The following is a 72,089-nucleotide window of genomic DNA, read 5'->3' on the forward strand; positions in this document are numbered from 1 at the left end:
GACAACTTGATTACCATGTATCTACTCCAGCGCTTAGAACAGTGCTTGGCACATAGTACATGCTTAACAAATACCAAAAAAACCCCAAAACAATCCTCCCCCAAAATCCCACTTAGTACAGTGTCTGCCATGTAGTAAGTATTTAACAAATATCAAGAAGAAAAGTAAATTGAATAAATACATGAATAGCATTGATTGATTGAAATTCCAATATTCCACCCCTGGCTCCAATGGGGCTCCAACTAAGCCCCCCAATTCAGATAACAATCTGCAAAATTTGGCCCCATATCCAAATTCTATGATTTAGCATTCCACCTCCCCTGATCCTTCACTCTTTTAATAGCGCTGAATATTGTCTCAAAGGCCAGATTGATGAATGTAAATTCATAAACTGATATAGATCAAATGACATGTAATTATACGATTCAGAATTAGCTGGAAAATACACACCGATTATTGCAAAGAGGGCCAAGTGCTTCTTGTCAGGGGAATACTGGATGGAAAATTGTCTGGAAAAGTCAATGTTTGAAGAGAGTCAAGTTTTTTCTCTCACACAATTACTGACTTTACATCATCTCCATTATTCTAGTTTCAGAATAGGGCCTGAGATGAGACCAACTAGAGGGAGAGGAGATGATTAATTAATGCCCCTTTACAAAGTAGAGAAAGATTTTCTTCCATTTCTTCACTAATAACAATCCACTTTAATAAAAACAATAATAATTCAGGCATTTGTTAAGGACTTCCTATGTGCCAGACCCTGCACTAAATGCTGGCGGTTACAAGTGGATCCAACCTTGGCTTCACAGACTCTGTCCTCTCCTGGTTCTCCTCTTATCTCTCTGGGTGTTCATTCTCAGTCTCTTTTGTGGGTTCCTCCTCCCCCACCCATCTCCTTACTGTAGGGGTTCCTCAAGAGTCAGCTCTTGGTCCCCTTCTTTTCTCTATCTACACTCACTCCCTTGGTGAACTCATTCGCTCCCACGGCTTCAACTATCATCTCTACACTGATGACACCCAAATCTACATCTCTGCCCCTGCTCTCTCTCTCTCCCTTCAGGCTCGTGTCTCCTCCTGCCTTCAAGACATCTCCATCTGGATGTCTGCCCGCCATCTAAAGCTCAATATATCCAAGACTGAACTCCTTATCTTCCCTCCCAAACCCTGCCCTCTCCCTGACTTTCCCATCACTGTAGAAGGCACTACCATCCTTCCCGTCTCACAAGCCCACAACCTTGGTGTCATCCTCGACTCCACTCTTTCGTTCACCCCTCACATCCAATCCTTCACCAAAACCTGCCGGTCTCACCTCTGCAACATCGCCAAGATCCGCCCTTTCCTCTCCATCCAAACCGCTACCCTGCTGGTTCAATCTCTCATCCTGTCCCAACTGGATTACTGCATCAGCCTCCTCTCTGATCTCCCATCCTCCTGTCTCTCCCCACTTCAATCTATACTTCACGCTGCTGCCCGTATCATCTTTGCGCAGAAACACTCTGGGCATGTTACTCCCCTCTTAAAAATCTCCAGTGGCTACCAATCAACCTACGCATCAGGTAAAAACTTCTCACTCTCGGCTTCAAGGCTCTCCATCACCTCGCCCCCTCCTACCTCACCTCCCTTCTTTCCTTCTACAACCTAGCCCGCACCCTCAGCTCCTCTGCTGCTAACCTCCTCACTTGCCTCGTTCTCATCATCATCATCATCATCAATCGTATTTATTGAGGGTTTACTATGTGCAGAGCACTGTACTAAGCGCTTGGGAAATACAAATTGGCAGCATATAGAGACAGTCCCTACCCAACAGTGGGCTCACAGTCTAAAAGGGGGAGACACAGAACAAAACCAAACATACTAACAAAATAAAATAAATCTCGCCTGTTCCGCTGTCGACCCCCGGCCCACATCCTCCCCCTAGCCTGGAATGCCCTCTTCTGCACATCCGCCAAGCTAGCTCTCTTCCTCCGTTCAAAGCCCTACTGAGAGCTCACCTCCTCCAGGAGGCCTTCCCAGACTGAGCCCCCTCCTTCCTTTCCCCCTACTCTTCCTCCCCATCAACCCCGCCCTACCTCCTTCCCTTCCCCACAGCACCTGTATATAAGTTTGTACATATTTATTACTCTATTTTACTTGTACGTATGAACTATTCTACTTATTTTATTTTGCTAATGTGTTTTGTTTTGTTGTCTCCCCCTTCTAGACTGTGAGCCCACTCATGGGTAGGGACCGTCTCTGTATGTTTCCAACTTGTACTCCCCAAGCGCTTAGTACAGTGCCCTGCACACAGTAAGTGCTCAATAAACACGATTGAATGAATGAATGAAAGTGGACACACAGTCCCCACAGTCATTGCCCGACATAGGACTCACAGCTTCAATCCACTTTTCAGATAAGATAACTAAGGCACAGAGAAGTCAAGTGACTTGCCCAAGGACACACAGCAGACAAGTGCCAGAGCTGGGATTAGAACCCATGACCTTCTGACTCCCAGGCCTGTGCTCTATCCACTATGTCATTCTGCCTCTTTAATAATTAATGAGGCAGCAACAGAGGCTGGGGAAACAAACAAGACATTCGGTTTACATTCCCCAGATCTCTTAACTGAGCTACCTTTTCTCTTGTTTGCTGGTGAAAAGCAAAACACCTCTGGCCCTTTGACAAAAATATTCATTAAAATTCAGTCAGGACATGGGCTCATGACAACCCTCAGAGCTCTATATTACTCTCAAAAAGTAAAAAGTGTTTAAAATATAGGAAAATGATATGAAGCAGAGACGGTGACTGAAGACAGTAAGTGAAAGGGATTCATGGAGCTGGACAGTGGAATGAGGACGGGGCTAAGTATTTAGTGCAGTACTCTGTCCACAGCAAGCGCTCAATGAATATGATTGAATGAATATCAGAGGCTTGAATGACAGCCTCAGAGATTGGACATTAGAAAGGGGAGAAATAAGCTGAAGAAGTTGGAGAAAAGAGGAGAGGGAGGTACCATCCTAGCGGAAAGAACAAGCCTAGGAGTCAGAAGACATGAGCACTAAATCCTACTTTGCCGCCTACATGCTACGTGACTGTGAGTCCCTTAACTTCTCTGTGCTTCAGTATCCTCATTTGTAAAACAGGGCTGAAATACCTGTTCTCCCTCCCCCCCTAGAATGTAAGCCCCAAATAAATCAAGCCTGATCTGATTAGTTTGTATCTACTCTTAAACTTAGTACAGTCCTTTTTTTTTTTAAAAAAAAGGCAGTTGTTAAGTGCCTACTAAATGTTCGGCACTGTATTAAGTGCTAGGGTAGATAAAAGATAATCAGGTCAAGCAACAGTCCGTGTCCATATGGGGGCAGTCTGAATCCCCATTTTACTTAATGAAATACTTTATTCACTAAATGAATACTTAACTTAATCCCCCACCTCGCCCATTCACAACTTGGTCATACCCTCGACCTCATCATCTCCTACCGCTGCACTGTCTCCACCCTCACCACCTCTGAAATCCCTCTCTCTGATCATAATCTTCTCACCTGCCTCCTCACTCACACTCCTTTCCCCTGTAAATCCATGTTACTCCCTCACAGAGATCTCTGCTCTCTTGACCCCATCCACCTTTCTGAGTGCCTCACACCCCACCTCGCCTCCCTCTCCTCTCTACCCAATCTTGATGATCAGATTACTGCTCTCAACTCTACCCATTCTACTCAGCTAGACTCACTCGCTCCCCTTTCCCTTCGCCGCTCTCGTACCACTAACCCACAGCCCTGGATCACTACCACTGTCCACCTTCTTCGCTCTTATGCTCGAGCTGCCGAACGCTGCTGGCAAAAGTCTAAACATCATGCCAACATCGTTCACTTCAAGTTTATCCTTTTCTGCCTTAACTCAGCCCTCTCCTCTGCCAGACAAGACTATTTCTCCTCCCTAATTGACACCCATGCCCATCACCCCCGCCAGCTCTTCCGTACATTCAACTCCCTTCTCAGGCCCCCGGTTCCTCCCCCTCCTCCTTCCCTCACCCCCAACGATCTGTTCTCCTACTTCATTAATAAACTTAAATCCATCAGGTCTGACCTCCCCAAAGTCACTCCCCCCCACTTCTCCACTCCCCCGGCTCTCAACACTCTATGCTACTCTCCCATCCTTCCCAGCAGGATCCTCAGAGGAGCTCTCCTCCCTCCTCTCAAGGGCTACTCTGGCCACCTGTGCTTCTGACACCATTCCTTCTCATCTCATGAAATCTCTCGCTCCGTCCCTTCTCCCCTCCTTAACTTCCATCTTCAACCACTCACTCTCCACTGGTTCCTTCCCTTCTGCCTTCAAACATGCCCATGTCTCTCCCATCCTAACAAAACCCTCTCTTGACCCCACCTCACCTTCTAGTTACCGCCCCATCTCCCTCCTACCATTCCTTTCCAAACTCCCTGAACGAGTTGTCTACGTACGCTGCCTCAAATTCCTCAACACCAACTCTCTCCTCGACCCCCTCCAATCTGGCTTCCATCCCCTTGACCTCCTGCTTGCCATATCCAACGGCTCATAGTCTATCCTAATCCTCCTCGACTTCTCAGCTGCCTTCGACACTGTGGACCACCCCCTTCTCCTCAACAAGCTATCCAACCTTGGCTTCACAGACTCCATCCTCTCCTGGTTCTCCTCTTATCTCTCCGGTCGTTCATTCTCAGTCTCTTTTGCAGGCTCCTCCTCCCCCTCCCATCCCCTTACTGTAAGGATTCCTCAAGGTTCAGTTCTTGGTCCCCTTCTGTTCTCGAACTGCACTCTCTCCCTTGGTGACCTCATTCGCTCCCACGGCTTCAACTATCATCTCTACGCTGATGACACCCAAATCTACATCTCTGCCCCTGCTCTCTCTCCCGCTCTCCAGGCTCGCATCTCCTCCTGCCTTCAGGACATCTCCATCTGGAAGTCTGCCCGCCACCTAAAACTCTACATGTCCAAGACTGAACTCCTTGTCTTCCCTCCCAAACCCTGCCCTCTCCATGACTTTCCGATCACTGTTGACGGCACTACCATCCTTCCCGTCTCACAAGCCCGCAATCTTGGTGTCATCCTCGACTCTGCTCTCTCGTTCACCCCTCACATCCAAGCCGTCAACAAAATCTGCCGGTCTCAGGTCTGCAACATTGCCAAGATCCGCTCTTTCCTCTCCATCCAAACCGCTACCCTGCTCGTTCAAGCTCTCATCCTAGCACGTTTGGATTACTGTATCAGCCTCCTCTCCGATCTCCCATCCTCCTGTCTCTCCCCACTTCAATCCAAACTTCACGCCGCTGCCCTGATTGTCTTTGTCCAGGAACGCTCTGGGCATGTTACTCCCCTCCTCAAAAATCTCCAGTGGCTACCAATCAACCGACGCATCCGGCAGAAACTCCTCACCCTTGGCTTCAAGGCTCTCCATCACCTCGCCCCCTCCTACCTCACCTCCCTTCTCTCCTTCTACAGCCCAGCCCGCACCCTCCGCTCCTCTGCCACTAATCTCCTCACCGTGCCTCATTCTCGCCTGTCTCACCGTCGACCCCTGGCCCACATCATCCCCCTGGCCTGGAATGCCCTCCCTCCCCACATCCACCAAGCTAGCTCTCTTCCTCCCTTCAAAGCCCTACTGAGAGCTCACCTCCTCCAGGAGGCCTTCCCAGACTGAGTCCCCTCCTTCCTCTCCCCCTCCTCCCTCTCTCTATCCTCCCCGCCTTACCTCCTTCCCTTCCCCACAGCACCTGTATATATGTATATATGTTTGTACGTATTTATAACTCTATTTATTTATTTATTTTACTTGTACATAACTATTCTATTTATTTTATTTTGTTAATATGTTTTGTTTTGTTCTCTGTCTCCCCCTTCTAGACTGTGAGCCCACTGTTGTGTAGGGACTGTCTCTATATGTTGCCAACTTGTACTTCCCAAGTGTTTAGTACAGTGCTCTGCACACAATAAGTGCTCAATCAGTTCGATTGATTGATTGATTGAGTGATTGATTGATTGATTTTACAGATGAGGGAACTGAGGTACAGATAAATTAAATGGCTTGCTCAAGGTCAAACAGCTGATAAATGGTGGAACTGGAATTAGAACTCAGGTCCTTTCACTTCCAGGCTTGCGGTCTTTCCACTAGGTCATGCTGCTTCTCATATTCATTCATTCATTCAATCACATTTATTGAGCGCTTACTGTGTGCAGAGCATTGTACTAAGCACTTGGGAGGTACAAGGCAGCACTATTTAAAGATGGTCCCTACCCAACAACGGGCTTACAGTATAGAAGGGCGAGACAGACAACAAAACCAAACATGTAGACAGGTGTCAAAACTGTATTGTATATAGTTATGTGTTTAAGAATTATCACAATTACCACTAATATTATTATAATGATCAAATGTATTCCAGATGGTGCACTTCTTGAGGAGCATTAAGCTAGATAAAGATCTATATGTTCTTTTTACTTCAGGGAAATTTACCTGCGTGACAAAATCATCTCACCTGATCCTATGGCTCATATCAACAACGTGACTGAAATCATGGTTTTGGGACTTTTTCAGGATCAGGAAGTGCAGAAAATATGTTTTATGGTATTTCTCCCCATGTACATGACCACTATGGTAGGAAATGGCCTTATTGTATTAACCATCAAGGCCAGTAAGTGTCTTAGCCCACCAATGTTCATTTTTCTTATTTACCTGTCCTTTGTGGAGATCTATTAGCCAGTAAGTGTCTTAGCCCACCAATGTTCATTTTTCTTATTTACCTGTCCTTTGTGGAGATCTATTACTCCTCTACATTTGTTCCCAGACTCATCACCGACTCACTTGCTGAGAGAAAAATCATCTCCATGGAGATGATCACAAAGTTCTTCTTCTTCCATTACCATTTCCTGGGACCCTTGTGCTTATTTCAGTGGTCTATGACTGTCACATAGCCATCTGTCAGCCCCTAAGTTATGCTGTCATCATGAATCGACAGGCATGTGGTGTCCTGATGGGCAGTTCATGGGCAGGGGGCTTTTTTCACTCCTTGGTTCAAGTTTCTGTCAGGGGAAAACCGGATGGAAAATTGTCTGGAAAAGTCAATGTTTGAAGAGAATCAAGGTTTTTCTCTCACACAATTTTTTACGTTACATCATCTCCATTATTCTAGTTTCAGAATAGAGCCTGAGATGAGACTAACTAGAGGAAGAGAAGAGAATCAATTAATGCCCCGTTTCAAAGTAGAGAAAGAATTTATTTCCACTCTTCACTAATTACAATCTACTTTAATAATAACAATAATAATTCTGGTATTTGTTAAGCACTTCCTATGTGCCATACCCTGTACTAAGCACTGGGTGGATAAAGGTGGATACAAGTGAACACACAGTCCCCACAGTCCTCGTCCCACGTGCGACTAACAGTTTCAATCCACTTCTCAGGTAAGATGACTGAGTCACAGAGAAGTCAAGTGACTTTCTCAAGGTCACACAGCAGACAAGTGCCAGAGCTGGGATTAGAACCCACGACTTTCTGACTCCCAGGCCTGTGCTCTACCCATGATGCCATGTTATGTCTTTAATAATTAATGAGGCAGCAACAGAGGCTGGGGAAACAAACAAGACATCCGGGTCTCTTTCCCCCTAACTCTTGATTGAGCTACCTTTTCTCTTGTTTGCTGATGAACAGCAAAGCACCTCTGGACCTTTGACAAAAATTGCCGTTAAAATACAGTTCGGACATGGGCTCATGACAACCCTCAGAGCTTCATATTACTCTCAGAAAGTAAAAAGTGTTTAAAATATAGGAAACTGATATGAAGCAGAGACGGTGACTGAAGACAATAAGTGAAAGGGATTCATGGAGTTGGACAGTGGAATGAGGACAGGGCTAAGCACTTAGTGAAGTACTCTGCCAACAGTAAGTGCTCAATAAATATGATTGAATGAATATCAGAGGCTTGAATGACAGCCTCAGAGATTGGACATTAGGAAGGTGAGAAATAAGCTGAAGAAGTTGGAGAAAAGAGGAGAGGGAGGTATCATCCTAGTGGAAAGAGCATAGACCTAGGAACAAGCCAAGGAGTCAGAAGACCTGAGTTCTAAATCCTACTTTGCCACCTACATGCTGCGTGACTGTAAGTGAGTCCCTTAACTTCTCTGTGCTTCAGTATCCTCATTCGTAAAGCAGGGCTGAAATACCTGTTCTCCCTCCCCCCTAGACTGCAAGTCCCATATAAATCAAGCCTGATCTGATTAGTTTGTATCTACCTTTAAACTTAGTATAAGTGCTTTTTTTTAAAAAAAAATGGCATTTGTTAATCACCTACTAAATGTTCGGCACTGTATTAAGTGCTAGGGTAGATACAAGATAATCAGGTTAAGCAACAGTCCGTGTCCCATATGGGGACGCAGTCTTAATCCCCATTTTACAGATGAGGGAACTGAAGCAGAGATAAATTAAATGGCTTGCCCAAGGTCAAACAGCAGACAAATGGTGGAACTGGAATTAATACTCAGGACCTTTGACTCCCAGGCTTGTGCTCTTTCCACTAAGTCATGCTGCTTCTCATATTCATTCATTCATTCAATTGCATTTATTGAGCGCTTACTGTGTGCACAGCACTGTACTAAGCGCTTGGGAAGTCGGCAACATATAGAGAAGGTCCCCACCCAAGAACTGGCTCACAGTCTAGAACGGGGAGACAGACAACAAAACAAAACATTTAGACAGGTGTCAAAACCGTCTGGCACCTAGTTAAGTGTTTAAGCATTATCACAATTACTATTTATATTATCATAATGAGCAAATCTATTCCAGATGGTGGACTTCTTGAGAGCATTAAGCTAGATAAAGATTGATATGTTCTTTCTATTTCAGAGGAATTTATCTGCATGACAAAATCATCTCTCCTGACCCTGTGGCTCATACCAACAACGTGACTGAATTCATGGTTTGGGGATTTTTTCAGGATCAGGAGGTGCAGAAAATATGTTTTATGGTATTTCTCCCCATGCTACATGACCACTATGGTAGGAAATGGCCTTACTGTATTAACCATCAAGGCCAGTAAGAGTCTTGGCTCCCCACTGTTCTTTTTTCTTAGTTACCTGTCCTTTGTGGAGATCTGTTACTTCTCTACATTTGTTCCCAGATTCATCACCGACTCACTTGCTGAGAGAAAAATCATCTCCATGGAGGGCTGCATCACAGATTTATTCTTCTTCCATTACCATTCCCTGGAATTCTTGTGCTCACGGCAATGGCCTATGACTGCTATGTAGCCATATGTCAGCCCCTGAGCTATGCTGTCATCATGAATCGACAGGCATGTGGTGTCCTGATGGGCAGTTCATGAGCAGGGGGCTTTTTCCACTTCGTAGTTCAAGTCTCTGTCGTTACCAGGACCATCTTCTGTGGCCCTAATGTGATCGGCCACGAATTCTGTGATCTCCAATCCTCATTTAAGCTAGCCTACATGGACACCTCCGTGGAGGGGGTGGTAGGTCTTGTCAATAGCGGTTTAATCTCTGTGATCTCCTTTCTCCTCTTAGTTTCCTCATGCGTTGTCATCCTGAGGAACTTGAGATATCATTCTGCCAAGGGGAGACGCAAAGCCCTCTCCACCTGCCCTTCCCACGACACCACGGTCTCCTATTCTTTGGGCCTTCCAGCTTCCTGTACTTGCGACCCTCATCAACCTACATGGAGGACAAAATTGGGCTGTCTTCTACACGGTGATTGCCCCGATGCTAACCCCGTCATCTACACAGTGAGAAATGCCAAGGTGAAAAATGCCATGAGGAGAATGTGGTGAAGAAAGTAGATCAGCTGAGGAACCAATTCATTCATTCATTCATTCATTCATTCATTCATTCACTCATTCATTCACTCATTCACTCATATTTATTGAGCACTTACCGTGTTCAGAGCACTGTACCAAGCGCTTGGGAAGTACAAGTTGGCAACATATAGAGACGGTCCCTACCCAACAGTGGGCTCACAGCCTAGAACGGGGAGACAGAGAACAAAACAAATTAACAAAATAAAATAAATAGAATATGTACAAGTAAAATAAATAAATAAATAGAGTAATAAATACGTACAAACATATATACAGGTGCTGTGGAGAAGGGAAGAAGGTAAGGCAGGGGAGATGGAAAGAGGGAGGAGGGGGAGAGGACTCAGTCTGGGAAGGCCTCCTGGAGGAGGTGAGCTCTCAGTAGGGCCTTGAAGGGAGGAAGAGAGCTAACTTGGCAGATGTGGAGAGGGAGGGCATTCCAGGCCAGGGGGATGATGTGGGCCAGGGGTCGACGGTGGGATAGGCGAGAACGAGGTACGGTGAGGAGATTAGCGGCAGAGGAGCGGAGGGTGTGGGCTGGGTTGTAGAAGGAGAGAAGGTAGGTGAGGTAGGAGGTGGCGAGGTGATGGAGAGCCTTGAAGACCAGGGTGAGAAGTTTCTGCCTGATGTGTAGGTTGATTGGTAGCCACTGGAGATTTTTGAGGAGCGGAGTAACATGCCCAGAGTGTTCCTGGACAAAGACAATCAGGGCAGCGGTGTGAAGTATGGATTGAAGTGGGGAGAGACAGGAGGATGGGAGATCAGAGAGGACGCTAATGCAGTAATCCAGACTGGCTAGGATGAGAGCTTGAACGAGTAGGGTAACGGTTTGGATGGAGAGGAAAGGGCAGATCGTGGCAATGTTGCGGAGCTGAGACCAGCAGGTTTTGGTGACGGCTTGGATGTGAGGGGTGAACGAGAGAGCAGAGTCGAGGATGACACCAAGATTGTGGGCTTGTGAGACGGGAAGGATGGTAGTGCCGTCAACAGTGATCAGAAAGTCAGGGAGAGGGCAGGGTTTGGGAGAGAAAACAAGGAGTTCAGTCTTGGACATGTAGAGTTTTAGGTGGCGGGCAGACATCCTGACGGAGATGTCCTGAAGGCAGGAGGAGATGCGAGCCTGGAGGGAGGGAGAGAGAGCAGGGGCAGAGATGTAGATTTGGGTGACATCAGAAGCCGTGGGAGCGAATGAGGTCACCAAGGGAGTTAGTGTAGATCGAGAACAGAAGGGGACCAAGAAGTGAACCTTGAGAAACCCCTACAGTAAGGGGATGGGAGGGGGAGGAGGAGCCTGCAAAAGAGACTGAAAATGAATGACCGCAGAGATAAGAAGAGAACCAGGAGAGGATGGATTCTGTGAAGCTATGGTTGGATAGCGTGTTGAGGAGAAGGGGGTGGTCCACAGTGTCGAAGGCAGCTGAGAGGTCGACGAGGATTAGGATAGAGTATGAGCTGTTGGATTTGGCAAGCAGGAGGTCATTGGTGACCTTTGAGAGGGCAGTTTCCGTGGAATGTAGGGGACGGAAGTCATATTGGAGGAAGTCGAGGAGAAAGTTCACGTTGAGGAATTTGTACCTTATGGAAAAAAATTAAACTTGTGTTCGGTGACTACGGAAAGAGCCATCCCATAGACCTTTGTGGGTACTTGGAAATGGATATAAAACGTTCTCTCTTTGCTCACTTTCTAAAGATGAGGAAGGGTCACCTATTATCAATCCATCATATTTATTGAGTGTTTACTGTGTGAAGAACTGAGATGAGTTGAGAAGGGTTCATTCATTCATTCATTCAATCGTATTTATTGAGTGCTTACTGTGTGCAGAGCACTGTACTAAGCACTTGGGAAGTACAAGTTGGCAACATATAGAGACGGTCCCTACCCAACAGCGGGCTCACAGTCTAGAAAGGGGAGACAGGCAACAAAACAAAACATACGGACAGGTGTCAAGTCATCAGAATAAATAAAAGTAAAGCTAGAAGCACATCATTAACAAAATAAATACAATAGTACTTATGTACAAGTAGAAAAGAGTAACGGATCTGTAGAAGTATATCTGCAGACGCTGTGGGGAGGGGAAGGAGGTAGGGCGGGGAGGGGGAGAGGACAGAGGGAGATCAGTCTGGGAAGGCCTCCTGGAGGAGGTGAGCTCTCAGTAGGGCTTTGAAGTGAGGAAGAGAGATAGCTTGTTAGATGTGCGGAGGGAGGGCATTCCAGGCCAGGGGGAGGACGTGGGCCGGGGGTCGACGGTGAGACAGGCGAGAACGAGGCACAGTGAGGAGGTTACCAGCAGTGGAATGGAGGGTGCGGGCTGGGCTGTAGAAGCAAAGAAGGGAGGTGAGGTAGGAGGGGGCGAGGTGATGGAGAGCCTTGAAGCTGAGAGTGAGGAGTTTTTGCCTGATACGTAGGTTGACTGGTAGCCACTGGAGATCTTTGAAGAGGGGATTAACATGCCCAAAGTATTTCTGCACAAAGATGATCCGGGCAGCAGCGTGAAGTATAAACTGAAGTGTGGAGAGACAGGAGGATGGGAGATAAGAGAGGAGGCTGATGCAGTAATCCAGTCGGGATAGGATAAGAGATTGAACCAGCAGGGTAGCGGTTTGGATGGAGAGTAAAGGGTTGATCTTGGCGATGTTGCAGAGGTGAGACCGGCAGGTTTTGGTGACGGATTGGATGTGAGGGATGAACGAGAGAGCGGAGTCGAGGATGACACCAAGGTTGCGGGCTTGTGAGACGGGAAGGTTGGTAGTGCTTTCAACAGTGATGGGAAAGTTAGAGAGAGGGCAGGGTTTGGAGGGAAGATAAGGAGTTCAGTCTTGGACATACTGAGTTTTAGTTCGTGGACAGACATCCAGATGGAGATGTCTTGAAGGCAGGAGAAGACACGAGCCTGAAGGGAGGGAGAGAGAGCAGGGACAGAGATGTAGATTTGGGCGTCATCAGCGTAGAGATGATAGTTGAAGCCGTGGGAGCGAATGAGTTCACCAAGGGAGTGAGTGTAGATAGAGAACAGAAGGGGACCAAGAACTGACCCTTGAGGAACCCCGGGGAGGAGGAGCCCACAAAAGAGATTGAGAATGAACTGCCAGGGAAATAAGAGGAGAACCAGGAGAGGACAGAGTCTGTGAAGCCAAAGTTGGATAGCGTGTTGAGGAGAAGGGGGTGGTCCACAGTGTCGAAGGCAGCTGAGAGGTCGAGGACGATTAGGGCGGAGTAGGAGCCGTTGGATTTGGCTAGCAGGAGGTCATTGGTGACCTTTGAGAAGGCAGGTTCGATGGAATGTAGGGGATGGAAACCAGATTGGAGGGGGTCGAGGAGAGAATTGGCGTTGAGTAATTCGAGACAGTGGGTGTAGACGACTCGTTCAAGGAGTTTGGAAAGCAATGGTAGGAGGGAGACAGGGCAATAACCAGAAGGGGAGGTGGGGTCAAGAGAGGGGTTTTTTTAGGATAGGGGAGATGTGGGCATGTTTGAAGGCAGAGGGGAAGGAACCAGTGGAGAGTGAGAGGTTGAAGATGGAAGTAAAGGAGGGGAGGAGGGAAGGGGCGAGAGATTTCATAAAATGGGAGGGAATGGGTTGAGAAGCAGCTTTGGCCTAGTGGAAAGAGCATGCACTGGGGATACAGAGGACCTGGGTTCCTCCACTTGTCTGCTGTGTGACCTTGGGCAAGTCGCTTAGCTTCTCTGTGCTTTGGTTTTCTCATCTGTAAAATGGGGATTAAGACTGTGGGCCCCATGTGGGACATGGAATGTGTCCAACCTGACTAGTTGTATCTAACTCAACACCTAATACAGTGACTGACAAGTAGTAAGCACTTAACCAACACCGTTTTTAAAAAAGAGCACTGTAAGAAGTACTTGGGAGATTACAAACTAAAAGAGTTATTAGACATGTTCCCTGCCCACGAAGAGCTTACAGTCTAGAGGGCTGTGCAGAACACTGAATTAAGCACTTGGAACAGTACTACAGAGTTAGGAAACATGGACCCTTTCCTTGAGGCTCTTATAATCTAGTGAGAGATAATAAAAAAGCAACCATTAAAAAAACCAAGAAATTTCACAACTTTAAGTAAATATACATTGAATTGTAAAAGTAATGGCTTTATTCTTAGATTTTTAAACTCCTCTTTCATTTAAAAACTAAAAGGAAGATAGTATTGTGATGGTAATTTCTTTGAAATGAAAAGGAATATGGGCTAAGTTGGAAAACATGTAGGTAATGTAACACATTGTCAGGTGTGTATCCATAAATGCATCTGAGACTCCTAAAGCCTGTTGAAGAAAATAAAGTTCTGTTCTTGAGTTTCATGTCAGTTACCTAGGAATGTTCTGTCATTGCTCTCTTTCTCTTTATTCCAGTTACCCCCAAATTCCCACCTATTCCAGGTAGCCCTCCTGGCTTACTTAGCAAAGTTGCCAACTTTCATGCCCAGCCCATGAGTATCTGTAAACAACCTGATGCCTTCTAAATTTATAATCCCACAATGTGCCCTTATTTTCTTGAATGGAAATAATGCTGATCTGATTTATATACTTGTTGAATATTTATTCAGTCACCTGCTTTTCCTTCATTCCTGCTTTCAGTCAGAAGTTGTGTTTAATAGCCTTAATAAAGTGGATAAGGATTTAATAAATGCTATTTGATGGTGATGATGATAATCATCTTACATGATACCCTGAAATTTGTGATTCTGTATATTTTTCTGTATTTCTGTATTTATTAAGTGCTAATTAATTGGATAAGCAGCATGGCTCAGTGGAAAGAGCCCGGGCTTTGGAGTCAGAGGTCCTGGGTTCAAATGCCAGCTCCTCCAATTGTCAGCTGTGTGACTTTGGACAAGTCACTTCACTTCTCTGGGCCTCAGTTACCTCATCTGTAAAATGGGGATTAAGACTGTGAGCCCCCTGTGGGACAACCTGATCACCTTGTAACCTCCCCAGCGCTTAGGACAGTGCTTTGCACATAGTAAGTGCTTAATTAATGCCATCATTATTATTCTAATCATTATGAATTATATGTCAAAGCACTGTGCTAAGTCCTTGGGTAGATAGAGATAATCAGATGGATACCAGTCTTTTTCCTATTTGGGCCCAATGGGCTAAGAAGTTGTGAGAGCACAAAGTACTTTTCAATCAGCGGAATTTATTGAGCACCTACTGTGTGCAAACCACTGTACTAAGCTCTTAGGAGAGGACAACAACGTCGGTAGACATGTTCCTTGCCCTTAAGGAGCTCACAGCCTAAAGGTAGGCGGTGAGCAGGGACTGTGTCTGTTCATTGTTGTATTGTACTCTTCCAATCAGTACAATGATATGCACACAGTAAGCACTCAATAAATGTGAATGAATGAATGAATGGTATGGCAATAAATCTTTCTGAGAATTACACCTTGGTGTGTTCAAGTTTGCCTACTAAGGAGTTACGTATATGTGTGTTATATGGAAATCCCTGATTCAGATATCATTGCAAGCCTTCTCTCCAAACATAAATTAACTTTACCAGGAGTAATAGTGCTGTAGTGACATCTTGCTTCATTTTATCTTCCTTCCCGCTAGACTGTAAACTCGTTTTTATGTTATTTGTTAGGCACTTACTTTATTCCAGGCACTGTTCTAAGCGATGTGGTCGATACAAGCTTATCAGGTTGGACACAGTCCATGTTCCCCATGGGGCTCACAGTCTTAATCCCCATTTTAGATGTGAGGTAATTAAGGCCCAGAGAAGTTAAGTGACTTGCAGACCTTTATGACTTGTCATAAAGCAGACAAGTGGTGAAGCCGGGAATATGTCTACCAACTCTATTCTACTGTACTCTCGAAGTCCTTAGTAGAGTGTTCTGCAGACAGTAAGCACTCAATACATACAGTTGATTGACTCTATCTTGGGCTTTTCTAGGAGTTTACAGCCCTGCTTTTGGTTCAGCTGAAAGGGCCCTGAACTGAGTATCACAAGGCCTAATCCTCCTCGACCTCTCAGCTACCTTTGACATTATGGACCACCCACTTCCCCTCAACACACTATCTGACCTTGGCTTCACAGACTCCATCCTCTCCTGGTTCTCCTCTTATCTCTCCGGTCGTTCATTCTCAGTCTCTTTTGCAGGCTCCTCCTTCCCCTCCCATCCCCTTCCTGTGGGGTTCCCCAAGGTTCAGTGCTTGGTCCCCTTCTGTTCTCAATCTACACGCACTCCCTTGTTGACCTCATTTGCTCCCATGGCTTCAACTATCATCTGTTACGCTGATGACACCCAGATCTACATCTCTGCCCCTGCTCTCTCCCCCTCTCTCCAGGCTCGCATCTCCTCCTGCCTTCAGGACATCTCCATCTGGATGTCTGCCCGCCACCTAAAACTCAACATGTCCAAGACTGAACTCCTTGTCTTCCCTCCCAAACCCTGCCCTCTCCCTGAATTTCCCATCTCTGTTGACGGCACTACCATCCTTCCCATCTCACAAGCCCGCAACCTTGGTGTCATCCTCGACTCCGCTCTCTCATTCACCCTTCACATCCAAGCCGTCACCAAAACCTGCCGGTCTCAGCTCCGCAACATTGCCAAGATCCGCCCTTTCCTCTCCATCCATACCACTACCCTGCTCGTTCAAGCTCTCATCCTATCACGTCTGGACTACTGCATCAGCCTTCTCTCTGATCTCCCATCCTCGTGTCTCTCTCCACTTCAATCCATACTTCATGCTGCTGACCGGATTGTCTTTGTCTGGAAACGCTCTGGGCATGTTACTCCAATCCTCAAAAATCTCCAGTGGCTACCAGTCAATCTGCGCATCAGGCAGAAACTTCTCACCCTGGGCTTCAAGGCTCTCCATCACCTCGTCCCCTCCTACCTCACCTCCCTTCTCTCCTTCTACAGCCCACCCCACACCCTCCGCTCCTCTGCCGCTAATCTCCTCACCGTACCTCGTTCTCGCCTGTCCCTCCATCGACCCCCGGCCCACGTCATCCCCCGGGCCTGGAATGCCCTCCCTCTGCCCATCAGCCAAGCTAGCTCTTTTCCTCCCTTCAAGGCCCTACTGAGAGCTCACCTCCTCCAGGAGGCCTTCCCAGACTGAGCCCCTTCCTTCCTCTCCCCCTTATCCCCCTCTCCATCCCCCCATCTTACCTCCTTCCCTTCCCCACAGCACCTGTATATATGTATATATGTTTGTACATATTTATTACTCTATTTATTTATTTATTTATTTTACTTGTACATATCTATTCTATTAATTTTATTTTGTTAGTATGTTTGGTTTTGTTCTCCATCTCCCCCTTTTAGACTGTGAGCCCACTGATGGGTAGGGACTGTCTCTATATTTTGCCAACTTGTACTTCCCAAGCGCTTAGTACAGTGCTCTGCACACAGTAAGTGCTCAATAAATACGGTTGATTGATTGATAGTCCCAGTTCGATTTTTACAAGGCTCATACGGATGGACACGAAATGCAGTGTGGTCCAGTGGAGAAGCATGGTCCTGAATGTCTGAGGGTTCTAATCTCAGCTTTGTCACTTGTCTGCTGAGTGACCTTGCAGAAGTCACTTCACGTCTCTGTGCCTCAATCTATTCATCTGTAAAACTGGGATTAAAATTTACTTTCTCCTTCTTAGCCTGTAGACCTCATGTGGGACAAGGACTCTGTCCAACCTGATAGTTGTATTTACCCCAGTGGTTAGAACAGTGCTTGGTAAATATGAAGTACTTAACAAATACTGTAATTATTATGATCATCATTATTATTATTATAATTAAGAATGCACATGAATTTAGCAATATGGTGCAACTCTGCCTACCTACTTGCTCACTGAAATCCAAGTCCCTGCAGGAACCTGATTGACAGGAGTGAGACACGATTGTAATAAAAATAATAATAATAATGTTGGTATTTGTTAACCACTTGCTATGTGCCAAGCACTGTTATAAATGCTGGGGTAGATATAAGGTATCACGTGGGGCTTACAGCCTTCATCCCCATTTTATAGATGAGGCAACTGAGGCACAGAAAAGTTAAGTGACTTGCCCAAGGTCACAGCTGACAAGTGGCAGAGCCACGATTAAAACTCATGACTTCTGACTCCCAAGCCCGTGCTCTTTTCACTAAGCCACGCTGGTGTTGCACAAGCCAATAGCACCATGATCATGTCCTCTGCACAGGTTCTTTGCCTGAATTCTCCACCACAAGGTTCATCTGGTGTTTCTGATGGGAGACTCCATCCTCAGAAGGCCACAAATGTTTAGTTTCTTCCAGTTCGTTCCAGACATCCGTGTAATTGCCAGTGGTATCCTTCCATGAACCTTTCCTTTTCTCTTTACTTCTGGGTGCCATTTCTCCCCTCTAGGTTATAGGGACCCCTTTCCTGTTCTCCAGCAGATCTGCAAAATAATGAGAAGTGGCTGTATGGGAACAAGAGTCAATAGGGGAGAAGAGGGCGTGCTATTAGGCTGATGTGGTATATACTACCACCAGATTTTTAGAAAGATATTCTTATATCTTATATCTTCCCTACTCTAGTTTAGCATTCCAATTTTACAGCTCAAGCAGGACTTCCCTGATGTAGTGTTCCATTTGGTCTTTTTTTAAGAGAGAGAAGGAAAATAACCCATGAATGACCTTTGTTATTTTTTATCAGCTTTCCCTTCCTGTCAACCATGGGGTTGATATTTTCTTGGCCTTGTTTTTGCCAAATATAGATGAATACTTAAAGACATGAGTTCATATAACTTTGCTCGTGGCATGCTTTTTGCCTTGAGCTTTTCTAATTTTGTAAATTCCTGAGCCTCCTCTTTGGTTCTCTTTAATGATCTTGCTTAATTCCCATGCTTAGTAGCTAGTTCCTTTGCCTTCTGTGTAGTGGTTAGTATAGGTTCTGGGTTTGGTCAACTTGATATCCTGTAACCAACTTTCCTATGATATAGTTTGTTCTTTTTCTAAAATGTCCATTTGAAGAACAACCAGCTTTCTTGGACTGATTTTTTCTATCATATCCTCCCTACTAGTGTCCTATATCTGTTAAATTTGCTTTCCTCTAAGTTATTTATTTCATTGTGGATTTTTTTTTCCTTCCTAACAGGTTATCTTATACTTATTTCCAGCAAAGTGTCTATTCACTTTCAGTTCTCAACAAATTCCTCCCTTTTCTTAAAATGGAATCAAATCTGTCCTGGTTTGGTGCTCTACACTTTATTCTAGGAAAGTGTTTCAGTGGAAACTAAAAATTTCCGTGATGATTTTTGGCTTGATGAACTGCTTTACTGCATCCTCCTCCTCCTCCTCCTCCTTCTTTCCCTCTTCCTCCTCTTCTCTCTCCTTCTTCTCCTCACTGTCCTCCTTGTCTTTCTTCTCCCTCCTCTTTTCCCTTTCCTGTTCTTCAAGCCCTTAGTACAGTCTCTACACACTGTAAGCACTCAATAAATACTATTGATTGATTAATTCTCCTTCTCCTCTCTCTCCTCCTCCTCTTCCTCCTCCTTTTCTCTTTTCCTTCCTCTTCCCTTCCTCTTTCTCCACCTCTTCTGCCTCCTCCACAATCTCCACCCAACATCCTATCATGTCCCTATCATGTGTAGAACCTAAAACTGTGGTAAAAGAATGTATGTACCCTGATAACTTAGTGAAGGAGGTATTAAAATTGATATTATTGAACCTCTAAACAATCTTGGTCATCATGACCAAGATACATCAGAGAGTAATTTATTTTGTCAGAGCAAGTTTTTCCATTCTCCAAATAAAGTTGAAATGATTTTCGTTCAATAAATAACTTCTTTGAGATTTAAATAAAGCCAAAAGCTTTTAGAAGCTTAGGAAAGAGGGTCCCTAACCAAATTCAGTTATTCCATTCTACTTGCAAAATTTTTATTATCTTCACTTTATCACCTGTGTCTAATTAAAGTCATAAAGTCACAAAAGAGAGGGGCTTTTAAAAACTCATAGCAAAGAGGATTAATTAAAATTTTCATTTTCGTGGTTTTGAATGTCATTATATTCAGCAATAAGGATAATATTCCATGAACTATATCCAAATTAGCAAAGATAGAAAAACATTTGTGAGTGATTCATTTCTCAAGTGAGCTCTGTGGACCTTTCTGACCTTACTGCTGAGTCACATTTTTATTGAGTCAGGTTCTCGTAGTCCTGGAAGGAACCTCACAAAATCATAGAATCAAACCCCCTACCTCCAAACTTTGTTACTCCCAAGACAGGCAGGGTTGGGTATCTTATTGCCAAGAATAGCAGTTTCATTTCTTGCTCAAAGTCTGTCTAATGCCAAATAACCCTCACTATCAAGTAATTGTTCCCTACGATGGATCAAGCATCTCTGACTGCAATTGAAAGACTTATTCTTCAATTCTGAAGTCAGTGGTCAAGGACATAATACTTGTGATAACTTTTCATGAATCTGGGCCCAGCTATCAACAATTTGTTACCTTCTCTTCTCCAAACTAATAGTTTGATTTCCCCTTTCAATTCTTTATTTAGCTAAACCCTTTGTAGCTCTTCTGCTGATTCTTCATATATTTATTCATCTCTTAAAATGGAAAGGTCAGCTCTGGGCATGGAACTTTACTGAAGTCCACACTAGGGTCTATTTATTGGGTCTAGTGTTTTCTGCCTCTTGTATAGTAATAATAATGATGATAATAGCAGTTTTTGTAAGTGCTTACTTAACCACACTATACTAAACTCTGGGGTAGATTCCAGATTATAGGTCAGACACAGTCCCTGTGCCACACTGGGCTCACATTCTAAGTTGGCTCTCCCTCCCTCTCTCCTGAGGCACAGGAAAGTTAAGTGTCCTGCCCAAGGTCACACAGCAAGCAAGTAGCAGAGTTAGGACTATAACCCAGGTCCTCTGATTCCCAGGTCTGTGCTCTTTCCACTAAGCCACTGCTACTGCTAGTGTCACTGCTTTCCATGTTATTCTCCACAAATCCATTTCTGTAGCCTATGGGCACCTGGGCTCTAATCCGAGCTCTGCCACAGGTCTGCTGTGTGACCTTAGGCAAGTCACTTAAATTTTCTGGGCCTTAGGCATCTCATCTGTAAAATGCAGATTAAGAATGTGAGCCCCTTGAGGGACAGGTACAGTGTCCAACTTCATTAACTTGTATCTACCCTAGCACTTAAAACAGTACTTGGCACACAGTAAATGCTTAACAAATACCATTATCATTATTATTACTATTACTTTTGGCCATCCTTAGGAAGGTAGTTATAATGTTGCCAGTGTTTGTCTTGTTTCAATTGATGGTCATTAAATCATTACATTTAAATTGGCAATTCATGAATGTACACATCCACATATATATATGTAGTACACTTCTAGCACACAGAAAAAATGTGGAATTATTTTCTCTAGAAACCCAAAGTACCTACTGAAATGCTTTGCCTATTTATCATCACCATCTTACCTAATCAGACTGTACTACACCATACTGGGCAGCCAAATTAGTTTCGAGGCTGCCAGAGCCCAGATTTGCTATTATTGTCCAGTATAGACATCTTACTATTGACTTCCTGAGCTTTTCCTCATTTTATTGTGCAGTACCTTATTTCCTGGATGGTGTTGAACTTAATCCTCTTTGAAAGTACAATTCTTGAATGTGTTCAAATCATTTTGAGGTCTAGTTTTAATTCCCAGAATATCAGAAACTCTGTATCATTCAGGGTCTCCTGTAATAATAATAATAATAGCAATAATTGTGGTATTTATTTAGTCCTTTCTATGTGTGAAGTGTAGTACTAAGCGTTGGGGTAGATACAAGATAATCAGGTCCCACAGAGGCCCCACAGTCTAAGTAGGAGGTAGAATATATATTGAATCCCCATTTTGCAGATGAAGTAACTGAGGCACAGAGAAGTGAAAGTGACTTGCCCAAGGTCACACATCAGGCAAGTGGCAGTGGCAGGATTAGGACTGTGGTGCTGTTCCACTAGCCAATGCTGCTTCTCATTCACCTATGAGTGTATGGGTCTCATTATCCAAGCTGTTAATATAAACTTCAGTCTACCCTAGACACTCGGTGTCAATCCTAATGGGGTCCCAGTAAATACGGAGACGTTGATCTCTATCTTCTGACAATATCCCTTTTATCACCTGCACTCCTACCTAAGGACAATTTAATCCACACCCTTTCTTTCCATGTCACACTAAAGGTTGAAGATATCATTTTTCAGGATCTTGTGGCAAAGGAAGCATTCTACTCCCCAACACAAAGAAATGGGTCCAAACTCAGCTGGGCTGCAAACCTGGGCCAATTAAACATGCTGTACCCGCACAAGTTTTCTGTTTGGTCAGAACGTGAGATTTCCAAATACCACAGGGAGCAGAGCGATGAGCTCACAATTATGGGTTTATTTAAACAGTTCCATTATCTCAGCTGTGAAACCAGGCTTCCTGACTCTCCTACTGGCTAGAGGTAGTGGTTACCATTTGCCTGATTCCTAAAGAAATTATTTCTCCCATTTTGGCTATTGGCTGTTCTCTCCTCCCCACACAAGGCCTCTGGTATGCAGGACAGTTTTCCATCTCCCCATTCAGTGAATGAGAAGCACCATCAAGTGGAACCCAATTTTTCCTCTCATTCATAAAGACGGTGGGACACCAAATAATAGTAATAATAATAATGGTATGTGTTAAACCCTTACTATGTGCCAAATACTGTTCTAAGTGATGGGGTAGTTACAAGGTAATCAGGTTGTTCCAAAGGGGATCACTGTCTTAATCCCCATTTATACAGCTAAGGTAACTGAGTCACAGAGAAGTTAAGTGACATGGCCAAAGTCACACAGCTGACAAGTGGTAGAGCGGGATTAGAACCCACGACCTCTGACCCCCAAGCCCCTGCTTTTTCCACTAAGCCTCGCTGCTTAAACTGTATATTCCTGCTGAGATTCAGGTGAGCTACTCTGCGGTGGGGGTTGGGGGAGAACCCCAGCCCTGCCACTTGTCTGCTGTGTGATCTTGGGCAAATCACTTAACTTCTCTTTGTTTCAGTTACCTCATCTGTATAATGGGGATGAAGACTGTGATCCCCATATGAAACATTGACAGTGTCCAACCTGATTAGCTTGTACCTACCCCAGTGCTTAATTCATAGTCTGACACATAGTAAGAAATTAACAAATACCATTTTCTTAAAAAAGGAAATGAGGAGTGATCCTCTGAGGACAAAGTGTTTACCCAGAATCCCTTTGGGAATGAAGGGGATATTTACCTGGGACCGACAGTGGGCTCACTGGGCTCATGAAGGCTGATTGAACAGCACTCCTTCCTTGGGGCTCCTGTTTGCTTAAAAATAACCTTCGCAGTACTGGAGAGGGCAGGGCCTGCAATGGGATGGGACTAGCTTCCTGCTCTAGGTTAAGAGTTGTTCTGAGGGGCTTGATGGGTGGGCTGCCATCTCATTTACACTCAAAGGAAGGCGTTCTTTAAACTAGTGGGGAACGCACATTAAGGAGGTGAACTTGTTTGTCCCTGGAAGGGGGTAAGGAGAAGTGCTCCACCCTCTTCAACAAATTATTCAGTCAGTTCATTCAATCGTATTTATTGAGCACATACTGTGTGCAGAGCACTGTACTAAGCCCTTGGAAAGTACTATTCAGCAATAACGAGAGACGATCCCTTTCCACACCGGGCTTACAATATTGTGTGCAGAGCACTGTACTTGAAATTGAGAGTACAATATAACAGACACGCTCCCTGCCCACAAATAGCAAAAAAAAATACAGGTAATAAGAGGCAACCAGCTCTAAGGATATGTACAGTTAGGGGTTGGGGTGAATATCAGACTACTTAAATGCTTTGGGCCCAAGTATATAAATTGATGCAATGGGGAGGGAGAATAAGGTGGCAATCAGGGAAGTCTTCCTCTAGAGAAGGGATTTCTGGTAAGGCTTTGAAAATTGGAGGGGAGGGCGGGGGGCTGCCGATTTTGAAGGGAGAGGGAATCCTATGGAGGAAGGGGGATATGAAGCAAGGGGTCAATGACATTAATTAATTAATTAATAAGCATGGTATTTGTTAAACACTTACTATGTGCCAAGCACTGTTCTAAGCTCTGAGGTAGATATATGGTAATCAGATTGTCCCACATGGGACATGAGAAGGCAAGATTAGATTTCAGTGCTCAGCTCTGTGTTTTAGGTACTCTTGAGCCTGGTGTGCCCTAATGAGGAAATTTTCTCTAGAGCAACTCTTGTCATTATGTGGACAATCTGTGCTGTTTCTTCCAGCAGGACTGTGGTTAGGAGAACAAAACCAAGAAGTATGTTTCCTAAGCAGACCAGTAGCTAAATATTTGAACAATACTTTGTAAATCTACTTTTCAAAATGAAGGGGGGTCCTTAATGATTTCACAGCGAGCCACGACTTTCTAGGGATCCATTAACCAATGGTGTTTACTGAGCGTTTGCTCCAGATCACTCTACTAAGCTCTTGGGAGAGTACAATACAATACAGTGCAAAGATGGATGGGCTCTTTGTAACGTTCCCTTCTTATAAATTGCCTTTCTTATTGATTTTCTGAGTGTCCTTACTTAAAGGAGCCATAGAAAGAGCCAATTCGTATGTTTGCTCTCATTTACTTGAACCTCTTCTTGTGTTTTGCAACATGGGTTTGTTACCTTTCCTGTTTCACAGCCACTCTCAGCACAAACCATTTCTAAACGTTTCAGTGGATGGTTGTAAATTAAATAATAGAAAACTGAGAAGGGGGAGAAGGAAATACTGATAAGGAGGGGATAACTTTGAGAGGACAATTTTGGATGGTCATGCCTTAAGGGGAAGAACATAATCTAATGGAAAGAGCCCAGACCTGAGAGTCAGAGGACCTGGGTTCTACTCATGGTTCCATCACTTACCACCTGTGTGACCTTGAGCAAGTCTCTTAATTTCTCTGTGCCTCAGTTTCCTTAACTTAAAATAGGGATTCACAATCCATTCTCTCTCCTTCTTAGATTGGGCCACCTTTTGGGACAGGGACTGTATCTGACCTGACTCCCTTGTATCTACTCTAGTACTTAGAACTGTTTTTGACAATTGCTATTTAAAAAAATTACGGTGATAATTGAGAGATTGAAACAGGAAAGAGAAAATTCCAGGTGATTGTGAGACAGGAAGGGATTTGATTAGTTTCTATTGTCATCTGGGTTACATCTACACAGAGCCCAACCAACAGCTTTCTTTCATTAGGGAGGAATATTGGGAAGGAAAGACATTGGTCTGGGTATGGGAGGTGATATATTAAATAAATGGTATTTGCTCTCATTATATGGTAAGCTCCTTGAGGGCAGGGATTATGTATTTTGCTTTATGTTCACCTAATTGCTTAGTAGAGTTATTGGAAAAATTATATGCAAATTGGCTTCCTCTATTTAGTCTTCAACAACTTAAGAGGCTTAGTAATGAAACTGCAACATTGACCAGGCTAGGAGTTTGGACCCAATTCCATTTCTTTTTCTCGGGCAATATTCCACTGACATAGAGGAAGGAAAAACAAATGGAGAAGAGATGAAAGGCAGCTCAAATTTTCCCTATCCTAGGGCAGGCCAGCTGCTGGAATGCAAAAAAGATAAATCAATTGACAAAATTTAAGAGTTGGAAGGGATCTTGATCAATTTTCTGGTCTTGGTCCCTGCTTCTAGATTGGTGAGTAGTTTTGTCCCTATTACTTAGATGGCTTTCTAGTTTTTGCTTCAATATCTCAAGAAAAGAAGATGACACATATAGTCTATTTCCTCTTCCCCCTCATCCCATCTTGGAAACTTAATTCTTCTCATTCCAGTTTGTTTCTTGTGCCTCATTTTCACCTCTATCACTGCCAACCCCTTTCTCACAACCTCACTTCTGGCCTGGAACTCCCTTCCCCTTAGCATTTAAGCATACCACTAATCTCCTTATCATCAAAACCCTTCCTATCTCCTTCTATGACTTCCTCTATGATTAATCACTTAAATCATCTCCACAACTCCAGCAAATCTGCTTTACCTAAGCACTTGGGAAACACTATATTTATATACCTATCTTTACTGTCTATACTTTCTCCTACCTGTACTTTATTTTAGTGTTTGTTTCACCATCTGGATATAATCTCCTTGAGGCTAGGGATAGGAGAGAATGCCTACCCTAATGCATTCTCCCAAATGCTTAGTATAGTGCTGTGCAAAGAGTAAGCACTCAATCAATACTACTAATCAATTGTATTTATTGAACACTTACTGTGTGCAGAGCACTGTACTGCACAACAGTATAACAGACACATTCCCTGTCGACAATCAATCGTATTTATTGAGCGCTTACTGTGTGCAGAGCACTGTACTAAGCGCTTGGGAAGTACAAGTTGGCAACATATAGAGACAGTCTCTACACAACAGTGGGCTCACAGTCTAAAAGTGGTCTCACAGTCTAAAAATAAACTTACAGTAAACAGACAATAAACTTACTACTGACTGAGTGATTGATCTTTCCTGCTCTAAGGCCAATTTCCCCTTTTTTATTTTCATGGCATTTGTTAAATCCTTGCTATCTATCCAGGGTAGAGACAAGATAATGCATTCCTTCATTCAATCGTATTCATTGAGCGCTTACTGTGTGCAGAGCACTGTACTAAGCGCTTGGGAAATGCAAGTCAGCAACATATAGAGACATTCCCTACCCAACAACAGGCTCACAGTCTAGAAGGGGGAGACAGACAACAAAACAAAACATGTAGACCGGTGTCAGAATCGTCAGAACAAATAAAATTAAAGCTATATGCACATTATTAACAAAAAAATGGAATAGCAAATATGTACAAATAAAATAGAGTAATAAATCTGTACAAATATATATACAAGTGCTGTGGAGAGGGGAAGGAGGTAGGGAGGGGGTTGCAGAGGAGGAAACGGAAAAGGGGGCTCAGTCTGTGAAGGCCTCCTGGAGGAGCTGAGCTCTCAGTAGGGCTTTGAAGGGAGGAAAAGAGCTAGCTTGGCAGATGTATGGAGGAAGAGCATTCCAGGCTAGGGGAAGGACGTGGGCAGGGGGTCGATGGTGGGACAGGCAAGAACGAGGTACAGTGAAGAGATTAGCAGCAGAGGATCAGAGGGTGCAGGCTGGGTTGTAGAAGGAGAGAAGAGAGGTGAGGTAGGAGATGGCGAGGTGATGGAGAGCCTTGAAGCCTAGAGTGAGGAGTTTTTGCTTGATTCTATGTTGACAGGCAGCCACTGGAGATTTTTGAGGAGGGGACTAACATGACCAGAGCATTTCTGCACAAAGATAATCCGGACAGCAGCGTGAAGTATAGACTGAAGTGAGCAGAAACAGGAGGATGGAGATCAGAGAGGAGGCTGATGCAGTAATCCAGTCAGGATAGGATGAGAGATTGAATCAGCAAGGTAGAGGTTTGGATGGAAAGGAAAGGGCGGTTGTTGGCGATGTTGTGGAGGTGAGACTAGCTGGTTTTGGTGATGGATTGGAGGTATGGGGTGAATAGGAGAGCGAGGTGAAGGGTGACTCCAAGGTTGTTGGACTGTAAGACAGGAAGGATGGTAGTGTCGTCTACAGTGATGGAAAACTCAGGGAGAAGGCAGGGTTTGGGAGGGAAGATAAGGAGTTCAGTCTTGGACGTATTGAGTTTTAGATGGCAGATAGAGATCCAGATGGACATGTCCTGAAGGCAGAAGGAGACACGAGCCTGGAGGGAAGGAGAGAGAGCAGGGGCAGAGTTGTATATTTGGGTGTCATCAGCATAGAGTTGATAGTTGAAGCCGTGGGAGCAAACAAATTCACCAAGGGAGTGAGTGTAGATAGATAACAGAAGGGGACCAAGAACTGACCCTTGAGGAACTCCTACAGTAAGGGGATGGGAAGGGGAGGAGGAGCCCGCAAAGGAGACTGAGAATGAAGGCCCATAGAGACAAGAGGAGAACCAGTAGAGGACAGAGTCTGTGGAGCCAAGGTTGGATAGCATGATGAGGAGAAGCGGGTGATCCACAGTGTCTAAGGCAGCTGAGAGTTCGAGGAGGATCAGGATAGAGTAGGAGCCATTGGACTTGGCAAGAAGGAGGTCATTGGTGACTTTTGAGAGGGCAGTTTCGGTGGAGTGTAGGGGACGGAAGCCAGATTGGAGGGGGGTCGAGGGGAGAGTTGGCGTTGAGGAATTCGAGGCAGCGATGTAGATGACACATTCTAGGTGTTTGGAAAGGAATGGTAGGAGGGAGATAGGGCAATAACTAGAAGGGGAGGTGGGGTCAAGAAAGGGTTTTTTTAGGATGGGGGAGACGTGGGTATGTTCGAAGGCAGAGGGGAAGGAATGAGTGGAGAGTGAGCAGTTGAAGATGGAAGTAAAGGAGGGTAGGAGGGAGAGAGATTTCATAAAATGAGAGGGAATGGGGTCTGAAGCACAGGTGGATGGAATAGCACTCGAGAGGAGTCAAGATAATCAGTTCGGACATAATCCATGTCCCACATGGGACTCACAGTCGCAGTCCCCGTTTTGCAGATAAGGTAACTGAGACACTGAGAAGTTAAGTGAGTCCCCCAAGGTCACACAGCAGACAAGTGGCAGAAGCAGAATTAGGATCCAAGTCCTTCTGAATCCCAAGCCTGTGTTCTATTTATTAGGCCAACTGCTTTTGTATACTTGTTAGTCCCTCTGAGATCATGACAAACAGCTGATCAGCATCCTTCTCCTGGAATCCTGCAAGCATTTGCCAACAGTTAATATGCCTTAGCATTCTTTTCTACAGGTGAAGCAACCTAATTCCTTGAACCATTTTTCACAGCATTTCATCATCATCATCATCAATTGTATTTATTGAGCACTTACTGTGTGCAGAGCACTGTACTAAGCGCTTGGGAAGTACAAGTTGGCAACATATAGAGACAGTCCCTACCCAACAGTTGGCTCACAGTCTAAAAGGTGGAGACAGAGAACAAAACCAAACATAAACATACATACATAACCAAACATAACCAAACATAAATGGAAAACATTTGTTTTCCAAATGGTCGTTGAGCCTTTCCATTTTCTCAACCTCTTTTTTCTTTAAGTTCAGTGATCAAAAATGGACAAAGAGCTTTCTCAAGGGTCTTACTAATTTAGTGTAGCTAGGAAGGGTTACTCCCCAACTCAAGCACATCATAGCCCTAGAACCGCATTCCAATACCATTTTGACTTTTCAAGTAGTAATGAGACCCACAAGTAGCCCTACTAAAATGATATTTCCTCCTGGAAGTCTCATTTTCCATCCTCTTCACCCTCCCTTCTGTGTTGGTTATACATTTGTGTTTTTACCCTGTAAGCACTTTGATACTCACCCCATCCCCAAAGCCCTTATGTATGAATAATAATAATAATAATAATAATAATAATAATAATAATAATAATAATGTGCCAGGCACTGTACTAAGCACTGGGGATATACAAGCAAATAGAGTTGGACACAGTTCCTGTTACACGTGGGGCTCAAGTCTCAATCTCCATTTTACAGATGAGGTTACTGAGGCACAGAGAAGTGAAGTGACTTACTGAAGGTCAAACGTGTATCCCTATACTGTGCTGTTTCCCTGAAATGTAATTTGTTTTAACGTCTGTCTGTAAGGTTAAGGTGGAGTCTTCCAACTCTATTGTTATTGAACTCCCCCTAAGCACTTAGTGCGGTAAGTGCTCAGTCAATAGTAATGATTGATTGACTATAAGCACTATATTGGTGCCTCACATTTGTTGCTTTGTTATTCCCTCTGGATCTTTTACTTTTGTACTTCATGCTAGACAATAAGCCCATTGTAGACAGGGAAATCATTTACCAACTCTGTTATATTGTACTACCTAAGCCCTTGCACAGTAAGTGCTCAATAAATATGATTGAATGAATGAATGAATACTTGCCCCTTACCAGTGTTTTATCCTTCTATTTTTTGTGGTGCTTTTCTTTCATTTCTAAATGTATTACCTTGGACTGTTTCAATCCATTTTTTTTTCCTACTGACTCACTTTATCAATTTATCGAGGTTTTACTTTTTTCCAGTTTCCAGCACATTAGTGAGTCCACCCAGCTGGATGTCACCTGCAAATTTAACAAATTTGTTCTCTATCCCTACAGGCCATCCATGAAGTTTTTTTGTAGTTCCCAATAACTTAGTATAGTGCTCTGCACTCAGTAAGCGCTCAGTAAATACGATTGAATGAATGAATAAATGAAATAATGAAGGAGGACTTTATGGACTATAACATTTAGGGAGCATGGTAGAGTATCAGTATAGGGAGAAGTGAGAAACAAGCCACGGTGAGAGATAACTAGAAAGGGTTCATTCATTCATTCAATCGTATTTATTTAGTATTTATTGCTTGCAAAGCACTGTGCTAAGTGCTTGGGAGGGTACCATGCAACAACAAACAGGGAGCAACATTCCCTGCCAATAACGAAAGGGTTTGGTGGTGAAGAGAAAGAGCAAGAAGATATCTGGGAAGAAGGGTGGCTAAATATGTTGATCATTTGCCCCTCTGATAAACAGAACACTAGAAGTCACTTATGAAGAGGTGTATGCTCTTTGTGGTCAGGGAATGTGTCTGCCAACTCTGTTGTATTGTTCTCACCAAAGCGCTTAACAAAGTGCTCTGCACTTAGTAAGTGCTCAATAAATACCATTGATGATGGTGATGGTGATAAGGTCAATAAGTGGGTTGAGGGAGAGGGCGATTACAGGAGAGCAAAGGCCCCAGGGAGAGAGTTAATAAGTGAGAAGTAGAGGGGAATGCCTTCTGAAGAAGATTCTGAAGAGGCAAATTGGAAAAATGGGAAAACTGCTGGAGAAAACTGAGTTGCTCAAGCCCCTAACAGGTAAGGGAGTTAGGAAAAGGCAAAAGATCAAACTTGTTCAAGCAGTTAAAGAATTCAAGGAAGGTATAAATGAAGAAAAAGATGCATATAACTGTTACTGAGCTACAAAACCCCAATCTTTTGTCATTACAAAGTCAACATCTCTAGTAACACCCTGTGCACTCACCTATGGAATGGAGTTCATGGCAGTTACAAACAATGTTACAGAATTTGTTTTTCTAGGGTTTTCTCAAAATAAGGAGGTGCAGAAAGTATGTTTTCTTGTATTTCTGCTCTTGTATACAGCTCCTGGGAAATCTTCTCAATGTAGTAACTGTTAATGTCAGTATAAATCTTGACTCACACATTGTATTATTTACTCAGCTATCTGTCCTTTGTGGAGAACTGTTACTTTTCTACAACTGCTCTGAACTAATTCTAGACTTAGGCGTTGAAAAGAAAGAGATTTCCCTGAATGGCTGCATGACTCAGCTATTCTTCATTCATTTCTTTGGTGGGACCGAGATTTTCCTCCTCACCGTGATTGCCTATGATCGCTATGTTGCCATCTGTAAGCCCCTGCACTACACCTCGTTCATGAGCCGACGTGTGTGCGGCCTTCAGATTGGGATGGCCTGGATGGGTGGCTTCTTGCATTCGGTGGCTCAAATTATCCTGGTATTCTGCTTACCCTTCTGTGGACCCAATGTGATTTTCCACTATTTTGGTGACCTGCTCCCTCTGTTGAAACTTGCCTGCGAGGACACTTTTGTTAACGGCTTGCTGACTGTGGCTAATGGTGGGATGCTGTCTGTGGTCAGCTTCCTGGTATTGATTGTTTCATATGTTATTATCTTACTCCACTTAAGACACGAGGTTCTAGAGGACATCGCAGAGCCCTCTCGACTTGTGGCTCCCATATAACGGTGGCAATCTTGTTTTTTGGACCTTGCATCTTCATCTACATGCTGCCCTCCACCACGTTTTTTGTCGACAAGATGGTGGCTGTTTTCTACACTGTCAACACCCCCCTGTTGAACCCGATCATTTACTCTTCGAGAAATACCAAAATGAAAAATACTTTGAGGAGACTATGGGTCATAGAAATGAAAGGAGGAGAAAAGGAAAGAGAATATGGGAAGAAGATTGGTGATTTCTGATTAAACATCCAAGGGAAAAGGAATTTTATGGGCTGCTTGTGTGGTTAAGGGAGAGATCAGATGCATATAAGTGAATGAGTATGAGAGTGCAGGTGCGTTTGTGTGTATATGTATGTGTGTGTGTGACAGAGACAGAGAAAACGTTCACTTTTCTTCCTTACCTCCACTTTCTCAGCCTCTTCTTCACCCTTTCTTACTTCCTCTACTCTTCAGTTTACCCTTTACCTTTCCCTCTCTTTCTACATTTCCTTTATCACCTCTCTCCACCTCTCTTCCTTTCTCTCTTCTTCACCCCCTTTCTCTTTCTTCCCCCGTTCTCAATTTTTCTCTCCCTCTCTTAATCTTGGATCATTATGCCTGCCCCCATAGAAACCCTGCCTACCAATTCCCTACTTGCAGGATAGTTTTAAAGGCAGTTCTATTCACCGATATCATTTCTTTTCTTTGTTTTAAGAAAAATTAATTAGGCCGTTAAGAGTTTTTTAAGGATTTGCTAGGATGGCAGCATTTGTACTAAATCTTTTCCCTTTGAGCACTTGCTATTCACCCCAGGCTCAGCCCTCAGCCCCACATCAGCTATGTACATATCTTCAATTTAGTCTTCAATGTCTGTCTCCTCCCCTAGACTGTAGACTCATTGTGGGAAGGGAACATGACCACAAGTCTGTTGAAGTATATTCTCCCAAGCATTTAGTGCAGTGTTTTGCACACAGCACTCAATAAATACCATTGATTGATTGGTCTGCTGTAGAAAGATTCATTTACTAGGGAAGGAATTCAGACTTCTTGCAAACCACAGTGGGGTAGAGTCTCGCCACCAAGAGGTAAGACTGGAAAAGTGGGGAAGGGCTATGGAGACAGAAGGGCACCAAGGGATTGACAGAGAAGAGGCAGAGAGAGGCAAAGAGTTTGGGGACAGGGAAAGGGAGGCTTATTTAATATCAGTCTGGCGCAGCTGGTGGCTCCCAACGACCCTGATGTCAGATTTAAGTGATCCCGAAAACCCACATCACCAGAGGACTCCTCTCATCCCGCCATAAAGAGACCATCTAGAACCATCTCTAGAGGACAGTTCCAACAGCTCCTTTCCTAGCCAGAGCTTTTCTAGCTCCAGGATCTCAAATCTTTCCAGCATTATTTGCTGGACAACCTTTTCTTTTCCAGGATTACAGGCACTCCGGAAAGAAGAGGATGGTTTAAGATTGCGTTGACCATTTCTGGGACACTTTGAAGACACTAAATATAATGGAGGGTCTTTTCCCAGAGCAAAAAAAAAATAAAGAAAAAAAGAGAAATCAATTGGTCTTCAGAAATAAGCGAGCCAACAATTCACAGGCCTTGGGTTAAAATTAAACTGATGAACAAAACAGGCTGTACACATTGAACCCTGTAACAATCCTCTGCACACAGTAAGCGTTCACTGAATACAACTGATTGATCATGGAGTCCCCTCAGATGCTGATGCAGTATCCAAGACGATCCCCCCATATCCTTCAACCTGTGCTGGGAGTTTGGATCTTCACTCATCTAGAACCGTCATTCCCATGGTGGGAGTCCTGTACTGTATTCCTCCTTCCTTCCTCGGTTCCTCTTTTTTAATCTTGAGTTTTCTCAATTGTGATCTGTTGAAGACAGAGAATGGGTGTTTTACTTCTCAGATACTCTCCCAATTTCTTAGAACGGTGCTTCACACTCAGGAAGTGCTTGATAAATACCAATCATTGGTTGAATGGGTTAGAAAATTCTCTATGATGATGTTATGATTTTGTCACCACTGCAGAGCTACACTGGAAGATAAAAGTACCAGAGATTTTCCCTTTGACACTGACATTGAGAGATTCATCCAATACTCCTGGGCTAATGAGAGATATGGTGGCACAGATAAATGAAATCCACAGATAATCCACAAATAACCCCAAACTACACTTTATATGAAACAGTTTCAAACCCTTCTCTTATTAATCACTTTATCAGTCTCAATATGTTGCCAACTCGTACTTCCCAAGCACTTAGTACAGTGCTCTGCATACAGTAAGTGCTCAATAAATACGATTGAATGAATGAACAGGAGCTGCTAATAAAAGCAAAAATGGCTGTTTTGTATTTCACTTCCCTTTCTCTTTTCTGCTCATTTTTAGATTAGGGTTAATCAGCTTCTAAACGACCACATTTAATACTGTTTTTAATTTCTCCTAGGCCAAATTATTCCTATTGGTGTCCAATACTCTAAGGAGTTCAATTTCTAGCTTTTTTAAAAGATATTTTGGGAAGTCACTTTAGGGCATCGCCTATGTATGCTATGTTAGGGTCAGAGAAGGGGAAAGTTTTCCAGGGACCAGATTGGATTATATATTTAAAGGCTCTGGGAGGCTCTGATGGTGTAGTATTTCGACTAGGAACACTCTGGAACCATTTTCCCTGTGTTCTAGTGAATCAGCTCCTACTAACCAGAATTGGTCTGTGCTTGGCTCTAGCTTGGTCCACTTGGAGATTGGTCTTGTAGCTCTAGCAATCAATCTTGAAGACCCTGGGCTTTTTTCACAGTACAAAATGAGCCTGCATTCAAATTTTTGCCCTAAATCCAATCCTTTAGCCCTAAGAACCAAGTCCAGGAAGATTATTAGAAGAGGTGGATCAAATCACATAGCATCCAAGAAACCTTTAATATCTTCACAGCTGAGTTTTTTTTAATAACAGTAAGAATATCAACAAAATGTGATTGCTCTTTTTTGTCCTAGCAAAAATAAAATAAAATCACATTACCTATCTGACTATAATTGTTATAATGAAATTGGATTTTCTTTTTTTTTTAGTTTAATTTGTCATTTGGTAGTGGTGGAAAATTTGATATTTGACAGTGATAATAATAATGATACGGTATTTGTTAAGCACTTATTATGTGCCAAGCACTGTTCAAAGCACTGGATATTTTCTTTTGTTCAGGATTAAAAACATGCAAATCAATCCTGATTCTGGTTTTCTTCTTTATACTCTTTTGTTTTACATTTCTGTGGCAAATGTTTTTAAGAACCATTCGCTACTTGAGTAACTCCCAGACCATAGATAGATTACATGGAATCACGGGAAAAGATTACAAACAGCATCTTAATTTGTGAAAGTATAAAATAAATTACTTATAGAACATTCATATAAAATGCCTGCTAAATTAATGATCAAAGATTTTAATATAGAGATGAAAGAAAAGTCTATTTGATTTTTGAAAAGTTGAATGGTTTATGGTAATAATACCATCATTGCTGTAGTTTTAATCTTTTTAATTATGCTAGTTGATTTTCTCTGACAGAATCTTTTTCTCATGGTGCCAGTGGTTGGTAGGTAGGTGTGCAAATTCACCCCGATTTGTCAGAATTCAGCAGTGAACATTTTAAATTAAACCGATCACCACATCTTTATTATGCACTTTCATATTCATGGTATAAAATTATGATCTATGACTTTTGATTGAAAAGGAATAATTTGATGTCAATTGCCAGAAAATAGAAACGTTCAATATTTTTAATGGTATTTTTTTAATATTTTAAAAATATTTTTTTAATATTTTTAAATATTTTTAGGCCCTTACTGTGTGCCAGGCACTGTACTAAGCGCTGGGGTAGATACAAACTAATCAGGTTGGATATATTCCATGTGCCACATAGAACTCACATTCTTAATCCCCACTTCACAAATGAGGTAACTGAAGCCCAGAGAAGTGAGGTGACTTGCCCAAGGTGACACAGCAGACAAGTGGTGGAGCCAAGATTAGAATCCAGGTCCTGGATTCACTCCCAGGCCTGTGCTCTATTCGCCGGGCCTTGCCTCTGATTAGATTCCACCTTGATGGCACTGAAAGAAAGAGCTGAGGAACTAAGGAGTGTAGAATAAAGACATTTTAGTAACGTTTACAAATGCAGTGGGGTAAATCAAGGAAATTCTCTGTCCTTAGCAATTCCACACAGCCCTGTCGATTCCATCTTCTTCCAATTCCTGAAGTTGTTCTTTTCTCTGATTGAAGTATTCTCAGTGTTATGGTGGAAAATACATTCCAGGTATGGACTCTGGGAAATCTCTCTTGTTGTTATTGTGTGTTTGCTGTCTATTAACTTTCGCCAACAATGTTTCAGTCATGCCTAGAAGGGCTTGGTGCATCAAAGCATTCATTCTACAAGTTGGATTCAGAAGCATATTTATTAGAAACAATCCAACAGAGAAAGGTATGGTCCTCTTAAGGCAGTGCCCATTCTGTGGTTCTAGGAAATACATTATTTGATTTGAAAGGTCTTTTGGATGGTGCTGGAATATTCTGTACAAGCTTAAAATGGAATGGGAAATCTGCCAGCCTCCTCAAATTGACAATAGAGAGAAGATTATAATATCTCACTAACTTTTGCTTTTTAAATCTAGTTGAACCCTGATTCTCACCTCTCTCCCACTTGTATAAATGGATGTTAACCAATCAATATCATATGGGTAGGTGACACATTTTATTTTTTTATATCTGTGAAAAAGATCATTTTGGCTGAATTTTACAAATCTGCAGGGTGAAAAGACCTGGGGAAATGACAGATGAAAGAAATTGTATATTAAAGGTGCAATAACTGTGGTATTTGTTAAGTGCTCACTGTGTTCCAAACACCGCACTGCAGCACTGGGGTAGATACAAGAAAATCAGGTCCCACAAGGGGCTCACAGTCTAAGTAGCAGCTAGAATAGACATTGAATCCCCATTTTGCAGGTGAGGGATCTGAGGTACAGATAATTTAAATGACTTGCCCAAGGTCATGAAGCAGGCGAGTGGCACAGCCAGTATTAGAACCCAAGACCTCTGAATCCTAGGCCAGTGCTCTTTAAATTAGGCCATGCTGCTTCTTTGGGGAAAGTTCTGTAAGGGCGAGGTCAGGCTTCAGTGGATATCAGGACCAACATGGTTATTACATGTACTCTTAACCTGGAAATGGAGGGGACTTTGTCGTTAAAGGTTTTTGATATTCTGTAATCAATCAATCCCCCTCTCAGGGTCGCACATGGAGATTTTCCAGTACTCTACTAGTCTTGACTACTGGAGGGAGAGTCAAGTAGAGGCCTGTCCATTCCATCCCATACCATTCCATTACATTACATTCCTAGCTTGGGCAGTGGCTAGCTAGTGGAAGGCAATCTGCTACAAGTCAAAACTCACCTGTGCTGGGCAGCAGTAGCATGGTACAGAGTCAAGGGCAGAGACTCAAATTTACTGCATGGAAGAGGGCATTGGTAAACCACTTATGTATTTTTACCCAGAAAACTCTGTGGACACACTACCAGAACGATTGCAGATGGAGGTGGGGCATTCTGGGACAGATGTGTCCATGGCATCTCTTTGGGGCAGAAATGACTCGACAGCATAAGACAAGATAAACCAATCAATCAATATATGATATTTATTGTGTGTTAACCATGTGCAGAGCACTGTATTAAACCTTGGAAGGGTAAAGTATGGTAGAGTTGGTAGACATGTTCCCTGTAGCAAACAGAACTTGTGAAAAACCTAAGTGTTGGAATACATTTTGGGGAGGAGATCGGGGTGTGTTTGCCTAGTCAACAAACTGCAAGCTCACTGTGGGCAGGGAATGTATTTTTTATATTGTTATATTGTACTCCCCCAAGTACTTAGTGCTCCGTGCACAGTAAGTGCTCAATAAATATGACTGATTGATTGATGTAAATATCCTTATTTCTCCTGTCTGTAATCTATTTTAATGTCTATTCCACCTACAGGGGATAAGTTCCTTTTAAAAAAATGTTTTAATGGTATTTGCTAAGTGCTTGTCAACCACGAGGAGACACCATAACCAGGAAGAGGATCCAAGGTGGCAGCTCCCAATCATATTTATTCAATTGTATTCATTGAGCGCTTACTGTATACAGAGCATGGTACTAAGCACTTAGCACTGTACTAAGTGCTTAACACTGTATTAAGCGTTTAACATTATAACCTTCTGACCCAACACGGGGCAAAAACCTTGGTTGAGCCGGGGCTGGGAACAAAAAGGCTCAGCACTGTACTAAGTGCTGGGATAGATACAAACTAATCACATTGGACACATTCCATTTCCCACAAGAGGCTTACAGTCTTAATCCCCATTTCACAGAAGGTGTAACTAAGGCATAGAGACGTAAATTGACTTGCCAAGGCCACACAATAGACAAGTGGTAGAATGGGGATTAGAACCCAGGTACTTCTGTAAGATCTGTTTAGACTGTAACCTCTCTCTAGACTGAAAGCTCATTGTGGGCAGGGAATGTATCTACCAACTCTATTATATTATACTCTCCCAAGCACTTAGTACAGTGTTCTGTCCACAGTAAGAGATCAATAAACATCATTGATTGATTGCTTCCCAGGCCCCTGCTCTATCCACTAGTTCATGGTGCTTCTCTTGTGGGCAGCAGTCATGTCTGCCAATTCACTTGTATTGTATTCACTTGTATTGTACCCTCCTGAGTGTTTAGTACAGTGCTCTCCAAATAGTAAGTGATCAGCAAATACCATTGATTAATTGTTGTTCATACCCTCCTTCTGTCCAACTCCCATGCTGGAGCTCCAAGAGGATAGATCATAGGGCATAAAATCAGAGAAAACATTCCAGAGACCATGGGGAACTCTTCATATCAGAGGAATTCCCAGAGAGAATGTTTTTGAAAAAAAAATGCGTTTTGACTGAATTTTCTCCCTTCTTAATTATTTCTTATTCGGTTTTGCTGCAGATGCATTTCCCCTCTGCTCAACCCAACCAAAGTGAACATATGGAGAAGAGAAACAATGTGACGGAATTTATTTTCTTGGGAATTTTGCAGAACCAGGTGTTGCGGAGAATTGGGTTTGCCCTCTTCTATACGGTATCATTGTTAGAAAATCTCTTCATAAAGATAACCATCAACATCAGCCTCCGCCTCGCCTCCCCATATACTTCTTCCTCAGCTACCTCTCCTTTCTTCATGTCTGCTATTCTACCACCACCACCCCAAAGATGATGGCTGACCTATCTGCCAAGAGAAAAGCCATCTCCTTCAGCAGCTGTATGACCCAGCTGCTCGCTGTGCACTTCTTTGAATGCACGGACATCTTCCTCCTCACAATGATAGCCTACAACTGGTGCGTGGCCATCTGTCGACCTTCGCGCTACCCTACCATCATGAGCTGGTGGGTGTGTCAAGTCATGGTGACCACCCTCTGGGGCTGTGTGTTTCTAAACTCCATCGTTCAGACCCTCCTCACCATCCAGCTTCCCTTCTGCCTCCCCAACATGCTAGATCACTACTTCTGCAATGTGCATCCCTTGCTGAAACTTGCCTGCACTGACACCTCTGTAGTGGGCCTGGTGGTGGTGGCCAACAGAGGGATGATCTCTATGGTGGCCTTCTTCATCCTGGTGATCTTCTATGTCATCATCTTGTTCACCCTGAGGACCCAGTCACCTGAGGTGAGGCGGAAAGTGCTCTTGACCTGTGGGGCTCACATGCCATAGTCTTCCTATTCTTTGGCCCTTGTCTCTTCATGTAGATTCGTCCCTCTCACACCCTAGCAGTGGATAAGATGGTCACTTTATTTAACACCATTATACCTCTGATACTGAATCCCCTCATCTACATCCTGAGGAATGACGCCGAGGTGAAAAGCTCTATAAGGGAATTGTGGAGGTGAAGGCTGTCCTCGGGAGGAAAATTAACACTGTGGTCAGCGTGGGGTTTCCACATCATCAGTGCTATTTGCCAAGTGCTTACTGTGAGCGAAGCACTGTAGCTGAGTGGCCTAGTGGAGTCAGAAAGACCTGGATTCTGATCCTGGCCTCACCACTTGTCTTCTGTTTGACCTGGGGCAAATCACTTCACTTCTCTGTGCCTCAGGTGCCTCATATAATAATAATAATAATAATGGTATTTGTTAAGCACTTACTATATGTGAAGCACTGTTCTAAGCGCTGAGGAGAATATAAGGAAATCTGTTTATCCCATGTGGGGCTCACAGTCTTAATCCCCATTTTACAAATGAGGTAACTGAGGCACAGAGCAGTTACGTGGCTTGCCCAAGGTCACAGCTGACAAGTGGTGGAGCCGGGATTCGAACCCATGACCTCTGACTCCCAAGCTCGTGCTCTTTCCACTAAGCCATGCTGCTTCTCATATGTAAAATAGGGCTCGAGATTGTGAACCCCATATGGGACTGGGCCTGTGCTCAGCTCAACCTGATTAGATTGTATCTACCTCAGCCCTTAAAACAGTGCTTGACACATAGTAAGCACTTAACAAATGCTGTCATCATCATCATTATTATTACAAAGTGCTTGGGAGAGTACAGTACAATAAAGTTGGTAGACATGTTCCCTGCCCACAACAAGTTTACAGTTTAGAGATGAGTTTGGATGTAATTGGTAGATTATGTTAATAGGATCTAAGAAGACTTTTCTCTGTAGGCATTTTGGTGACAATAACAAAAATTGGGACTTAATGTTGACCGTGAGGACCAATTTCAAGACTATATGAAACCTAATTCATTGTTTTCTTGTGAAATGGCAGAGTTTGTGTTTCTGGTGGGTGAAAACAAGCTTGTTGTGGGCAAGGTATGTGGCTACTGACCCTGTTATGTTGTAGTCTCCCAAGCACTTTTGAACAGTGTTGGGCACTCAGTAAGCAATTAATAAATATAACTGATAGGGCCTGAAGTAGGAATTAGTGCTTTATGAATGACCATTCTGCCATCCCCCTGAGTTCAATCAATCAGTCAATCAATTAATGGTATTGACTGAGTGCTTACTGTGTCCAGAGCACACAGCGCAAGTTAGGGAGAGCCAGGGAGAGACTTGGATGTTGGGAGGTGGGGTTATGTTGGGGAAGCCGGCAGATTGAGAAATCTTATTAGTTCAGTCTTTCACTGATTCTCTGCCTCTTCTTCCCCTGACTCTCTATGGCCTCCTCTCCCACCATCCAGTGTGTTGCTGCCCCTGCCACCACAAATCCTTCCCCCCACCACACCTATCTCCTCAATTGCTGAAGCCCTTGAAGTGGTTTGCTGGTATTTCCATCGTTTCTCAAAAACGTGTAAATTGCCCTTATGAGTGATGACAAACATAATTATGTTTGTCCTGTTGTAGCATCTGTGTCCAGAGATGGCAGAAACACTTTCCATTTCTTCAATTTCTTGCCTGGTAATTTTGGGGTGGGAGCAGAGTAGAGCAAGGTGAGGGGGCCAACGGGGACCTTGGCTTGTGTGCAGAGGAAAAAGTAGCCCTAGAAGAGCCCTAATACCTACAGCCTCCCTGCCCCTCTCTTTACCCCACCTTTCACTCCAGATCACCTTAAATCAAGCAATCAATTGTATTTATTGATGGCTTACTGAGAGCACTGTGCTAAGCTCTTGGGAAAGTACAATATAACAGGGTCAGTAGACACATTCCCTGCCCACGATGACTTCCACTGCATAAGCGGACGGGGCAAACGGAGGGTTTGAACTTTGATTCAGCAGCCCATCTCCCACAGCTGGGCCAAAGCTCACTGGGTCAGATCACTGGATGGCAATGTCGGGATTGCCATCACCAGGGACTTTCCACCATTTGCTGGGCTCCTGGGCTGCCCTGACTCCTGCCACCACGGCCCACCTTGTGTTTGTTAGCAGCAGGAATCCCACTAACCCCAGTGGTCCCAGTAGCAGCAGTAGCAGCAACAGCAGCAGCAATCAGGCACCTGAAGGTCTGGCCTAGGGCCAGAGCTATGCTGCTGGTCTGGTCTCCAGACTAGCTGCTGCCCAAACGTTTTCCCTAATTGGGCCAGACCTGTGTGTGGAAGGCTGCCCCAACCTCCCATTACTCCCCACCTTTGCTGTAATTTCACTTTGAGTCATCTTTAGTAATTTCGTGACAGAAAGAAGTAACAATTTACATAGGTAGCTGACACAGACCCTACAATTTTTCTGGTTTATTTAATGTTATTTGTTAAGCATTTACTAGCCCAGGAACTGTGCTAAGTGCTGAGGTAGAATCATAATGATGGTATTTGCTAAGCACTTACTATGTGCCAAACACTGTCCTAAGCACTGAACAAGCTAATCAGAAAAGCAGCGTGGCTCAATGGAAAGAGCACGGGCTTTGGAGTCAGAGGTCATGGGTTCTAATCCTGCCTCCACCACTTGTCAAATGTGTGACTTTGGGCAAGTCACTTAGCTTCTATGTGCCTCAGTTACCTCATCTGTGAAATGGGGATTAAGACTGTGAGCCCCATGTGGGACAACCTGATTATATTGTATCCCCCCCAGTGCTTAGAACAGTGCTTGGCACATAGTAAACACTTAACAAATGCCATCATTATTATTATCATTATTAATCATAGAGGACATAGTCCATGTCCCACATAGGACTTACAGTCTGAACCCTCATTTTATTGATGAAGTAATTGAGGCACGGAGATATTAATTTGCCCAAGGTCTCACAGCAGACAAGTGGTGGAGTTGGAGTTAGCCAGGCCCTTCTGACTGCCAGACTCTTGCTGTATGCACTAGGCCATGCTGCTTCTCACTTACTCCACCATTCTGGAGTCCCAAACCTATGCCCCTTAACTCAGACACACATCATCATCTCAGCTCTCAGGGTAAGTACAAGTAGTAGTAATAGATAAGGAGCTTATCATTTCTACATTTTTCCCTACTCTCCAGTAGTAAATATTTTCATGTTTTTCTCTTGCATTGGAGTGTAAGTTTCTTGTAGTTGGGAAATATATATCATTTTGTTATTGGGTACTTCTCAAGTACAATACACTCCACCAAGTGGAAGTCAATAAATATTACTACCTCTATATCCATACACACACTCATACAAAATCACAGAGGATTAACTACGTATTACAACCAACATCATTAGAATTGATTAGAGTAGAATAATAATGGCAGGAGAAGTTAAGTGAAACACTAGCCCTCACCTTCCACTCCTCTGCCACTAACCTCTTCACTTTTGCCTGTCCTGCCGTCAAACCCTGGCCCACATCCTTCCCCTGGCCTGGAATGCCCTCCCTCCACACATCTGCCAAACTATCTCTCTTCCTCCCTTCAAAGCCCTAACTGAGACTTCACCTCTTCCAGGAGACCCTTCCAGACTGAGCCCCCTTTTTTCTCTCCTCCTTCCCATCCCCCCACCCTACCTCCTTCCCCTCCCCACAGCATTTGTATATATTTGTACATATTTATTACTCCATTTATTTTACTTGTACATACTTACTATTCTATTTATTTTGTTAATGATGTCGATATAGCTATAATGCTATTTGTTCCGAAGATTTTGACACCTGCCTACATGTTCTATTTTGTTGTCTGTCTCCCCCATTTTGTTGTCTGTCTGTGAGCCTGTTGTTGGGTAGGGACCATCTCTATATGTTACCGACTTGTACTTCCCAAGAGTTTAGTACAGTGCTCTGCACACAGTTAGTGCTCAATAAATACGATTGAATGAATTAATTAATTGGTGTCAAAAGTTTGAACTAAGTGGTTCTGTTTAGGGAGTAGAGACTGCACCTGTTCCACCTACCAATCATCTCACAATGCTTGTCAGAGAGAGACTATGGATGACAGTGCAAACCACCACCACTATGGTAAAAGCAACTCACACCCATGATCTGTTGGTAGTTCAGATTCACCTCTTCACCCTTGACCATTGGTGTTCGAGCAATGTTCAAATGAATGGAAAGGGGCCAGAAAAATTTCACTCCTGGGACAAAATGTGCAAGAGATTCTCTCTCATGGATGTAGTTGCAACTTAATTGCTGAATGCAGACCTGTGTATTTACTAGACGTTTGGGGACCCTACCATAGATGTGAAAGTCGTCGTCCCCACCCTTAAGGAGTTTAGTGTAAAATGGGAGAGAGATTAGATATGAATTAATGGAACTTTCCACTGCCGAGAGCAAGATAATATGTCTAAATAAAAGACATAAGTGAATAAATGAGCCGATGGATTCAGGATCGCTGATGCGATGGTGTGATTGGGAGGGATTTTCTGCTTGTCCAGATTTTCTCCTCCATCCCCATGAAAAGAGTCTGGGGTGGGAATTCCTAGTCAATGATAATCACCATGGTACAAGTAAGGACAACTACACCCAGCCATCACTTGGCAGAAATCAGTTTCTGAATTTCTATGTCTTTATTAGTGTTTGGGGGGGCTGCATGACATGAGTTGGAACGTGCATATTTGTCTGAGGGAATGTGTATGTTAGCGTGGCTAATTGACTGACTGGTGCTTGTCCCTCTAAGATCTACACTGGCCCACTCACCTGGGAGTCTTACTGGTGTGGGCCAGTAAGACCAGTGTTGATCTCAGAGGGAGAAGAAGCAGATGAGGCCGTATTTCCAGAGGACACGAGGGAGAAGGAAGGCCAGCCACTCACTCACCCTGCTTCAGGGTTATTTCCCCCCAAAGGTGATTACCGAGGGGCCCAAGAGGCGCACCCTGTATGTTAGCACTTGGGAAGAGCTCAGTGTATGGCAGAGAGCAATGTGACCTAATGGAAGGAGCATGGGCCTGTGAGTTGAGAGCTGGATTCTAATACCAGTTCCATGATTTGCCTGCTGTGTGAGTTTTGGCAAGTCATTTAACTTCTTTGTTATCCCCATAAGTGCTCTGTGCATAGTAAGTGCTCAATAAATACCATGATTGATTGATCTGGAAAATGGGGATAAAATACCTGTTCTTTCTTTCCCTTAAACTGTGAGCCCCATGTGGGGTAGGGACCCTGTCCAACCTGATTATCTTGTATCTTGTACAGTGCTTGACATATAGTAAGGGGATAAAGATATTACTATTATTAATATTATTATTATTATTATTATTATCATAGAGATGGAACAGGAGGTATGCTGGTGAGACAGCTGCTGAAAGAAAAGGGCCCAAGAGGATATGCACTGCCTCGGTAAAGTGGAAGAGTGAGCAATTTCACTTTTCATTCATTCAGTTGTATTTATTGAGCGCTTACTGTGTGCAAAGCACTGTACTAAGCGCTTGGGAAGTACAAGTCAGCAGCATAGTAGTAGGAGGAGTAATAGCAGTAGTAATAGCAATAGTATTTGTTAAACAACTACTATGTGTAGAGCTCTGTACTAAGCACTGGGGGAAAAATGCACAAGTGAGAGTTAGACTGTTGATTTCAATCTTTACTGTAAGTCTGTTATGGGCCAAGAACTTGTCTGCTAATTCCTTTGCATTGTACTCTCTCGAGTGCTCTGTACATGGTAAGTGCTCAATGAATATCATCGATTCAGTGGTTCCATGCATGGATGGATCTGTCCTGGATCTAGCATATCCAAGCAGGAAATGCAGGCCTTGAATTCCTCTGGCTGTGCTACCTTTGGGAAGTGAATCAGTAATTAATAATAATTATGATGTTAAGCACTTAGTATGTGTCAAGCACTGTTCTAAACGCTGGGGTAGATACAAGTTAATCTGTTCAGGTCAACCAGGTCATTTTTTATGGTGTTTGTTAAGCATTTACTATGTACCAGGTACTGTACTAAAGTACTGGGGTAGATACAAACTAATCAGGTTGGGCACAGTCCCTTTTCCACATGGGACTCACAATCTTAATCCCCATTTTACAGATGAGGCCCAGAGAAGTGAAATGCCTTATCCAAAGTCATACAGAAGACACATGGCAGAGCAGGATTAGAACCCAGGTCCTTCTGACTCCCAGGCATGTGCTGTATCCATTAGGCCATGCTGTTTCTCACTTCCTCTGTCTTCCCCATGATTTGGAGAAGGCGAAACTGGCTCCCCTCAACACTGACTCCCCAGTAAAGAGCGACCCCATGACCAGGGTTGGGCAACCTCCACCTCATGGGCTACAAATCCATGGGATGCAATCTGCCGTGTGGAGGGCTCAATGATGAGATTTCTTGGGATTGTTGATGATAAGCATGATGTCACCGAGGGGAAGGGTTAGAGGATGCTTTCTATCCCCCTCTCTGGAAAAGAATAAAGAGCATAGTGCACCACCAGGTACTGGGGCATCAGAAGGACCTGGGTTCTAATCCCAGCTCGGACCCACGTCTGCTGTGTGATTTTGGGCAAGTCACTTCACTTCTCTTTGTCTCTTTTGCCTCAGCTGTAAAATGGGGATGAAGATTATGAGCCTTATGAGGGACAGAGACTGTGTCCAACCTGATTTTTTTGTAGCCACTCCAGTGCTTAGAATAGTGCCTGGAGCATAGTAAGCACTTAACAAATGTCACAATTATTACTATCAATTATTATTATGGGGAGACACTTTGGATGACATTTGAGTCACCAGCAGTGCAGGTGACTCAAGGATCTTGTCATTGGTCCCTATTTCTGAGATCCTTAAACCCCTTTTGGCTGATGCATTTCCAGATGAGTTTAAAGTTTAATGACTGTCTCACTTTCCTCTTTTCAATCAGAAGCAACATGGCCTAATGGAAAGAGCAGGGGCCAGGCAGTCAGAGGACCTGGGTTATAATCCCAGCTCTGCCAAATGGTTGCTGTGTGCCTTGGGCAAGTCACTTAACTTCTTTGTGCCTCAGTTCTCCTTTTCTTCCTTCTACTTAGACTGTGAGCCCCTTGTGGGACAGGGACTGTGTCCAGCCCAATTCACTTTTATCTACTCCAGCACTTAGAACAGTGTTTGACACATAGTAAGCACTTAACAAATACCATAAAAGCTCACATAATAATAACGATAATAATGAAAATAATGATAAATTAACCACTTATTATGTGACAAGCTCTGTAATAGGTACTGGGGTAGAGACAATGCAATTACATTATCCCAGTCACATCACAACATCATTCAATCACAGTCACTCACATCACTTCTTTCATTCATTCATTCATTCATTTATTCATTCATTCAATCGTATTTGTTGAGTGCTTACTGTGTGCAAAATACTGTACTAAATGCTTGGGAGAGTACAATATAACAGGAAACAGACACATTCCCTGCCCGCAATGAGTTTACAGCCACCTGCACTGACCCTTAGAAACTTCCAAATTCACATTGATGATTCTTCTGACTCCCTGACCTCTTGTTTCTGCTTGTTGCCCAACTCTGATGACTCCCAACGCTATCCCAGCAACCTTAGCCACACATTCAGGGGCTTCTAATTGCCCGATGCCATACAAATTTTGCTGTCCTAAACTCCATCCCTTCCCTCTCCATCTCTGCATTACTCCTTCTGCTCATAATCTCTTAACCAGCCACCTCAAAAACATCTCTCCCTCCTCAAGACCTTCTTCCCCTCCACTGAGACCTTTGATCTCCAGATTTACTCTCATGGACATCCTGAAAACTACCCTTTCTCTGGTGGCCACTAATGGCCCTCGTGAATGCTGGACAAAGATACCCAAAAGATGTCACATCCCTTATGCACTTCAATGTAATCATGTCCTTTGTACCATTTTGAGGAATTTTGTCCATGGTCACTTGAATCTAGAATATTTATCCTGGGGAAAGGGGAACCCCTAACCTATCCATTTCATCTGGAGATGTCTCATTCCCCGCTGAGGTCCTTCAAAACCCTGGTGTCGCTTCTGAGCTGCAGAATTCAATGGCAGAAGCCGGGATAGAGAGGCGAGTTGCTTAACATACAAATAGGGACCCAGAGGCTTCTGGAATTGTATCTGGAAGACACACCACCTGGAAACCTGATGGATCAAAACTGGACCTCTGGTCACCCTACAACTTTTTCCAGGACATGTTCTGAGATTTACTACTGTATCAGCGGAGGTGTGAGGATAGGATGGACCTCCTTTGTCAACTTCATCTTTGCACCACCTCCTTGTAGGTGTTTATCCACAGTAAAGAATCCTATTCATCATGCTGGCTTGTTCACCTCCAATTGCCTCTAGTTCATTCATTCTTTCAATCGTATTTATTGAGTTTTTACTGTGTGCAAAACACTGTACTAAGCGCTTGGGAAATACAAGTTGGCAACAACTTGTTGTGACACTGAACAGTGTCAGTGACAGTGACAGTGTGACATTGTCAATGTAGTGACACTGAAACCCTGGCAGACTCAATTTCGGGAAGGTGATAAATTCATTGGGGGACTGAATTAACTTTGGGTCCCACTGAGAACATTTCAGTGATGTAAACCCGTATGTTGGCCTTCAGACTCCCAGGCTCATGCTGTATCTGATTATCAGTCTGAAAAGTCAGATTGATTCGGAGAAGTGGTTTGCAATCATTTGCACTTCCTTTCTTGGGTGTGAAACTGTAGGGTACAGTCACAGATGTGCTGCATCTCCTGAATAATTATCTCTAGGACTTGCAATGCTTTTCAAAGTCTGTCGAGATGGAAGAGTTTCCCGAGGAGTGGAAGCATGTTCAAAGTCTTGCATCCAGATTTCTTGGTGCATCCTATAGCATGACTGCAGAAATTCACTGAATAAATGTTATGATTTGCAGATGTGCAATGTCACTTCTGATAAATGCTGAGTCCTACTATTAGATTCCAAAAATGAATCTGATATTGAAAAAAAATTCACAAGTGGCGATAATTATATAAAACAAGGGAATAGGGAGAGCTCAAAAGTTTATTCACTGTAGAATTTCAAAATGTTTCTCATCGCTTAGTTACCTGTACAGTCCTGGCAACCACCCCGACCTGGAGTGATCTTCTCATTATGAAGAAGAAGGTATAATTTGCTGTAGGTATGAATAAATAAATAAAAAACCCTTTCACCTTGAAAAAAGGACTAAATCTTTCAACCATTTTGAACACAGTAATTCTGAATGTTATCCAACCCCAAACACAGCTGGTTTTATTTGAAGACCGTTGACATAATCTGTGGCCAAGTATGTTGCATTATTTGCACCCTTTGTCCCCAAACGACCTGGTGGTTCAGCAAAGATAAATTGCTTGGGAAGGGGGTGCCATGTGGTTCAATGGTGGGCTGACCTTTGACACCTGGTGGTCTTGCTTCTACTTTAAAATGGAGGTTGTCAGTGAGTCTGCATACCTAATCCATGATGGTTTTCCCTCCTTGATCCCTAGATAATGATAATAATAATTATTATTAGTAGTAGTAGTACTATTATTACGCACTTACACAGTGTGTAAGGCACAGTACTCCAGGCACAGTACTAAGCACTGGGATGGATACCAGCAAATTGAGGTGGACCTGGCCCCGCCATATGTGGGACTCACAGGCTCAATCTTCATTTTACAGATGACATAACTGAGGCACAGAGAAGGTAAGTGACTTGCCCAAGGCCACACAGCAGGCAAGTGGAGGAGCTGGGATTAGAACCCAAGACCTTCTGGCTCTCAGGCTTGGGTTCTACCCACTTTGCTATATCTAGCTGCACTCAGTTCAGTCGTTGGTCACTGCCTTTGGGTAGGTTTGAAGAAAGGATGCTGACACATCATGGTCTAGTGGAAAGAACACACGCCTGGGAATCAGAGGACTTGGGTTCTAATCCCGGATCCGCTGCTTGTTTTCTGTGTGACCTTGGGCAAGCCTCTTATCTTATCTGTGCCTCAGTTACTGCACCTGTAAAATGGGGTGAGATTGTGAGCCCCATGTGGAACAGGGACCTTGTCCAACCTGATTAACTTGTATCTACCCCAGCGTTTAAAACAGTGCTTAGTACATATTAAGCACTTAACATGTACCATACTAATAATTATTATTATTATCTTGTGTTTAGCCCAGTGCTTATTACAGTGCTTGGCACACAGTAAACGCCTTCTAGACTGTGAGCCTATTGTGGGTGGGGATTGTCTCTATTTGTTGCTGAATTGTACTTCCCAAGCGCTTAGTTCAGTTCTCTGCACACAGTGAGAGCTCAGTAAATATGATTGAATGAATGAATGAATGACCAAATACCACAATTGCTATTATTATCCTAAAGACTGGGCATTGTTGAATGCAAGGCTGGAGGCTAGAGAGGTTGAGGATTTGGTGTCTGCCCTATCTCACTGCTCTATTTGCTCTACAATCCAGCCAGTACTGGATCTGGTGGGAACCTCAGCTACAGCTGCTCAATGCCCTTCAATCATATTCATTGAGCACTTACTGTGTGCAAAGCACTGGACTAAGTGCTTGGGAGAGTAATAATAATAATAATAATAAAATAATAATAATAATAATAATGATGATGATGATGGTATTTACTAAGCACTTACTATGTGCCAAGCACTGTTCTAAGTGCTGGAGTAGATACAAGGTAATCAGGTCATCCCACATGGGGCTCACAGTCTTAACCCCCGTTTTACAGATGAGGGAAATGAGGCACAGAAAAGTTAAGTGGCTTGCCCAAGGTCACACAACAGACAGGTGGAGGAGCTGGGATTAGAACCCATGACCTCTGACCCCCAAGCCTGAGCTCTTTCCCCTGAACCACACTGCTTTTCAATAACAGAGTTAGTAGACATATTCCCAGACCATGAGGCCTTACCTTCAGTTGAAGAGATTTTAGTTGAGCCTTGATAGAACTGTAGTCTTGTTTCATGCATTATGTGCAAGGATAATAATAATATTAATAATAATAATAATAATAGTATTTGTAAAATACCTACTTTGTGCCAAGCACTGTTCTAAGAGCTGGGGGTAGATACAAGGTAATAGCGTTGGACACAGTTCTTGTCTCACATGAGGCCCATCAAGCAAAATTAGCATACATTGAGGGGCAGCATGGACTAGTGGAAATAATAATAATAAAAATTATGGTATTTGTTAAATGCTTACTATGTACCAGGCACGACTCTAAGAACTGGAAGAGCACCAGACTGGGAGTCAAAGGACCTGGGTTCTAATTCCAGCTTTACCACGTGCCTGCTGTGTGACCTGCTCAAGGCCCTGCTGAGAGCTCACCTCCTCCAGGAGGCCTTCCCAGACTGAGCCCCTTCTTTCCTCTCCCCCTCGTCCCCCTCTCCATCCCCCCGTCTTACCTCCTTCCCTTCCCCACAGCACCTGTATATATGTATATATGGTTGTACATATTTATTACTCTATTTATTTATTTATTTATTTATTTTACTTGTACATTTCTATCCTACTTATTTTATTTTGTTGGTATGTTTGGTTCTGTTCTCTGTCTCCCCCTTTTAGACTGTGAGCCCACTGTTGGGTAGGGACTGTCTCTATGTGATGCCAATTTGTACTTCCCAAGCGCTTAGTACAGTGCTCTGCACATAGTAAGCGCTCAATAAATACGACTGATTGATTGATTGATTGATTGATTGACCTTGGGAAAGTCGTTTAACTTTTCTGTGCCTCAGTTACCTCATTTGTAAAATGGACATTAAATACCTGTTCTCTCCCCGATTTAGATTGTGAATGCTGTGTGGAATAAAGGACTTTGTCTGTCCTGACTATCTTGTATCTTCCCTAGGGCTTAGAACAGTTCTTGACACATATTAAACAATTATCATTATTGCTTTTTGATTAAAGGAGTGTCCACCGGGGGTCAGAGACAATTTTGACTCCCTCGATTAGGCTTCAATGGAGCATTTGAGCTAGAATACAGCAGGACAGACTAAACTAATGCTCCATGGACAAGTAGCTCATATAAATTTGAGATGTCAGTAGTGAGTATGTTCATTATCTTTGTGTTTTCTTGGAAGGAAAAGTGACTCTCATTTGTGTGGTCACTGTCTCCCTAGACTCAATAGAGAATGAAAACAGCGTGACAGAATTCATTTCTTTGGGACTTACACAGAATCCAGGGATGCAAAAAAATCATATTTAACGTGTTTTTAGCCATCTACAGTCTTACTATGATCGGCAACTTGCTTATCGTGACAACCATAACCAGCAGCAAGACTCTGGGCTCTCCAATGCACTTTTTTTCTTACTCATTTGCCCTTCATAGATATGATTTACTCTTCTTCCTCAGCCCCCAAACTGATTGCAGACTCCATCCGGGAGAAGAACACTATCTCCTTTGAAGGGTGCATGACCCAGGTCTTAGGAGGTGCTCCTCAAAGTGATGGCCTAAAATCGCTGCGTGGCCATCCGTAAGTCTCTGCACTACCCGACCATCATCAATAGGTGGTTATGGAGGCTGCTGGTGGGGGTCGTCTGGATGTGGGGGATTCTTCACGCAATGATCCAGATTCTCTTCATAATGAGGTTACCATTCTGTGGCCCCAGTGTGATTGATCACTTCATGTGTGATCTGTACACTTTGCTGAAACTCACCTGCAGTGACACCCAAACCCTTTGTCTCTTCATAGCTGCCAACAGTGAGGTGATGTGCCTGCTCAATTTCATTCTGTTGATGCTTTCCTACCTCATCATCTTATGCTCCATGAAAACTCACAGCTTGGAAGGCAGATTGCTACGTCCTCTCCATCTGCATCATCCACATCACTGTCGCTGTCTTATGCTTTATTCCCTGTATATTTGGGCATATGCGACCCTTGACGACTTTGCCTATAGATGAAAACGTGGCTGTGTTTTAAACCATGATAGCCCCTATGCTAAACCCCCTAATCTACACTCTGAGAAATGCAGAGGTGAAGAATATCATGAGGAAACTATGGAGAAGGAAAGTGTCAAGCCACAAGATAAATGGTCCAAAATGAAACTCATGTTCACACAAATAAGAGAAGCAGCTGACTTTCTAAGAGAATATTCACCAGGAGACATATGGCCATTGGGGTTCGTGGTCAGAAGCTTTAATTGTGAATTCTCTTTCCTTATTTAGAAACCTCTCCAGATTTCCAGATTTTAGGTGCTTCTTTCCCATCTCCTTCCAGCCATGTGTAGTGTGTTTTCTTAGCTTTCTACAGGGAATAATAATAATAATTCTGGTATTTGTTAAGTGCTTACTGTGTGCCAGGCCCTTTACTAAGCGCTGGGGTGGATTCAAGCAAATTGGGTAGGACACAGTCTTTGTCCAAATGGGGCTCACAGTCTTAGTCCCCATTTTACAGATGAGGAAACTGAGGCACAGAAAAGTGAAGTGACTTGTCCAAGGTTACAGAGCAGACAGGTAGCAGAGCTCGGATTAGAACCCACTACCTTCTGATTCATAGGTCTGTGCTCAATTCACTACACCATGCTGCTTCTCAACCCACCTGCGGCCAGAGTTTGGGGTCTGTTTCCTGGATGAACACTACTATCTACTCTAATTTACCAAAAAAAACACCCAAAGTCCCCGCAAGCAGTAGCATTATTCATAGTGTCTTTGTCCTAGTGTTCTATCAGACCAGTTATGCCTGGCTATAATCAGTGAAGGGTATCTCTGACCAGAGGGATAATATAATAATTTAATGCCCGAGATAGTGTACAGAGAATATGTTCGTGCCTCTTTGTTTACAGTATTGGTTAAGCACTTACTATGTGCCAAGCACTGTCCTAAGCGCTGGAGTAGATAGAAGGTAATCAGGTTGTCCCACTCTTAATCTCCATTTTAAAGATGAGGTAACAGGGGCACAGAGACATTAAGTGACTTGCCTAAGGTCACATAGCACACAAGTGGTGTAGCCGGCATTAGAAACATCTCTCTCTTCCATCTCTCTCTCCTCCGCCCCTCCATCTCCCCCACCCCCAACCCGGCGGCGGTGGAGCACTGGCCGGCTGGCTCCTCGTGCTTCCCGGCTGGCTCACCGTGCTCCCCGCCAGACTCTCCGTGGTCCCCTCGGGGCCTCCGGGCCCGGCTCGGCCAGACCGGCGGCTCCGTCGCCTGCTGCCCGATCCCTCCCAGGAGGCTGGCCACCCGGCCCACCTTCCCAATCCCCATGGAAGAGAAAGAGTTGCTCTCTCTCGATTAACCGGCGGCGGAGCCCATAAAGGTGTCACAGACGCGAAGAAGCTGATCAAGTGACCGAGGCGACCTAGCCACCGGCCCCCGCGTCCCCAGGAATCCAGCAGAATTGCCTCCACACAACCTCATCATCCGATCCAGCGTGCGGAGAGGTTTCGGGCTGCATTCTCGGGGTCTCCCCACATCCGGGGGCCTCCTTGGGCCGGGGTCTCCCACCCCCACGGAGGGACCTCCTAGTGGGCTGGCGACCGGACAAGTGGCATCCGTCCTGAACCCAGCGCTCCCGGTTTGGCGTCCACGGTCTTCTCTGGAAAGCATGAAGTGATAAACAACAAAGGAGGAGGGGTGGATAAGGGGTTAGACACGCGGGACTCCGTTTCCGAGAGGCCCACCCGCCATCACACCGCGTGGCCTTGCTGTTCCCGGAAGGATCCTCTCCTCAGAGCGCCGCCATAGATGCCCAGGACTCCGTTCCCGAGAGGCCCGCCTGCCCGCCATCACACCGCGCGGCCTTGCTGCTCCCGGAAGGATCCTCTCCTCAGAGCGCACCGCCATAGATGCCCGGGACTCCGTTCCCGAGAGGCCCGCCCGCCCGCCATCACACCGCATGGCCCCTGCTGCTCCCGGAAAGATCCTCTCCTCAGACCGCCGCCATTAGCGCCCGGAACTCCGTTCCCGAGAGGCCCGCCCGCCATCACAACGCGCAGCCTTGCCGCTTCCGGAAGGATCCTCTCCTCAGAGCGCCGCCATAGACGCCCGGGACTACGTTCCCGAGAGGCCCGCCTGCCAAGCAAAGCCAAGACAAAACAATTTCTCCTCCCTTATTGACACCCATGCCCATCATCCCCCCCAGCTATTCTGCACATTCAACTCCCTTCTCAGGCGCCCGGTTCCTCCCCCTCCTCCTTCCCTCACCCCCAACGATCTGGCCTCCTACTTCATTAACAAAATTAAATCCATCAAGTCCGACCTCCCCAAAGTCACTCCCCCCCCCACCCTTCTCCAGCCCCCCGGCTCTCAACACTTTCTGCTACTCTCCCATCCTTCCCAGCAGTATCCTCAGAGGAGCTCCCCTCCCTCCTCTCAAGTGCTACTCCGGCCACCTGTGCTTCTGACCCCATTCCCTCTCATCTCATGAAATCTCTCGCTCCATCTCTTCTCCCCTCCGTAACTTACATCTTCAACCGCTATCTCTCCACTGGTTCCTTCCCCTCTGCCTTCAAACATGCCCATGTTTCTCTGATCCTAAAAAAACCTTCTCTTGACCCCACTTCACCTTCTAGTTATCGCCCCAAATCCCTCCTACCATTCCTTTCCAAACTCCTTGAACGAGTTGTCTACACGTGCTGCCTCGAATTCCTCAACACCAACTCTCTCCTCGACCCCCTCCAGTCTGGCTTCCGTCCCACACATTCCACGGAAACTGCCCTCTCAAAGGTCACCAATGACCTCCTGCTTGCCAAATCCAACGGCTCCTACTCTATCCTAATCCTCCTCGACCTCTCAGCTGCCTTCGACACTGTGGACTACCCCCTTCTCCTCAATATGCTATCCGACTTTGGCTTCACAGACTCCGTCCTCTCCTGGTTCTCCTCTTACCTCTCCGGTCATTCATTCTCAGTTTCTATTTCAGGCTCCTCCTCCCCCTCCCATCCCCTTACTGTGGGGGTTCCCCAAGGTTCAGTGCTTGGTCCCCTTCTGTTCTCGATCTACACGCACTCCCTTGGTGACCTCATTTGCTCCCACGGCTTCAACTATCATCTCTACGCTGATGACACCCAGATCTACATCTCTGCCCCTGCTCTCTCCCCCTCTCTCCAGGCTCGCATCTCCTCCTTCCTTCAGGACATCTCCATCTGGATGTCTGCCTGCCACCTAAAACTCAACATGTCCAAGACTGAACTCCTTGTCTTCCCTCCCAAACCCTGCCCTCTCCCTGACATTCCCATCTCTGTTCACGGCACTACCATCCTTCCCGTCTCACAAGCTCGCAACCTTGGTGTCATCCTCGACTCCGCTCTCTCATTCACCCCTCACATCCAAGCCGTCACCAAAACCTGCCGGTCTCAACTCCGCAACATTGCCAAGATCTGCCCTTTCCTCTCCATCCGAACCGCTACCCTGCTCGTTCAAGCTCTCATCCTATCCCGTCTGGACTACTGCATCAGCCTTCTCTCTGATCTCCCATCCTCGTGTCTCTCCCCACTTCAATCCATACTTCATGCTGCTGCCCAGATTGTCTTTGTCCAGAAACGCTCTGGGCATGTTACTCCCCTCCTCAAAAATCTCCAATGTCTAGCAGTCAATCTGCACATCAGGCAGAAACTCCTCACCCTGGGCTTCAAGGCGGTCCATCACCTCGCCCCCTCCTACCTCACCTCCCTTCTCTCCTTCTACAGCCCACTCCACACCCTCTGCTCCTCTGCCGCTAATCTCCTCACCGTACCTCGTTCTTGCCTGTCCCGCCCTCGACCCCTGGCCAACGTCATACCCCGGTCCTGGAATGCCCTCCCTCTGCCCATCCGCCAAGCTAGCTCTCTTTCCCCCTTCAAGGCCCTACTGAGAGCTCACCTCCTCCAGGAGGCCTTCCCAGACTGAGCCCCTTCCTTCCTCGCCCCCTCTTCCCCCTCTCCATCCCCCCATCTTACCTCCTTCCCTTCCCCACAGCACCTGTATATATGTATATATGTTTGTACATATTTATTACTCTATTTATTTATTTATCTTACATGTACATGTCTATTCTATTTATTTTATTTTGTTAGTATGTTTGGTTTTGTTCTCTGTCTCCCCTTTCTAGACTGTGAGCCCACAGTTGGGTCAGGACTGTCTCTATGTGTTGCCGACTTGTACTTCCCAAGCGCTTAGTTCAGTGCTCTGAACACTGTAAGCGTTCAACAAATTCGATTGATTGATTGATTGATTGATTGATTAGAACCCACATCCTCTGACTCCCAAGCCCCTGCTCTTTCCACTAAACCACCTTATTTCAGGATAATTTCAAATGGAGTCTTCTGATGTTCACCAAGTCCAGGTGGGATTTAAAGTGGGTGGGTTGGGTTGGAGAGGTCTTAAAAAGAGCGGTTCAGGCTGTTAGGCTTTTGAGGGTCAATCATTCTATTTGCAAAATCGCACCCAGTTTCCCAGAGGGACAAGTGCTGAGAACATTGCTGAATTCTTCAGTTTCTCTGCACATTCTCTCCCACTGAGTGAAGCTTTGAGATGACAAATCAAAATACTCTGCAAGGAGTGGAGAAACATAGTAACAAGAATGATAGAAAACTGGGGTGAACTCATCAGTGTTCAACTCCTACCTGACTCTCACCAGTTAAACTCAGTCCCAAGCTTCCAAGTGAATGTCCCTTTTAGACTTTTCTGATACTTCTGGAACTCTAACCAGGCCTATCTTCTCCCAAAGGAAGATCATCTGGCTCTATGTCCTATCTACTATCACCCCTATTGTAGGGGTCAATGAATAGGGAGAAGTGGCGAGGCCAAAAGAGTGTGGATGGATCAGAAACTGAGGAACATCAGTTAATCAAAAATATTTATTGAGCACTTACTAGATGTGGCGCACTGTATTAAGGGATTGAGAAAGTACAAGAGTTGGTAGATATAATGCCTGCTCACAAGGAGCTTATAACTACAGGAGCAAGGCCTGCAGGTGGTAGACCAGACAATCCCCTTTTAGCACTCAATCAATGATATTCATTGTTTACTGAGTGCAGAGAGCAGGATTATGTAATTGGGGGAGTATAAGGGAGAGAAGCAGCATGACCTAGTGGATAGACCACTGGCCTGGGAGTCAGAGGACCTGGGTTCTAATCCCATCTCTGCCAGTTGCCTGCTGTGTGACCTTGGGCAAGTTACTTAACTTTCTGTGCTTCAGTTCCCTCATCGGCAAAATGGGGATTCACTTCGGGATTCACTTCCTGTTCTCCCTCCTACTTAGACTGTGAGGCCCCTTTGTGACCTGGTCAGCACTTCGTGCAGTGCCTGGCACACAGTTAATGCTTAACAAACACCAGAATTATTGTTATTATTATTATCTCGTATCTGCACTAGCGCTTAGTGCAGTGCTTGACGCATACTAAGCAATTAACAATTACCACCATTATAATTATTATTACAGTACAACCGAGTTGGTAGACGCATTCCCTGCCCACCAGGACCTTACACACCTCAGTGATGTCTTAGGAAGGCTCAGGTGAATAGCAATTGACTAGAAAAGGGACACTATTTTCATGGACAAAAGGCGTAAAAGAGAGCCTCTTAATTTCACACTAATGGATGCAGCTTCATCCATGATAGGACAATATTGGACCGTAAGGCCAAGGAAAGGCATGGAAAAGTGAGATCAGATTAGAAAAAGAAAAAATTTGAGAAGTATTCCCTCTGTTTCACCCAAACCATCTTGCTTGGGTTCAGCAGTTAAATTAAATGTAGTAGTTTTAATGCTTACACGGATTGGTCTTCTGAGCTCCTAAATCAGCTTATTCTGACTGCAGCATCCCAAAATGTTTTCCTGGAATGGACGTATTAAGTCTCAAAGCATCAAACTCGTCTCATCTCTGTGTCTCCATGTTCTTACTCTGTGAACAGGTCGATAAAACCTGCATTTATGATGCTGGCACCCACTAACAATCCCTCTTCATCCCTTCCCAATACAGAAAAAAAAGCATGGCCAGTCAATCAATCAGTTGTAGTTTTTGAGCACTTACTATGTGAGAGCACTGAACTAAGCATTTGGGAGAGTACAGATGGGAACAGTGCTTGGCACATAGTAAGTGCTTAACAAATATCCTCATTATTAATATATAATGGGCACATTCCCTGCCCAAAGCAGGCTTGCAGCCTAGAGAGACTGGTTTCTATGTTGTCATTTAAGGTACTGAATAAACGTTCTTGAATAATCAACTCCTTTCCTCAGCTAGACTCAGTCCTTACTCACTTGGAACTAGAAGTGGCATCCTGTGATAATATGATAAAAGGAATTAGCATGGCATAGTGGAAAGAGCACAGGTCTGGGAGTCAGAGGACCTGGGTTCTTATCCCCGCTTGCCACTTGTCTGCTGGGTGACCTTGGGAAAGTCACTTCACTTCTCTGCACCTCAGGTAGCTCAATTGTAAAATGGGGATTCAATACCTGTTCTTCCTCCTACTTAGACTGTGGGCCTCATGTGAGACAGGAACCGAACTGATTGATATATATCTATATCAGTGTTTAGACCAGTGCTTAGCAGATACCATTGAAAAATAATCCCATTTTGTCCCTTCCTTTTCCTTGTTGACACCTGAACCAAGGGACTCGCATATCTCTAATATCCCTAGAGAACAAACATGAAAAGAAATAAAACAAAAAATCAATTAATTATATTTATTGAGCACTTACTCTGTGCAGAGCCATGTACATAACGTAGGAGAATACAATATAATAGAGTTCATAGACACATTTCCTGCTCATTACAGGCTTACGTACTAGAGGGGGAGGCAATAGAATCAAGTAGAACAATAGTTGAACAATGGAATGAAGAAATTCCTATGAATTTTCTCCTGAAAGTTATGGTCTAGAAGACAACAGTCATTGTTCGGGGGTTCAATCATTCAGTCACATTACAACTGGGCACTAGCTGTGGCACTCTTGGCGTTCATGACTGAAGTTCAACCTTCTAGATGTTCCAGGTCTGAGCCTCAGAAGATCTGTATCTGTTCTAGAGGATGGCCGATTGAAGAAAACATCCAGAACGTTCCCTCTTGTCTCTGGAGAAACAGACATTCATATAAAGCATATTCTGCAATGAGCAATAAAACCCCTAAATGACTAGCTCTGTCTGATCTTCAAAAATTGCTTGTCAAGGGATTTGTTGAAACAACTTGGCTCCCTCAGCAGAGAGAGATATTTAATATTGTTGATACAACAGTTGGGTATTCATTGAAAAATGAGTCACTTCACGGGATTACTTAAGGACAATGTCAAAAGATGGTTTTTCACGTTGATCCAAATGCTTTATGTTTCTGAGGAGAACTCCAGGTCCCCAGAATTGAATTACTGAAAACCACTCATCAGAATTCATAATGGAGATGTGAAACTGAAAAACATAAATGTAATTTAGCTCAAAGGGAATTTCAATTTGCTGGGTGATAGTGTTAAAATTAGACAAAATGGAAGACAGGTGACCAAGTCTCACAAAAGAGAAGTAAGAGTAACAGGTATTGATGAAGTATCTGGCTTTTCTGGCAAGTATATTTCATATCTAGCACAAGAAACAAGACATTTAATACCTTTCAAAGAGGATAAATACCACAAGAGTCAAAAGGTATTGAGTAAAAGAGCATTGCCACTGCAGTATACTGAGAGAAACCAAAATAGTAATGAGTGCCCAAAAACGAAGACCCAGTACAACAGTGTCCATGTAATAATGTGGAGCTGAAAGGTATCAGGAGCATAAGAACCTAAATCAGTCTGTGGTATTTATTGAGCACTTGCTATTTTCAGAGCACTGTACTAAGCCCTTCGGGGAGTACAAGACAACATAACCTAAAGTTGAGAAAGTGACTAAACTCAAATAAAAACAGAGATCCTCTTATTTACAGTTCTAGTCATTAGTAGTATCTAATGACTCCATAATTACAAATGTTAAATTTTCAGTTATAGGTACATGATATGTTCTAGCAGTCTGGCATAGTGGACAGAGCAACAGCCTGGGAGTCAGAAGATCATGGTTTTTCATCCCACCTCCACCACCTGTTTGCTGTGTGGTCTTGGACATCTCACATAACTTCTCTGTGCCTCGGTTACCTCATCAGTAAAATGGGGATTGAGAATGTGAGTACTATGTGGGACAGGGACTGCATCCAACGTGGTTTGCTTGTATCTACCCTAACGCTTAGTACAGTGCCTGACACATAGTGAGTGCTGAACAAACACCATTATCATTATTATTATCATTACTGCTTGTGAACTGTATCAAAAATATCAACAGTGACTGTAGATTTGGAAATACTGAGGCTTTGGTTAAAAGTGGTAATTGATCTCTTCTAATATAAGGGAAATATATGCCTTAGCTATTAAAATTTCAATTTCCTAAACGTGAAATGCTGATTAGGATTATGGAGAGTGTAGTAGCTAGAATTAAGACTATTTTAGTAAACTGTCATCATCCTTGTAGCATTGCATGCAAAAAAAACTTGATTTGGATTTAAATTTCCTACATATCACTGCCTGTCTAGGATAATTTCTGGGTACAGATTTAGCAGAAAAAGGGACAAAATAATAAAAAAAGACAATTTGTCAAGTTAAACATATAGAAGAGAGCTCCACTTGGCCTTAGGAAATTAACACCATGTTTGGCAATAGAACTAATCATCACCAGAGTTTTCTTTCTGGAAGCAAGTCATAGCTACATTTCCAGTTAATCTGGAGGTGAATTGGGTGAAGAAGGGGACATTTAGTAGAGATAGGATGGCAAGGAAACAAAGCAAGAAGCTCAAAGATAAGCTGCAGAATGGGTGAAGACATAAGGAATTTATATCTACTTGTCTTTTGGGTTTAAGGATTTAACTATTGAGATTTTTATTGGGCTGCATAAGTGTGACTAACAATTACTTACACACTGTGGACATATAAAGATGTTCCCTTTCCCCCTTTTTGGATATTTGTTAAGTGTTTACTATGTGTCAGGCACTGTTCTTAGCACTAGGGTAGATACTAGATGGTCGGTTGGACACAGTCCGTGTTCTACATGGGGCCCATAGCTTTAATCCCAATTTTCAGGAGAGGTAACTGAGGCACAGAGGATTCAAGTGACTTGCCCAAGGTCACACAGCAGACAAGTAGCAGAGCTGGGATTAGAACACAGTTCCTCTGACTCCCAGGCCCTTTGCTACACTATTGTATTTATCATCCCCAGTTTTAACCAGTGAATCAATGCCATGTATGGAACACTTACTATGTGCAAAGCTCTTAATTAAGAACTTAAATAATAATAATAATGATGGTATTTGTTAAGCGGTTACTCTGTGCCAAACAATAAACAGTAAACAGTGCTAAGCACTGGGGTAGATACAAGGCAATCAGAAATCACGTGGGGCTCACAGTCTCAATCCCAATTTTACAGATGAGGTAACTGAGGCACAGAGAAGTGAAGTGGCTTGCTCAAGGTCACATAGCAGGCAGGTGGCAGGTCCCACGTCCATGCTCTTTCCACTAAGCCACGCTGCAGGGAAAGTACAACACAATAGAGTTGGTAGAAGTGATTTCAGAACACAAGGACTTTATTTCTAATTGCTGAATGCAAGGCTGATCTGTCAGCTTCTGCTGTCTCCCAGATAATAGACACTATGCCACATCATTTGGGGTTTTGTTTCACTTGATCTTGAGAGCATTTCTGCTTCTGATCGATCGAATAATCAATTGATTGATTCTGTTGCCCACCCTGCTTATGGTTACCCTTTTTCAGCTCACCCAAGAGCAGATGTTTGGGATTCTTGAGTCATCCATTTTCCTACAACATCCCACCCAGTGAAACAAACAAAGGCACCAGAATTGCTTTGATCAATCAATCCCTCAGTGGTATTTATCGAGCGTTTACATAAGAAGCAATGTAGTAAGCGCTTGGGAGAGTGAGATACTTTGATGCCCATGGATTGCCTGTTTTCCAGGACCACGTTGTTTGAGACCCTTTCTAGTCATTAGATACTAAGTATTGTTCATAGGCAGGATTGTTGGAGCTTCTATAGAAGTGAGATGTGGCATCTGTTCGTTATAGTATTTGTTAAGCACGTACTATGTGTCTAATACTGTTCTAAGCACTGGGGTAGATAGATGTTTATCAGATTAGACACAGTCTCTGTCCCACATGGGTCTCACAGTCTAAGTACATGGGAGAACAGGCTTTGATTCCCTATTTAACATTGAGGGAACTGAGGCACAGAAAAATTAAGTGCTTTGACAAAGTTCTCATAGAAGGCAAGAGGCAGAGATGGGATTAGAACCCAGATCCTCTGACTCCCAGCCCCGAGGTTTTCACAGTAGACTATGCGGTTTCTCTATTTTGTGTAATATAATTGCTCCATTATAATTGCTCCATCCACCTTCAGATTCATTTGGATCTGGATGCCATATAGGCTCTCCCTCTCTAGAAGGAAGCATTAATTATTAAGAATTAATCATTAAAATTAATGAAAACATTAATTAATGTTTTCTACTTTTTCTATTTTTGCATCATTTAAGGATGTAAAGAATTGAGGGTCAGTTTTAGGTCTGTGTCACTGTTGGAGATTCTTGTTTGTGTACAGGGTGGTAAATAACCTTGATTTTCAAACTGATTGCTAGTCCACAGCAATTTACTGCCAAGTGTTTCCTAGAGAAGTGGTCTCTAGAAAGAGCTCAAGCCTGAGAATCAGAGGACCTGGGTTATAATCATGGCTCTGCCATACGTCTGCTCTGTGACCTTGGACAAGTCACCTAACTTCTCTATGCCTCAGTGACCTCATCAACAAATGAAATGTCTGTCTCCCCTTATAGACTGTAAGGACCTTGTGGGCAAGGATCAGGTATTCCCATTCTGTTGTCCTTTTCTAGGTTCTTAATTCAGTGTTCTGCACATAGTAAGCATTCAGTAAATACTATTGATTGGTCTCTGAACCTTCTCCAACCCATTATTCAGTGGAGGTGTAGGGTTAAGCACTCTCTCAGGATCACATCTGGAGAATTTCAGTACTCTATCAATCTCGGCTATGAGAGGGAGAGTCAGGCAGAGGCATACCCATTCCACTCCTAGCTTGGGCAGTGGCTAGCTAGTGGAAGGCAATCTGCTACAAGTCAAAACTCACCTGTGCTGGGCAGCCGCAGCTTGGGAGAAAATCAAGGGCAGAGACTCGTTTACTGCGAGGAAGAAGACAATGGTAGAACAGTTCCATATTTTTACCAAGAAAACTCTATGGATATGTTACCAGAACGATTTCAGATGGAGGTAGGGCGATCTGGGAGAGAGGTGTCCATGGAATCACTGTGGGTTGGAGATGACTCAACAGCATAAGAAAAAACAATAGGGTAAAATCACCCCCAAATTGATAAGCATTTCTCATTGAATTAGAATGTATAATAATAATAATAATAATAATAATAATGATAATAATAATAATAATAATAATAATAATAATAATATTTGTTAAACTCTTACTTTGTACCAAGCACCGTTCTAAGCGCTGGGGTAGGTACAAGGTAATCAGGTTGTCTAACATGGGGCTCACAATCTTAATCCTCATTTTACAGTTGAGGTAACTGAGGCAAAGAGAAGTTAAGTGACTTGCTCACAGTCACACAGCTGACAAGTGGCTGGAGTCAAAATTAGAACCCATGACGTCTGACTTCCTAGCCCGTGCTCTTTCAATCAATCAATCAATCGCATTTATTAAGCACTTACTGTGTGCAGAGCACTGTACTAAGCGCTTGGGAAGTACAAGTTGGCAACACATAGAGACGGTCCCTACCCAACAGTGGGCTTACAGTCTAGAAGGGGGAGACAGAGGACAAAACAAAACATATTAAAAAAATAAAATAACTAGAATAGATATGTACAAGTAAAATAAATAAATAAATAGAGTAATAAATATGTACAAACATATATACATATATACAGGTGCTGTGGGAAAGGGAAGGAGGTAAGATGGGAGGATGGAGAGGGGGACGAGAGGGAGAGGAAGGAGGGGGTTCAGTCTGGGAAGGCTTTCTGGAGGAGGTGAGCTCTCAGTAGGGCCTTGAAGGGAGGAAGAGTGCGAGTTTAGCGGATGTGGGGAGAGAGGGCATTCCAGGCCAGGGGGATGATATGGGCCGGGGGTCGATGGCGGGACAGACGAGAACGAGGCACGGTGAGGAGATTAGTGGCAGAGGAGCGGGGGGTGAGGGCTGGGCTGTAGAAGGAGAGAAGGGAAGTGAGATAAGAGGGGGCGAGGTGATGGAGAGCCTTGAAGCCGAGGGTGAGGAGCTTCTGTCTGATGCGTAGGTTGATTGGTAGCTACTGGAGATTTTTGAGGAGGGGAGTAACATGCCCAGAGCGTTTCTGGACAAAGGCAATCCGGACAGCGGCGTGAAGTATGGATTGAAGTGGGGAGAGACAAGAGGATGGGAGATCGGAGAGGAGGCTGATACAGTAGTCCAGACGGGATAGGATGAGAGCTTGAACGAGCAGGGTAGCAGTTTGGATGGAGAGGAAAGGGCGGATCTTGGCAATGTAGCAGAGCTGAGGCCGGCAGGTTTTGGTGACAGCTTGGATGTGAGAGGTGAACGAGAGAGCAGAGTCGAGGTTGACACCAAGGTTGCGGGCTTGTGAGACCGGAAGAATGGTAGTGCCGTCAACAGTGATGGGAAAGTCAGGGAGAGGGCAGGGTTTGGGAGGTAAGACAAGCAGTTCAGTCTTGGACATGTTGAGTTTTAGGTGGCAGTCAGACATCCAGATGGAGATGTCCTGAAGGTAGGAGGAGATGCGAGCATGGAGGGAGGGGGAGAGAGCAGGGGCAGAGATGTAGATTTGGGTGTCATCAGTGTAGAGATGATAGTTGAAGCCGTGGGAGCGAATGAGGTCACCAAGGGAGTGAGTGTAGATCGAGAACAGAAGGGGACCAAGAACTGAACCTTGAGGAACCCCCACAGTAAGGGGAAGGGAGGGGAGAGGAAGAGCTTGCAAAAGAGACTGAGAATGAACGACCGGAGAGATAAGAGGAGAACCAGGAGAGGATGGAGTCAGTGAAGCCAAGGTTGGATAGCGTGTTGAGAAGAAGGGGGTGGTCTACAGCGTCGATGGCAGCTGAGAGGTCGAGGAGGATGAGGATAGAGTATGAGCCGTTGGACATGGCAAGCAGGAGGCCATTGGTGACCTTTGAGAGGGCAGTTTCCGTGGAATGTATGGGATGGAAGCCAGACTGGAGGGGGTTGAGGAGAGAGTTGGGGTTGAGGAATTCGAGGCAGCGCGTGTAGACGACTTGTTCAAGGAGTTTGGAAAGGAATGGTAGGTAGAACTGTACTAAGCGCTTGGGAAGTACAAGTCGGAAACATATAGAGATGGTCCCTACCCAACAACGGGCTCACAGTCTAGAAGGCTGTGAGACAACAGACAACAAAACAAAACATTCTTGCAGTGTCCATTATTATCATCATTATTTAAGTGCTTGTTATGAGTCAGCTATTGTACTAAGTGCTGGGGTAGACACAAGCTAATCGGAAAGGACACGGTCCCTGTAACACATGGACTAAGTAGGAGCCTAAGTAGGAGGGAGAACAGATATTTCACTTCCGATTTACAGATGAGGCAACAGAGATGTTAAGTGATTTGCCCTAGGTCACACAACAGGCCGCTGGCAGAGACAGGATTAGAATCCACTTCCTCTGACTCCCGGTCCTATGCTCTTTCTATTAGACCATGCACCTCCTCATCCCTTAACGACACTAATTTCCTTTATTCTTTATGCCTGCATTAAGAAAGGCTATAAATTCATTCATTCATTCAACCGTATTTATTGAGCGCTTATTGCACACAGAGCACTGCACTAAGCGCATGGAAAGTACAAGTCGGCAACATATAGAGACGGTCCCTACACAGCAACAGGCTCACAGTCTAGAAAGGGGAGACAGACAACAAAACAAAACATGTAGACAGGTGTCAAAACCGTCAGAATAAATAGAATTATAGCTACATGCACATCATTAACAAAATAAATAGAATATTAATAGAGTAAGAAATTTGTACAAATATATTCATGTGCTGTGGGGAGGGGTAGGAGGTAGGGCGGGGGGATGGGAAGGAGGAGAGGAAGCAGGGGGCTCAGTCTGGGAAGGCCCCCTGGAGGAGGTGAGCTTTGAAGGGAGGAAGAGAGCTAGTTTGGCAAATGTGTGGAAGGAGGGCATTCCAGGCCAAGGGAAGGACGTGGGCCGGGGTTCCTCAGCGGGATGGATGAGAACGAGGCATAGTGAGGAGGGTAGTGGCAGAGGAGCAGAGGGTGCGAGCTGGGCGGTAGAAGTAGAGAAGGAAGGTGAGGTAGGAGGGGGTGAGGTGATGGAGAGCCTTGAAGCCGAGATTGAGGAGTTTTTGCTTGATTCATAGGTTGACTGGAAACTACTGGAGATTTTTGAGGAGGGGAGTGACATGCCCAGAGCGTTTCTGTACAAAGATAATCCGGGCAGCAGAGTGAAGCATAGACTGAAGCGGAGAGAGACAGGAGGATGGGAGATCAGAGAGGAGGCTGATGCAGTAATCAGTGAACTACAAGTAGCCAGAGGATGGTGGTAAAACAGCATCTAAAACTAGAAGACTTCCAAATTATGAAAGACATGGTGTTCATTTGACCTCTGGTCTAAAATCGATGAAAGCCATCGATAAAGTTTCCCTTGATCAATACAGTGTGTGCTCTCCAAAAACGGGGCAAGAATATTCTGCAGCTGATTTCCTCATTTATATTAATAACCTTTTTCCTAATTTGCCACTTATTCGCGGGCAAAAGCCACTGTTTTGCTCACTGACTTTCTAATGGCACTTATCATCTCTGCATTTCTCAACGTGTAGATGAAGGGACTTAGCATAGGGAGTATCATAGCATAAAATACTGCAACAGCCTTGTCAATGGATGAGGAGGTTGTGTGCTGCACATATGTAAAGATGCACGGAATAAAGAAGAAGATGACAACGGTGACGTGGGAGGCACAGGTGGAGAGAGCCTTGAGCCTACCCGTGACATTGTGGGTCTTCAGGGAGTGCAAGATGAAGGTATAGGAATTCATCAACAGGACAAAGATTAACAGGCACATACTGCCACTGTTAGCAACAGCCAGCAGGTGCAAGTTGTGAGTATCGGTGCAGACCAGTTTTATCAAGGGGTACAAATCGCACATGAAGTGGTCGATGACACTGGGGCCACAGAATGGTAAGTGTGACATGAAGAGAATCTGTATTGTGGATGAAGGAAGCCTCCGGCCCAGGCCACGGCCACCAGTGAGCTACAGAGATGTCTGCTCATTATGGTCTTGTAGTACAACGGCTTGCAAATAGCCACGTAATGGTCATAGGCCATCACCATGAGGAGAAGAATCTCAGCCCCGCCAAAAAAAAAATGCTCTCCAAAGACTTGGGTCATACAGCCTTTGAATTAGATGATTTTCTTCTCAGAGAGGGAGTCGACAATCAGTTTAGTTGTGCTGACTGAGGGATAGCAGGCATCGATGAACGACAAGTGAGCCAGAAAGAAATACATGGAGGAATCCAGTGTTTGACTGGAAGCTATGGTTACCACAATGATCAGGTTTGCCACCATGGTGAGGATGTAGATAATTAAAAACACAATAGAGTTCATTTTCTGCATCTTTGGATCCTGTGTGAGTCCCAACGGAATGAATTCTGTCACATTGCATTCATTCTCCATCAACTTGAGGTAGGCAATAAGTACACAAGTGAGAGCTGCAAATTTGGTAAAGAGAATGATAATCTTTGTTAGGTTTGTCTTGAGATGATTAAACGATGCTTCATAAAGGAGCTCAAAACACTTGCATTCATTCATTCAATCGAATTTATCTAGCGCTTACTGTATGCAGAGCACTGTACTAAGTGCTTGGAAAGTACAACTCAGCAATAGAGACAATTCCCGCCTTCATTGGGCTTACAGTCTAGAAGGGGGGAGACAGACATCAAAACAAGTAAACAGTCATCAATATAAATAAATACAATTATAGATGTACACATATATACATAAGTGCTGTGTGGTGGGGGGGAGGTAAGGGCAAAGGTAACAAGTCAAGGTGATGTGGAAAGGAAGGGGAGCTGAGGAAAAGGAGGGCTTAGTCAGGGAAGGTCTCTTAGAGGAGGCGAGCCTTCAGTAGGGCTTAGAAGTGGGAAAGAGTGATTGGTGAATATGAGGAGGGAGAGCGTTCCAGGACAAAGGTAGTATGTGGGTCAGGGGTTGACAGCGGAATAGGCGAGCTGGAGGCACAGTGAGAAGGTTAGCGCCAGAGGAGAGGATTGTGAGGGCTGGGATGTAGAAGGAGACAAGGGAGGTGAGGTAAGAGGGGCCGAGGTGATGGAGAGCTTTGAACCCAATAGTGAGGAGTTTTTGTTTCAACCATTGCAGCTCAACTTTCCATAAGGTCTCCTCAAGAATGGTTTTATTTTTCCCAGCTTGTTAATTACGGTATTTATTAAGGGCTCAGTATATACCAAGCACTATTGTAAGAGCTAGGGCCATTTTCATATAGCAATATTGAGATAGTTGTTTCTCTGCTCAGGGCTCTTTTGCTGCTGTCCAGCAAGCCACTATTGAAAGTGGGGATTAAACCCAACTCACCAGAAGCCAACTCAATGCTCAAGTCCTTGGACTTAGTTTCTTCTCAAAGTCTCAGGGATGGTGAGTTCAGGAAGTTGTGTCCTTATGTCACCCCCTCCCAGAATCACTGGATTTAGAATGGGAGCCCGTCCATTTTTATCCAGCCTTCCTCTCTGGATCAAGGCAGTAGGGAGGGGACTCGTAAGTTTCTTTCCTCCCAGCAACATGCAATTTGGAGCTGAATGCAGTTGAAAAATAATCCACTCATTCCTTCATTTAATCGTATTTATTGAGTGCTTACTTAGTGCAGAGCACTGTACTAAGCGCTGGGGAGAAGACAAAATAAGAATAAACAGACACATTTCCTACCCACAACCATCTTAGCACTTCCAAAATATTAGTATTGGTTTGGGATCAGAGGGGGCACCTGTTGACTTCCTCAAACATGCCTTCTAAATGAAACAAAGTCCTCAAAAAAGTCAGGAATTGAGGCTTTATTAGGCGAAATGATGTGACCACATGACTACAATCAAATAAAAAGGTTTTATGCAGAATAACCACAGAAACCCAAAGTACTATCAAAATACCATTCTCTACTTACTCCAGCTCAAAGCCTTGCAGTTACTGTTAAGACTTGCTGATATCCTTCAATAACTAAACGGGGCAGCTGGGAAGCATCCAAATTCAGGTATTTCCTGGATGAACTGTGAAATACAGTCAACTGGACAACATACAGTAGCTTCACATCAGCATCTTTCCCATAGATAACAAACTTCCCAATTGTCTGTTCTCTTAACTGCCGGTTGATTAATGCACTTATGGTTCCAGAAATGGACTCTATAAGTAATATTTCCCAGACCTTTAAAAAGACTCCTAAAGATTTAGTTTGAGTTGCAAATTTAACACCAACCAGATGAGAAATCTGCATGACTTAGTAATAATGATAACGATAATAATGATAATAGTTATGTGCCCCACACACTGTGCTAAGCCCTGGAGTAAATACACGATAATTAGATGGGACACAGTCTCCATTACAGATGGGTCTCACAGTCTAAGGTGAAGGGAGAACAGCAGACATGAGAAAGCAGTGTGACCTAGTGGATAGAATATGGGCCTTGGAGTCAGAAGGACCTGGGTTCTAATTCCAGTTCTGCTGCTTGTCTGCTGAATGACTTTGGGCAAGTCACTGCACTGCTCTGTGCCTCAGTTATCTCATCTGTAAAATGGGGATTAAGAACATGAGGCCCAGGTATGACAACCTGATTAGCTTGCAAATACTCCAGCACTCAGTACAGTGCCTGGAACAGAGTAAGCATTTAATAAATACCATAAAAAACATGGCAAAGTCAGAATTAGAACACAGATCTCCTGACTCCCAGTCTCTTTCCATTAGGTCACATTGCTTCTCATTTCTCTTCTCCTTGGGGTTCACTAAATCCCCCAACCCAGGATGTGGGGAGAACCATTAAAGCATGAAGGTGCTAGGTTCAAAACAACTCAAAGGAAATGCTTCTACATGCAGCAATTGGTGAGGACCTTGTAAGCACAGGACGTTGAGCAGGCACAGAGTGTTAGGAGCTTTAAGAAGGAATTGAACAAATTTGTGGACTAGTCATTCAAAATTGGTTACACTAGAGGGAAAGTTATGGTTATATAGGGAAAAGAAAGGAATGCTACAAAGTCCCTAAACATTAGGATTAGATGAGGTAACTGAGGCACCAAGAAGCTAAGCGGCTTTCCTAAAGTCATACAGCAGACAAGCGTGGAGTATTCTGACCCCCCAGCCCATGTTCTGCCCACTGCACAATGACAGCAGTGGGAAGAGATAAGGGGTTGATGGATCGGGGATTTCTAAGGAAATGAGAGGAAATCTCTCAAAAGCATCACACAGCCACTAAAAGCACACACTAGCCGGGAAGCAAAGGGACAAAGAGTCATAAATGGAGACACAGAGGGACTCAGAAAGGCAAAAACAGAATCTCAGATGGGCAGAGACGGGGTCAGAGCCACAGAGCCATAAAGTACCAGAATTCAAAGGCACGGAGAGACGTTCAGAAGGAACAGACACCAGTATAATTAAATACAATATATTTTACAAAGCTTTTGAAGCTTTTAAGACCAATAAAGCTAAAAGCTCTGCAAAATTTCTTATGTTGTCAATAATCTAGATTTAGCTTCGGGTTCACAGATTCACTTTCTAAGGCTAATCGATTTCACCAGCGTGAAGAAAAAGCATCAGACAAGAAATTCTTAAAACCTCTCCTAGCCAGAGGTGGTCCAATTGCTGGTATTCTATGTCAGATCTTTCACCTCTCCTCTCTCAGCTATGCATATTTCATAACGCTCTGTTATGAGTCCCCTCTGCTTCTATAGCCATTCTCTCTTGGTGCTTACTCACTTTCATAGTTTCAGCTACCACCTCCATATAGAAAACTCCCCACAACACATGTGAGTATATCTAGGATCATATATTTATAATTATTCATATTAATGCATGTCTCCCCCTCTAGACTGTGAGCTCATTATAGGCAGGAAATATGTCTGTTGTTATATTGTACTCTCCCAAGTGATTAGTACAGTGTTTGTACACAGTAAGCACTCAATAAATACAAGTGAATGAATGAATGAACCCTCAAATCTATTTTTTTAGCCCTACTCCTCATGTTTAATCTGCAATCCCACATCCCTCTTGCCTCCAAGACATCTCCTCTTGGATATCCCACTGGCCCCTAAATCGCCATCATCATCAATGGCATTTTTTGAGCACTTACTATGTGCAGCATTGTACTAAGCACTTGGGAGAGTATGACTCAACAGTGGACAGTCATGTTCCCTGCCCACAATGAGCTTACAGTCTAGAGGGGGAGACGGACATTAGCATAAATAAATAATTTATAATATATAATTTACGGATACGTGGTGAAATGTCATGTCTTTATTTTCTGTTTTCCAGGTGCTAAGTACAGTCCTTTACTCCCGGTGGGTACTTAATAAATATTACTACTACTCCTTCTTCTTCTCCTCTTTGTCCTCCTCCCTTCTTCCTCCCCTCCTTCTCCTCCTCCTCTTCCTATTATTACTACTACTATTATTACTATGTTAGGGGGTGACCAGAACCGGTAGAATGATTTTATTTTCTTAAAGAATTGCCTTCAACAGGAAAAGATTCTAGTGCTCATACCACTGATGAGGTTTGAGCCCACAAAGGAAATGGGAATCGGAGATGGTGTAGCAAGCATTTCTGAATATGTGTCAGACATCCTGCTAAACAATCAA

The 72,089-nt window shown here is 44.0% G+C and overlaps 2 pseudogenes; both read left to right on the forward strand.

The window, feature by feature from the left end:
* Positions 1–30,803: 30,803 nt before the first annotated feature.
* On the forward strand, positions 30,804–31,760 carry LOC119942163 (annotated as a pseudogene).
* A 6,786-nt stretch (positions 31,761–38,546) lies between these two features.
* LOC119941895 lies at positions 38,547–39,444 on the forward strand (annotated as a pseudogene).
* The last annotated feature ends 32,645 nt before the right edge of the window (positions 39,445–72,089 follow it).

Source organism: Tachyglossus aculeatus, chromosome 21 (genome assembly GCF_015852505.1).
Source record: "Tachyglossus aculeatus isolate mTacAcu1 chromosome 21, mTacAcu1.pri, whole genome shotgun sequence".
Classification (NCBI taxonomy): domain Eukaryota; kingdom Metazoa; phylum Chordata; class Mammalia; order Monotremata; family Tachyglossidae; genus Tachyglossus; species Tachyglossus aculeatus.